At 40.9% G+C, this 72089-nt stretch overlaps 3 protein-coding genes across 12 annotated transcripts in view; 2 read left to right on the top strand and 1 right to left on the bottom strand.

The window, feature by feature from the left end:
* Positions 1–578, top strand: part of LOC105018158 (CD209 antigen-like protein E) — an 8064-nt gene extending 7486 nt beyond the window's left edge. For both annotated transcript variants that reach the window (XM_013138747.4, XM_013138746.4), the window contains 2 exons: positions 25–125; positions 306–578. In XM_013138747.4, coding sequence (XP_012994201.2) covers positions 25–125; positions 306–474 — 270 coding nt within the window. In that variant the 3' untranslated portion in view covers positions 475–578. The remainder of the gene's footprint in view (positions 1–24; positions 126–305) is intronic.
* Positions 579–12461: 11883 nt separating this feature from the next.
* LOC105018159 (asialoglycoprotein receptor 2-like) lies at positions 12462–70459 on the bottom strand. 5 transcript variants are annotated; one of them, XM_034288507.1, is made up of 7 exons: positions 69931–70459; positions 16556–16661; positions 15100–15198; positions 13637–13732; positions 13397–13521; positions 12882–12982; positions 12462–12706 (listed from the first exon to the last, which is right to left on the bottom strand). In XM_034288507.1, exons 1-7 carry the CDS (start codon positions 69988–69990, stop codon positions 12535–12537), a joined length of 759 nt encoding a protein of 252 aa, XP_034144398.1. In that variant the 5' UTR covers positions 69991–70459; the 3' UTR covers positions 12462–12534. The 5 variants fall into 5 exon arrangements, with proteins under 5 accessions (XP_034144398.1, XP_034144399.1, XP_034144400.1 ...); XM_034288508.1 differs by lacking the exon at positions 69931–70459 and adding an exon at positions 17199–17384 and having other exon boundaries at positions 16556–16732; XM_034288509.1 differs by lacking the exon at positions 69931–70459 and adding an exon at positions 17199–17384 and having other exon boundaries at positions 16556–16714.
* Positions 59598–67940, top strand: LOC105018174 (C-type lectin domain family 17, member A-like). 5 transcript variants are annotated; one of them, XM_034288505.1, is made up of 8 exons: positions 59598–60389; positions 60854–61030; positions 63302–63397; positions 64448–64543; positions 64661–64785; positions 65070–65170; positions 65346–65449; positions 67830–67940. In XM_034288505.1, the coding sequence occupies exons 2-8, from the start codon at positions 60874–60876 to the stop codon at positions 67901–67903; spliced, it is 753 nt and encodes a 250-aa protein (XP_034144396.1). In that variant the 5' UTR covers positions 59598–60389; positions 60854–60873; the 3' UTR covers positions 67904–67940. The 5 variants fall into 5 exon arrangements, with proteins under 5 accessions (XP_034144396.1, XP_012994244.2, XP_010881699.2 ...); XM_013138790.3 differs by lacking the exon at positions 59598–60389 and having other exon boundaries at positions 60531–62173; XM_010883397.4 differs by lacking the exon at positions 59598–60389 and having other exon boundaries at positions 60543–61030.
* Positions 70460–72089: the final 1630 nt, after the last annotated feature.

The following is a 72089-nucleotide window of genomic DNA, read 5'->3' as shown; positions in this document are numbered from 1 at the left end:
AAATAATGTCCTCTTTTAAAACAGAAATTAATCAGTGGACTTAAAATGAGATTCTGGATTGGACTGACTGACAAGGATGAAGAGGGGACCTGGAAATGGGTGGATGGTACAAAACTGACCACAGGGTGAGAGATTATACCCTCCTGTTAGGATATGTAAATGTAATTAGAATAACAAGAATCATACATTTCTTCAAATCATGTTCATTTCTGCAGAAACCAAATCAAATGAAGAGTATTCATTACGATGAATGATTTAAACACCACAATGTTTGACTGCCTCATTCTGTGTGATTAACCCTCTAGGTACTGGCTTTCTGGACAGCCTGATAACTTTCAGAGTCAGGAGGACTGTGCTGAGATATACATTTGGGACAATAAACGTTTAGAGTTATGGAATGACTTAAATTGTGAGACAAAACGCAACTGGATTTGTGAGAAAATGCTGAATAATCCTTTAACTCACTCTTACTGATGCTCACTTTTCAACTGTTTTGTCACTCTCCCTCTGTCTGTCCATCAGTCACCTGTGTTTAAGTTACAAACATATTAGCTAATAAATAAAAGTCCTGAGATGCAGTAGTAGCTTCCTATCTTCATTACTGTTATAATAGACACCACCAGACACAGCCCACTGTTGGGTTAATGTTGTGTGGGGGAGAGAGAGAGAGGTTTTTTTTCAGGTCCAGTGTAGAGGATTGGGACAGATTGTCTGAAGAGGGATTCTGGTCTGCCAGAGGGATTCTTAATGGGAGAGGAGAGAGGAGCTGGGCCAATTGGTAGTTTGTGGGGTTGGTGTTCCACATTCTAGCTATATTTTTAACTTGTGCATTGATTTACCTTGTGTGGTACAAACCAGTCTCATGCACAGATCCAATAATAATAATAACAATACATTGAACTTGCATAGTGCTTTTCTGTGTACCAAAGACGCTTTACATTAGGCACAAAGCAAACAACATCCAAGGAGAGCGATTGGAAAATTCACAGACAAACTTATTTGCAACAAAAAGTTCAGAAACACAGAACTGAAACTGCTCTTGTTAAGGTTACAAATGACTTGCTGTTGAATGCTGAATGTTCAATCTTGTTGTTATTGGATCTTAGTGCAGCTTTTGACTCTATATACCACAACATTTTAATTGACAGGCTCAGAAATTGGGTTGGGATCTAAGGGATTGCACAGGATTGGTTCAAATTGTATCTGTCCCTGTGGTGTTCCACAGGGTTCTATCCTGGTGCCAATTCTGTTTACTCTGTGTATGCTTCCATTCGGTAGTATAATTTGGCAGCATTACATTTATTTTCATTGTTATGCAGATGATACACAGTGGTATTTGTTGCCTAAGCCAAATTATTTGAGCAAGTTGTGTGTTCTGTATAATTGCCTGGAAGACGTTACAAACTGGTTGTCCAATAATTCTCTTCTGTAAAACACTGAAAAGAAAAGTTTTCATTATTGGACCCCCATCTATTTCGGATGAAGTTTACAATTTGAATATAACACTAAAAACTGATACAGTCATGCTTTTAAAAACATAGACACATTGCCAAAGAAAAATATTATTTTATCTTTGGAGGACACTGAGAAAATGCTTTTCATTCATCTTGCTACTTGAATGCTTTTTTTACATCCCTCAACATCCCTCCACCTTGTACAGAATTCAGCGGCCAGACTTCTTACAAGGACTAAATCCAGGTCTCATATAACCCCAGTGTTGGCAGTTCTTCATTGGTTACCAGTGAATTTCAGAGTAGATGTGAAAATTCTATTTAAGGCTTTTATGGCACTACATGGTCTGGCACCTGATTACATTAGTGACATGCTAAACCCATACTGCACTGTTAGGCCTCTCAGATCAGCTGTAAGAGGACTTCCAGAGTTTAGATTGAAAACTAAAGGGAACCGGGCCATTTCTATATGGGCCCCTAGATTATGGAACAGCCTACCACAGAATGTCAGAGATGCTACGTCAGTGTATTCTGTTAAATCTCACCAAGTACCTCATTTTTATAAGATGGATTTTACGAATATTTCTTCATTGTGATTTTATATTTTGTTTACTATTTTTACTTCCTTTATTATTTTTTTAAATAATATATACACCAATCAGCCATAACATTATGACCATAGGTGAAGTGAATAACACTGATAATCTCGTAATCATGGCACCTGTCAGTGGGTGGGATATATTAGGCAGGAATTGCCTAATATATGTCCTCAAAGTTGATGCGTTAGAAGCAGGAAAAATGGGCAAGCGTAAGGATCTGAGCAATTTTTACAAGGGCCAAATTGTAATGGCTAGACGACTGGGTCAGAGCATCTCTAAAACTGCAGGCCTTTTGGGGTGTTCCCGGTCTGCAGTGGTCAGTACCTATCAAGGAAGTGGTCCAAGGAAGGAAAAGTGAACCGGGGACAGGGTCATTGGTAACCAAGGCTCATTGATGCATGTGGGGAGCGAAGGCTGGCCCGTTTGGTCTGATCGAGCTACTGTATCTCAAATTGCTGAAAAGGTTAATGCCGATAGAAAGATATCAAAACAACACTACTATTGTTTGCTCCTTAGTTTAAGGCTGGCTGTTTTTGTAAAAGCACTTTGTGACAACTGCTGATGTAAAAAAGGACTTTATAAACACATTTTATTGATTAAAAATCACACAGTGCATCGCAGTTTGTTGTGTATGAGCCCATGCTGTCCACTGCTGAAAGTGCCTACAATGGGCATGTGAGCATCAGAACTGGACCACAGAGCAATGGAAGAAGGTGGCCTGGTCTGATGAATAATTTCCTTTTACATCACGTGGATGGCTGGGTGCGTGTGCGTCGCTTACCTGGAGAACACATGGATACCAGGATGCACTATGGGAAGATGGAAAGAGGCAGTGTGATGCTTTGGGCAATGTTCGGCTGGGAAACCTTGCATCCTGCCATTCATGTGGAAGTTACTTTTGACAAGTTCCACCTAAGCGGGTAAAATCGAGGCAAGGCTAGTTGAGTCGAGCCGGCACCATGCATTTGAAAAGCACCATTAGCGCTTAGTGAATCAGAAACAGACCGTTTATTGCTTCTATGGTTTGAGGAACACAACAACGAGTTCAAGGTGTCAAGATGGCCTCCAAATTCCCCAGATCTTAATTCAAAAATGTACAGGACTTAAAGGAACTGCTGGTGACTTCTTTTTCCCAGATACGACAGCATACCTTCAACGTAAGTACCCCAGATCTGGGGTACTAGACCCTTTAGAACCTTTCAAATATTTCTGCGGTAGTTGCTTATCTTCCCTCTCTGGCAGAGTAGAACATCTCTGTTATTGGTCTTACTATCTTTTATGGGCATACAGACCTTTATAACCCCTCCGCCGCCTGCGTTCAAGGCTCATGCTGGCTTCCAACTTGTAAACAGAAGAGCTGTCTGACAAACAGAGGCTAGTTGAATTCGCAATGAAGCCAGACACTCAATCAATCATAAGGACATATATTTTGGATGCCTGGGACTTACCTTTATCGATCCAGCCATCTGAGGCGCCATCTTTATTGGAAAGTTGAACACTTTGGTCTGGTTTGGTCTGTGCTTGAGATAATGCTTCCAGTTCTGTATCAAATTAATTGTTAGGTTCTTAGAACCTTAACCAGCCTGTTGGCAAATTACATCCACGGGATGTAATTTACAGATTTTAAGTAAAGGGACACTTGGAAATGACTCTTGACACCACTTACTAGAATAGCTGCCCAGATCTAGTACTTGTTTGGGTAAACATAGGATGTTTGTAAACCTGGTATTATCAATAATTGAGTTTTAGCCTGTCCATGAAAGAAGAGAAAAGGTTTTTTGTTGTGTGTTTTAGCTTGTGCCTGAAAACCTTCTTTCTTCCAATATACATTCTGCTGAATTCCTCATAATCTCCCATGTGTATTTTATACATAATACCTTCACTGTGCATGTCCTGACAACATATGTGCACATAAATTGCAGTTATAATGGGCAAGTTGTCACGTCCTGGCTGTGCCCCTAGCCATCTCTGAGCTGGGCTCGGGGCATAGCCAGGACAGGACAGGAGGTGGCATCTAGCCAACTCTGATCCTTTTTGGTCTCCCCAATTGGAGGCAGGTGTTGGTCATTGCCTCCAATTGGGGACCCTATATAAGTTCATTGTGTTGGCCATGCTGTGTGGTTCATTTTAGCTTTGTCCATGTTTTTAGACAACCCACGTCACTGGTTGCTGCTTTTTGTTGTGTTTGAGTTTTTCCTTTATTAAACATGGATTATATTAACGACATCGACTCTGCCCCTGTGTCCTTCCACAACCTCGTACGTGACACAAGTGCAGTATAGGCAGAATTCTCAATTTGTTCATTCCATTCAAGAGGCTGGTGGAGTCCATGCCTCGACGGGTCAGGGCTGTTTTGCGGCAAAAGGGGGACCTACACAATATTAGGCAAGCGGTCATAATGTTATGGCTGATCGTTGTATGTACCAAGTACAATTGCTAGAAGTTATGGACAGATACCAATACGCACTAACTAAGGTTTATGAGGATAATCAAGGTTCAGTAGCGTTAGCGAAGAAGGTAACAATGTGAGATCATGTTGGGGTGTTATTAACATGTATGTTTAATGTGTCCTCAATTATAGTAACTGTTGACCAATGAGAGGCAACAAGTTTGGCATGTGACATGGGCATGTGTATATTGATGTACACGTGTCAATAAAGTTATCTTCTTTCCTCCCACCAATGGGAGTTCCATCGGAGCATGATGTCTCATTGTGCTTTCTTTTCCTCTGTATTGGTCTGGCACTGGGTGAACAGTGAGGGAAAAAAGTATTTGATCCCCTGCTGATTTTGTACATTTGCCCACTGACAACATCGCGTGGCGGTCGGGGACAGTGCCTCTGGGATGGCAGACCGGGGTGGTGGTCCCTCTTTTTAAGAAGGGGGACCGGAGGGTGTGTTCCAACTATAGGGGGATCACACTTCTCAGCCTCCCCGGGAAAGTCTATGCCAGGGTTCTGGAGAGGAGAATACGGCCGATAGTAGAACCTCGGATTCAGGAGGAACAGTGTGGTTTTCGTCCGGGCCGTGGAACACTGGACCAGCTCTATACCCTCTACGGGGTGTTGGAGGGTTCATGGGAGTATGCCCAACCAATCCACATGTGTTTTGTGGATTTGGAGAAGGCATTTGACTGTGTCCCTCGCGGCATTTTGTGGAGGGTGCTTCGGGAATATGGGGTCCTGGGTCCTTTGCTAAGGGCTGTCAGGTCCCTGTACAACCGAAGCAGGAGCTTGGTCCGCATTGCCGGCAGTAAGTCAGACTTGTTCCCAGTGCATGTTGGACTCCGGCAGGGCTGCCCTTTGTCGCCGGTTCTGTTCGTAATTTTTATGGACAGAATTACTAGGCGCAGCCAGGGGCCGGAGGGTGTCAGGTTTGGGGACCACACAATTTCATCTCTGCTCTTTGCGGATGATGTTGTCGTGTTGGCCCCTTCAAGCCAGGACCTTCAGCATGCACTGGGACGGTTTTCAGCCGAGTGTGAAGCGGTGGGGATGAAAATCAGCACCTCCAAATCCGAGGCCATGGTCCTCAGTCGGAAAAGGGTGGCTTGCTCACTTCAGGTTGGTGGAGAGTGCCTGCCTCAAGTGGAGGAGTTTAAGTATCTAGGGGTCTTGTTCACGAGTGAGGGAAGGATGGAACGGGAGATTGACAGACGGATCGGTGCAGCTTCTGCAGTAATGCAGTCGATGTATCGGTCTGTCGTGGTGAAGAAAGAGCTGAGCTGCAAGGCGAAGCTCTCGATTTACCGGTCAATCTATGTTCCTACTCTCACCTATGGTCATGAGCTTTGGGTCATGACCAAAAGGACAAGATCCCGGATACAGGCGGCCGAAATGAGCTTTCTCTGCAGGGTGGCTGGGCGATCCCTTAGAGATAGGGTGAGAAGCTCGGTCACCCGGGAGGAGCTCAGAGTAGAGCTGCTGCTCCTCCACATCGAGAAGGGTCAGCTGAGGTGGCTTGGGCATCTGTTTCGGATGCCTCCGGTCCCGTCCCACTGGGAGGAGACCCCGCGGAAGACCTAGGACACGCTGGAGGGACTATGTCTCCCGGCTGGCCGGGGAACGCCTCGGTGTCCCCCCGGAAGAGCTAGAGGAAGTGTCTGGGGAGAGGGAAGTCTGGGCATTCCTGCTTAGACTGCTGCCCCCGCGACCCGGCCCCGGATAAGCGGAAGAAGATGGATGGATTGCCCACTGACAAAGAAATGATCAGTCAATAATTTTAGGTTTATTTGAACAGCGAGAGACAGAATAACAACAAAAAAAATCCTGAAAAACTTCAAAAATGTTATAAATTGATTTGCATTTTAATGAGTGAAAGAAGCATTTGATCCACTCTCAATCAGAAAGATTTCTGGCTCTCAGTTGTCTTTAATACAGGTAACCAGCTTAGATTAGGAGCACACACTTAAAGGGAGTACTCCTAATCTCATCTTGTCACCTATATAAAAGACACCTGTCCACAGAAGCAATCAATCAATCCGATTCCAAACTCTCCACCATGGCCAAGACCAAAGAGCTGTCCAAGGTTGTCAGGGACAAGATTGTAGACCTACAAATGGCTGGGATGGGCTACAAAACCATCGCCAAGCAGCTTGGTGAGAAGGTGACAACAGTTGGTGCGATTATTCGCAAATGGAAGAAACACAAAAGAACTGTCAATCTCCCTCGGTCTGGGGCTCCATGCAAGATCACATCTTGTGGAGTTGCAATGAACATGAGGAAGGTGAGGAATCAGCCCAGAACTACACGAGAGGATCTTGTCGATGATCTCAAGGCAGCTGGGACCATAGTCATCAAGAAAACATTTGGTAACACTACGGCGTGAAGGACTGAATTCCTGCAGCACCCGCAAGGTCCCCCTGCTCAAGAAAGCACATGTACAAGCCTGTCTGAAGTTTGCCAATGAACATCTGAATGATTCAGAGGAGTACTGGGTGAAAGTGTTGTGGTCAGATGAGACCAAAATCGAGCTATTTGGCATGAACTCAACTCGCCATGTTTGGAGGAGGAGGAATGCTACCTATGACCCCAAGAACACCATTCCCACCAAATATTGGGTAAGAACCTCCTTCCCTCGGTCACCCGGGAGGAGCTCAGAGTAGAGCCGCTGCTCCTCCACATCGAGAGGGGTCAGCTGAGGTGGCTTGGGCATCTGTTTCGGATGCCTCCGGAACGCCTTCCTGGGAGGGTGTTCCGGTCCCGTCCCACCGGGAGGAGACCCCGGGGAAGACCTAGGACACGCTGGAGGGACTATGTCTCCCGGCTGGCCTGGGAACGCCTCGGTGTCCCCCCGGAAGAGCTGGAGGAAGTGTCTGGGGAGAGGGAAGTCTGGGCATCCCTGCTTAGACTGCTGCCCCCGCGACCCGGCCCCGGATAAGCGGAAGAAGATGGCCATGGCCAACCTCCTTCCTTCAGCCAGGGCATTGAAAATGGGTTCTGGATGGGTATTCCAGCATGACAATGACCCAAAACACACGGCCAAGGCAACAAAGGAGTGTTCTCCAGACCTTAATCCATAGAAAATCTGTGGAGGGAGCTGAAGGTTCGAGTTGGCAAACTCCAGCCTCGAAACCTTAATGACTTGGAGAAGATTTGCAAAGATGAATGGGACAAAATCCTTCCTGAGATGTGTGCAAACCTGGTGGCCAACTACAAGAAACGTCTGACCTCTGTGATGGTCAACAAGGGTTTTCCCACCAAGTACTAAGTCATGTTTTGCAGAGGGGTTGAATACTTATTTCACACATTAAAATGCAAATCAATTTATAACATTTTTGACATGCATTTTTCTTTTATACAGAACTAACAAAACCCTATTCAACAATGTTTCAACTGCTTTGCAATAGAAAAATTGTTGTATGTGGCCCATTTCCTGACATTACTATAAAATAGGCTCCCTATGATCCTGATGAAATGAGCTTACTTCTGTGTGTTCCTTCTGTGTACTACATAGCATATACCCTGGAGTACATTAATATGTATTCAGTGTGATACATTGATACTAAATACATACCACACATGATGCCTTAGGAAAGCACAGAACATCATAAAAGACCACAGCCACCCACGCTATGGTCTGTTCACACTGCTGCCTTCTGGTAGACATTACTGGAGCATCAGGACACACTTCCAGACTCACACACAGGTTTTACCCTCAGACCTTAAGGCTCCCCAACCAGCAACATGGTTGATCACATGAACACTTCATATACTCTGGTCACTTTCTATGTACATTCAATATGCATGTTAACTCTCACTACGTAGTTGTGAAGTGCAATGTCACAGTCATTTTGTTGTGCAGGATGATGTTGTGTTGTTCAGTGCATTTGAAAAAGAAACCTTGAAACTTTAAAGTAAATAGGCTATAATCAATGTAGTCAATCAAATTTATTTATGATGCCCTTTTTACATTAGCAGTTGTCAAAAAGTGACAATTGCCAAATTTTTTATTTTATTTTAAGAGATTGTTTGTATTTACCAATAACAATTAATTTGTTGAATAGTCAAGGATACCGTTTGTATTTTGCACTGCCAATGTTTGCCAGTTGACTGGAAAGGTCCCAACACAGTGGACAACCCTGTTGTGGTGTTAATCTTGAAGCTCACTATTCCATTGCACATCTACATTGACAACCAGGCAATTCACTGGGTCCACATCACACTGACTGCATTAGCTGATACAGTAACTTGACATCACTGATACAAGAAGGAGACTGAAGACAAGAACCACAGGACACTTGACTGGACACTAGCTTCCTTCCTTACGATCAACGATTATTCTAAATGAACTAACATGGGGATGAATGTTTGTTTCTCACAAGACAGGTGGGAAACTCTGTACGATGACAATCCCAATATTCGATTTCTTTGTGATAATGTGTGACAGTGAGGTGGCGGACAGGTTCATGAACTCACCCCGGACTCCCTCATTTGTCTTGTCTCCAATTGTCGTTCACACCAGGTCCCAGTCTAGTCATCAGTAAGTGTTTGAATGTTTCTCCTCTGCTCCCCTCACTTGTCTGTCATTGTTGCATGTCTACGTTTGTTTGGTGAGTGTCAACGTTTTTGTTAACTGTATTGAATGTTATAGGTATAAGACGCGGTGTCACACACATTTATTTCAATCAATTAATAGTTCTAGTTTTCCGTTCGTTGTTTGGTTTTGTCTAATTTAACAATAAACCTACGAATGTGAATCATGCCTGCGCCTGGTTCCTATCCTGCACTCCACAACCGCGTGACATTATGCTTAATGGTTGAGATTATAATGGCTATCCTGGTATGTTTGAATAGTGAACCTTTTCCTATTAAAGGTAGACTTTTTCACAGGTACAACAAGATATGTATGACAGGATATGTATGAGTCTTTTGTGTGATATTCTAGCATGGATCATGATACGGACAAGGATTTTTTTTTTAATTATTGTTCAAAGGACTTTAGTGGAATGTTTAATCACAATGTCATGTTTTGGTCAGATTTTCTGCTGAACACAGATTGTGTGCTTCACCTTTCGGGAAGGGAACTATCCGGTTACCAGAATATTGTAGCCCTAGTGTGTATTGGACATAAATGGCTTGTTCAGTCTGACTGTATTTTGTGGTAACTTTGGAACAATGTTGTTATTATTATTATTTAAAAGAAATATATATAATTAACCTTTTAAAATGTTGAAGCTATATTAGAAAATATATATATCTCGATCACAGTTCACACAGAGACAGAAGCATATTGTTAGATTTAAAGAGCTTATTCCCCTGATAGCTTAAGAACTGGCATTACCCAAAACAGTTACAAGCAACACAGAGAAAAAGATCCTCCAGTAAATGTTTAAAATGGGCAAGAGGGACAAGATATAAACTACAGTGGCGAGTTCTGTAGCTAGCAATAAACCTGAGTGCACAATGATAAGTAACATCCAGCTTTTATGTGCTGATGCCATAGCATGCATGTAGATGCATGTATATCCCAATAATCTTTAACCAACATATAAGTAGCTTTCACAATTTGTTTTCTATTTGTGGAGCACAAACATGTTCTGTTTTTATAGAGGAAGCCTAGTTTGATCTTTAGCCTTTTAGTTCATCAACATGTATTTGAATAGACAGTTTATTTATATGCAGACTTGATTAATTTGAGAGCCATCTAAGCATGTGAGTGCAAGTGCCATTTCAACCAGTTTTTGGGACCTACTAAAAATCAGTTTTTGGGACTTACTAAAGGCCACTCTAAAATGTGCAGTTTCACTTTATTGGGGGGGTCCGGCGGGGTCCGAAAACCAGTCAGTATCTGGTGTGACCAACCACCTTATAAAACAGGAGCGGCCAGTGAGCTGAAGGAGGAACGCCCAACGGATGTGTGAGGCGCGGAAGTGCTGGGGCAATGTGTTATTTTTCGTTTGCCCTCATGTGAGCCGTCCCCATTTGGGGAACTGTTTTGAGTTTTAAATGATTGTCGGGAACACATAAACCCGAGAAGATCGAAATTTGATTCTGGACTCGTTCCTTTCTACCGTCCCGCTTAGTTTCGAAGGGCGTACTTAGGTCCTTCCACATGAATGCGTATACGGTCTCTACTGTGCTGATAATGCCATGTTCGGAGGAGAAACCAATACTCCATGCCAACTGTAACGCATGCAGGTACCCTTTATGAGCGTTTGTGTTTTTCCCCTCCTGTCATTTCCCCAGGTGTCTCTTATGATCCTGATTGTGCTCGTTGGTGTTTCCCACCTGGCAGTCATGAGTGCATCGCCTGACTGCTGAGGTGGACCAATTCGTAGACACCCCTTCTAATTGCACCACCTGTTCTGTTTTCCATTACCCAATTGCATCACACATCCCTGGTTTAAAAACCAGTCAGTTGGTTCTCTCAGAGAGTCTCTTTTGCGTTACCCCACATGGACATAGACACTCTTGAGATACACACCCTTTTTGATAGACAGACACTTTGTTAATTCATACATCACTCAGTTTATCACATACATCTCGCTTTGTCCTGTTTCATGCGAGTATGTATTGCTGTGGTCTTTCATTTGGTGTTGTCTAGTCAATTCTTTGCTGTTTGCTGTTTAGTCCTTTTTCAACCAGTGTGTTTTGTTTGTCCCTGTGTCCCTGGGACAAGGGGCATACACACACACAACCTGTAGGAAAAAGTTGTCTAAAAACACTAGTTAGAACTGAGTGGACCACCCGCTGTATTTTTTGCATTGGTTAGTAGTCAGCTAAGCAGTTCTTGAAGCAGCCAAGTCCAGTTTAGGGGTGTTTGGACTATATTATTTAATTTCTAACCCCTTTACTGTGTGTTTATATTAAAGGTTTTTATGTTTGACGGTAGCTTTGGTTGTCTGTGTCGTTTGTTCTCACTGTTCATTTACACTACACTAATTTGCATGAGTTTTATGTTCCGAGTCTTTGTACCATCCAACCTAGACTGCTTGAGCTACAGGGTTTGTTACACTAACACAACATGTGGAGAAAACTAAAAGTTTCAGGTACAGAGGGAGGTTTTATACACCCCTCTGAAACATCAGTGAACCAATAATACTCTGGGGTAATAATTAATCATACCTATCTAGTGTGTCTGTGTTTGTCGTACACACAGACTACACAGAGCAACCAAGTGCTGTTTCCACTTAGCAATGTTAAAAATGCAGCCGATGTTACTTGCAACCATTACCATTTCTGTAGTATGATTTGTTAATTGGTTTGTTAAATGTGAAATAAACCTCTAGAAAGGGGTAGAATTGTGCCAGTAGTGTTTTAGCTATGATGATTAGAGCAGGCAAAAGCTCTGTGCTAAGATAGCTGACTGGCTTGATTTAGCTCAGTGTTTCTCAACCCTGCTCCTGGACAGCCCCCCCTGCCCTGCATGTTTCAGATCTCTCCCTGCCCTAACATACCTGATGTAGCTCATGAAGGACTGGATAATGAGCTGATCATTTGAATCAGGTGTGACAGAGCAGGGAGAGATCTAAAACATACAGGGCAGGGGGGTGCCCAGAAACCGGGTGGAGAAACACTGATTTAGCTAATTCCTATTTGGCTTGATGATTTAGGTTCTGAGCGGATAATGAAATGCACTGTCTTGCTAGCTCAATTGAACTTGCTAGCTCAAACTGAATAATATCTGGCCTGTTATACTGTGTGCCTAATGTAAACCTCTGTTTTTACCATGCAAAGTAAATCAATGCACAAGTTGATAATATTGAAAGGTTGTCGAAAAGAAACCCTGCAAACCACCACACGGCCCAGCTCCTCTCTCCTCTCCCCTTAAGTATTTCTCCTGCAGACCCTCAGACAAACTGGTAATACACTGGAAAAACATTTTCCTCTGCCCCCACACAACATAAAACCGACAGCGGTCTGTGTCTGGTGGTGTCTATTATATCAGTACTGAAGACAGGACGCTACTACTGCATCTCAAGATGTAAATAGGATGTGTCTTTATTAGTAAATATGTTTGGAACAAAACACTCAGGACAGATGATCAGACAGGATGAAAGTAACTAAGCAGAAAGAGCATTTTCTCACAAATCCAGTTAAGTTTTCTCTCACATTGTTGGTCTTTCCATGTCTGTAAAGGATTGTTTCCCTGAATGTATATCTCAGCACAGTCCTCCTGACCCTGAAAATCATCAGGCTGGCTAGGATTCCAGAACCTAGATGGTTAACAACACACAGAACCAGACAGTCAGATATTGTGTTGATAAAATCATCATTCTAAATGAATCCTCTTTTCATTTTATGTAGAAATGAACATGATTTGTAGAAATATGCAATTCTTGTTATTCTAATTAAGTTTCCTTATCCTCACAGGATGGTATAATTTCTCACCCTGTGGTCAGTACTGTACCATCCACCCATTTCCAGGTTCCCTCCTTATCTTTGTCAGTCAGACCAATCCAAGCTCCCATTTGAAGGCCAACAACAAATCTCTGTTTTTGAGAAAAATAGATTTGTAGTTCCTTTAAATAAATGAGACATTTGGCTCTACCAGGTCACGATCAACTCTGTCTTTTTCTCTCAATATATAAATATATCGTCTTTGATGCAAATTCTTAAGCAGTATTTTGGGCATTATATCCTTAGTTGATTAAAGGAGAGATGAAAGGAGATGGGGTACTCAAATAACAATTGGCCAAATACAAACCCATGCTAAAATGTTACAGGTGAATTGGACTGTTACACCTCTCTATACCACCAAGTGACAATGTTCATGTTCCCTAATAATGACAATCATAATTGGAAGCCAGGGTAATAGATGATGGACTAGACCATTGAGAATAGCTTTGTGGGGGTGCGAATGGTTTAAAAGCTATTTTCTCTTTTTTTAACATTCTCTTTCCTACCTGTTCCTCTTCACTGTTTATTATCACCAGGTCTGCTTCTCTCATCTGACAGTCCTGTCTGCTCTCATCCCAGGTTTTCTGCTCAGCAGACAGGAAGTAAAAACTGGATCCAAAGTATCTCCATCCTTCAACATTTCCAAGGTGAACACATGGAAATGTAATCATTATTTTTATATTCACAATTTAATTGATAAATTGACTGATTAATTAAATTGTAATTAATTACAGGTAAAGTCTCACCGAACACAGAGAGCTTTTCCTGAAGATGATCTCTCTCTTTAGTCAGGTTTTTATTGAGGATCTGTAATTCTTCTTTCTCTTTGATGGTTCTGTTAACTGCAAATATAAATACAAACACACAATGTCTACACAAAACGCCAAGCCTGTAACAACACTTCTTACAACTACATCATGATCAATGAGCAGGAATGGGCAGTATTGATGATACATGCCTTAGAAATATGTATTTACAATAAAAATTTAGATTTTGTCATTTGTATTTGATAGGTTTGACGAAAATGGCGTCATATTTTGTATCACAATTCTTTTGTGTTTTGTATTTTGTAATTTACAAATATTTACAAGTATAAAATACTTTGTTTACATGATGTCTACTTGATGATATCCAATAAACGCTACCTCTGATTGGTGCTTACTCAATGATTTCCAAGAATAGTTGAGAGGAGAACAGAAAATGTATCCAAACCCAAAGATGAAGGTCAAGGTGAGAAAAGTGAAGGTTGCCAGCTTTCCATAAATGTTTTGCATAAATTGCTACATTTTAACAGCTCGTGTTAATTTCGTGTTCGTTTGAGTAGGCTAGGCTAAATTGTTAACCAATTTACGTGATGTTTTAGCTAACATTTTGACCCGAGGTGCAGCCCTCACAGTTAATGTTAGCTTGTTACTTTCAGCCTATGTCAAGTTTTCGTCGGTTGTGCAGAAGATACGAGGTAAGGAACAAGATTGTACCCTAACTGAAGACGCTGTTTAGTAGGATCATGATTTTGCATGTATGACTGCCTGACACATAATTTATTATTATATCTATGATTAACAATCAAATGCTTAATTACTTAGAAATGTGTTCCTATGAATACAGGTGCCAACAGTTAACTTCTTAAGAATTACTTGTTTGTCATTGAGTGAGTTTTGTGAATGCAAAGTGTCTTCATTACCGAACCAAGTAACTAAATTAGGATACAATTATGCGTAATTAGCAAACTGTTTGTTAAAAATTTAACTGCTGGTTACTTTATAAACGAACCTTCATCTGGGTGATGACAGGGATGTGTGGATATTTGATCTGTTAACTGGGATCTGTTTTCTCAGCCTAACGACTTTTTAGGCTGAGAAAAGCTGGTGCTATCAAACATTGTCTACTTAATCAACTGAGTCAGTGTCCTGGTGAAGGGACAGATCAAATAGACTGATAGATGGAATCAACTGAGTCAGTGTCCTGGTGAAGGGACAGATCAATAGGCAGATAGATGGAAGGTTTGCGAAGTGATTTCATGATCCCTTGTAAAATTTGTTTTAGTATTCTTAAAAGACAAAAATACAGTAGTTTAATTTGATACATGGTGTGGCTGCTATATTTTGTAGATTATTTTGATACACTTAAAATTAAGGTATCTTACTTTAAAATAAATGTTGATGTATCTCTGCCCATCTCTGTCAGTGACCATATAACAGGAACTCACAGTAAACAGACAGGACTATGATCCTAGTCAGTAGGAGAACACACACCAGCCCCAGACACACTGCAGCAAATATAGATCTCTTCCTTGATCTTTCAGACTCTGTGGACACATAAACATTAATACAAGTCTCTGTTTATGTGTGTATTTGTGATCTTGTGGATTCGTAAGTGAAGACAAGAATTCCTCAAAAGTCTTTCCAAGTGTAGTAAACCGTGATATACACAATGAAGTGAGTACTTCTAATGCAGGAAGGCATGTGGGAGACTCTGAGATAAGATTAGATTCTAATGTACTGTCATTGAACAGTATGAGTACCATACAATGAAATGCAGTTACAGTGAGGGAAAAAAGTATTTGATCTCCAATTGATTTTGTACGTTTGCCCACTGACAAAGAAATTATCAGTCTATCATTTTAATGGTAGGTTTATTTGAACAGTGAGAGACAGAATAAAAACAAAAGAAATCCAGAAAGACACGTAAAAAAAAAATTATAAATTGATTTGCATTTTAATGAGTGAAATAAGTATTCGACCCCTCTGCAAAACATGACTTAGTACTTGGTGGCAAAACCCTTGTTGGCAATCACAGAGGTCAGACTGATATATTACTTTGTCAGTGGACAAACGTACAAAATCAGCAGAGGATTAAAAAAATAATCCCTCACTGTAGGATCTAACCAGGAGTGCAAATAGAAGAGGGCAGGAAATGTACAAGTTTTAAGTGAAGTGTATGTTACAAGTGGAATGTATAGATGTGCAATGAAGGCAAATGAAGTGCAAATGGCAATTCTAAATGAGCAATGAAGGCAAATATGAGAGGACAGAAAATGTACAAACGTACAAAGTATTAAGTATATGTATGTGCAAGTGGGAATGAATAGGTGTGAAATGAGACAAAAGCTACTACAAATGACAATTATGACTCCAATCAAGTAAATTGAAGGTGCAAGGTGTCATGTGCAACTAAAATGCAGGGATAGCAGCAATGAGGTTTCTGAGGTAGACAAGTAGTACAAGGAAATAGCGCAACAAGATCCCTGAGAGGCAGTACTAAGAGGTGCTGCCAGGATTTGATGTGGGTGAGAAGTTTTGCAGCTGAATTTGTCAGTGGTTAATGTCAATGGTTAAGAAAATGTGTGTTTGTTTTTTAATTCTTGAATGAGCTTCAGCTTTGTATTTATGTATTTATATGTTGTCAATTGTGTTTATGTATTTAGATGTTTTTTTTTTCTTTTAACTGTAGCATGTAGCCTATGTTGGAATGTGGAAAACACTTGCTAGGTGGAGCCAATGCAAGAAATGCAGAAGAAATGAGGAGACGGCAGGGGAATCTCATTGGTAACGGAGAATTGAGGAAAGTACTAGACATGAATATAGGGGACATAACAGAGTGTGTGTTGTGTGTGTGTATATATGGTGTGTGTGTGTGGAGTGTTTGTGTATATGTGGTGTTACCTGAGCGCTGGTCTCCTGGTACATAATGTGGATCAGAGTCTTCTGTCTCATGTGTTCTGGTTCTGGTGTCTCCATCTCTCTGGGTGTCTGGACTGACGTAGATCTCCTCCACCCTCACATCCATCTCTCCTCTGTCAATCTCAGTCTTCTTGTTCATATCTGGCTTGGCATCAGACATTATGAAGGATGCTCAGTGCTTTATTTCTTTGAAAGGCTACTTCATGTGAATTAGAGGTTCCAGTGATTTTATTGGATGTGCATGAAGACCATCTCTGAGTTTAACTCTCTGTCTCTTTGTCTGTGCATCAAAGGCAGAAGTCTCAAAAGAGGATGTTGACATGTGTAAGAATCACTTGGATAGTGCAAGCAGCATTGTCTTCTCCTTTTCATATCTCAGGAAATACCCCATTGCGATATCACTATGTGAAACAGGTTTTCACACTTTTACCAGGCCCTTAACTTCTGATCTCTTAAGAGATAAGAATTTAAATTACATATATTTAGCATCTATACATTTCCATTATTAAAAACAATTATCCTACTTTGTTATTTTTGATACAGGCCATCTGTGGAGCACACAGTAAAATAAAGGGCTTTATCCCACAATACAAAGAAAAAAGTTTAACTCCCGAACAATACTTACGTTAGGCGTAAAGCAGGAATCAGGTGAAATAATAACAAAGCATCTTCCCTGCCTGTTTCTACAAACAACCTCTGTAGCCTCTGTTATTCATAGACACACTTACAGATGTAAGGACGGACACTCCATTCTATCATACATGTTTACATTCACTTTGGTGAAAATCACTGAAGTGCCCTCATTGCAATACATTTTCCTAAGCACCGCCCACTGGAAAATATCTCTGAAGACTGTAATGACACAGTCCACCACCTGAGGGAGCCAAACTGATTCCTATGTGACAGAGAAGCATCTGCTGCACATGGACTCATCTATTATAATATATTACTTCTGCAATATAACACAGTATTGTCACCTTAAGGGTTGAATTAAGATGTGACTAACCAACTAAAGAAAGGTTTGTTAGCAAACCGCCATGGAATAAAAAACTAAAATACTATATGCAAGTCTCAGATTCTAGAGTTGATGGCTCCACCTGGTGTCTGGTTCTGTGTGTTTGTTTTCATTTCTGTGAATAAACGTAACTACAAAAAGCTATAAGAAGTCCGTAGGATCTACATTCTCTGACCAGATTCCTCCTAGGCTGAAAGAAATACTCTGTGTTTTAATATGTTATACTTCATATGGAGGTGGAGGAACGAGGAGAGGGAAGATGGATGTGGAGGAACGAGAAGGAAGATGGAGGTGAAATAACAAGGAGAGGGAAGATGGAGGTGAAGGAACATGAAAAAGGGAAGAAGGAGAAATGGGGAGTAAATATATTGCGGTGAGAGGGAATAACTCCTGTCTAAGCCACTTTACACTGCCTACCAGGATGTTTTAAAACAGATTTTAAGATTTTTCTGATTACTTTTAAGGCACTTGATGGCCACTCTCCCTGTTAAACCTCTGACCTCTTTACACGTTATGTGCCGGCACTGTGATGGTACAAGTGTACCGAGTGTGTAAAAGGAAAAAAGGAAAAGGACGATTGGTATTCAATAACGCTTTTGTATTTTAAACATGAAACAAACCTCCCACATGGCTTCCAACAAGACAAAAAAAAAATCTGTGAGGTGCTGAACAACAGAATATAAACACAACTACACAGTGATTGGAAACAGGTGCGTCCTCTGGATACACCGCTGTCATCACTCTCCTGGTAGTTGGTACACCAGCAAGGTGGAGCGCAGAAGAGGAAGGGGAGCTGCTGTGCCACAGGGAGCAGACATTACAGGCACATACTTTGAGATCCTCTGGGTCTTTTGTCTGTTCTGGAGTCCTGGCAGAAAACTAAAGGGGACAGCATTTGTAGTCAGGGCCCCCGAGGCTCTGGAACAGCCTGCCAGAGGAAACCAGGCTGATTCTGTGATCACTTTTAAATCACTACCACTTACTTTTATTGTAAAGCCTTTTCATAATTTTACTAATTTCCCTTTGTTAATTGATTTTGAATCATTTTGCTCTATAAATAAAGATTAACATCATTTATTATTGTTACTTTAGGTGTTTCATACACTGTCTGCTTGAGTGCCAGAGAGAGTGAAATCACTGTTCACCATTTTCTCACAAATCCAATTATGTTTTGTTTCACATTTTAAGTCATTCCATGTCTCTGAATGTGTTTTTGTCCTATAGTTTATCTCAGCACAATGAAAGTTATCAGGCTGTGGTGGATCCCAGTACCTAGAGGGTTAATGACACATAACCAGGCAGTCAGACACTTCAGAGGTGAAAAAATAAAAGCTTCCACTTTTCATGGTATTTCCATATTTCAATTGTATTTGGTAAGTGTTGAAACATCTTTAGAGCATTTGGAATGATATAATTAACAGAAAACACATTTTTATGAACATAATTTAAAGAAATACATAATTTTTGTTATTAAAGATTCCTTATAACATGAAATATGTATCATTTCTCACCTTGTGGTCAGTAATGTACCATCCACCCATTTCCAGGTTCCCTCTTTATCTTGGTCAGTCAGACCAATCCAGGATCGCTTTTGAAGACCAAAGAGAAATATCTGGTTTTGATAAATACATTTGTATTAATTTACCATAATTTACATAGTTATTAACCATATATATATATATATATATATATATATATATATATATATATATATACCATTACAATACATATGTAATTTTACTTGCAATTACAGTATATATTTTTTGTGTTTAAAATTATATTTTAATTTAATATTAATATATTCCTCCAGCCTTTTTAACCAATTCCATAAGTTGGTTTACAGGAAATGATGTGCCTAGTGCAAAATCTAAATTTGGGCTTTAGATAGATCCCTTTCACCTGTCTTAAGACTTACTTGAGTAATTACGTGTTATTTTTATATTTATATATTCAATGTTATTAATATAATAGGTCCTGTTATAAAAACCTCACTCAGAAGTCTCCCCTTATAACGCTCTCCCTATACTCACCTTTACTTTTGGTTGACCGACTTACAAATGCTTTGTAAACAATTTTTTAGGATCTCTAAAAAATTCTAATGTAGATTAAATTATAGGCACAGTGAAAATCTGTACTCAAGTAGAAGTACTGTTACTCGTCCTAAAATGTACTGAAGTAAAAGTTGAAGTACCACCTGAAAAAACTACTCAAGTAAGAGTAAAAGAGTACTTGGTCAGAAAGGTACTTGAGTACTAGTTACATATTTTGTTCATGTCATTATAACGCCATAGTAACAAGGAACAATTATTTAAGAAAGTACAAACGCAGACTGCATTTTAATACTTGAATGGCCATTTGTTTTCCAGAGCCCATAGAAATGCAGAATAGAAAAACTAAATAAATTGCAAAATTAAATAATACTGTATTTCTATTATTAATCTCTGTTGCAAATAAGATTATTACTTGTTACTGATATATTTTTTTTTTTATAATAATCATCTTGTGTAGTAATGCTCAATACATCTTGTCAATCAAATATATGTTGTTAGTAAGTCAGGTCTTGGGTGGAATTACTGACTGCATTGCAACTAAGCCAACTGGTTTGCAGCAATTGCTTTCAACTAAAATCTAGCTAGCTAGATTGGCATTACTAAATAATAAAGTTCGAATCACTTTTAATCATTTGCGTTACTTGTCACGCGTTACTGCTCACCCCTGGACGTCACTAAAGAAGTTTGCAGCATTTCTAGAAAGAATGTATACAAATTATGTTGGGAAATGTCCCCTTGTCCTGATGAGATTCACACAATTGTCAAAAAGATGAGGCAGCAAAATCCTAAAGCAAACACAGAGCTACAGTGAGGAGAAGAAGTATTTGATACATTGCCGATTTTGTGAGAGACGGAATCTAAAACAATCCACAAAATCCCATTGTATGATTTTTAAATAATTAATTAGCATTTTATTTCATGACATAAGTATTTGTTCACCTACCAACCAGTATGAATTCCGGCTCTCACAGACCTCTTAGTTTTTCTTTAAGAAGCCCTCCTGTTCTCCACTCATTACCTGTGTTAACTGCACCTGTTTGAACTCGTTACCTGTATAAAAAACTCTTGTCCACACGCTCAATCAAACAGCCTCCAACCTCTCCACAATGGCCAAGACCAGAGAGCTGTCTAAGGACATCAGGGATAAAATGGTAGACCTGCATAAGGCTGGAATAGGCTACAGGACAATAAGCAAGCAGCTTGGGGAGAAGGCAACAACTGTTGACGCAATTATTAGAAAATGGAAGAGGTTCAAGATGACGGTCAGTATCCCTCGTTCTGGGGCTCCATGCAAGATCTCACGTCGTGGGGCATCAATGATCATGAAGAAGGTGAGGGATCAGCCCAGAACTACACGCCAGGACCTGGTCAATGACCTGAAGAGAGCTGGAACCACAGTCTCAAAGAAAACCATTAGTAACACACTACACCGTCATGGATTAGAATCCTGCAGCGCACGCAAGGTCCCCCTGAAGTTTGCCAATGACCATCTGGATGATCCAGAGGAGGAATGGGAGAAGGTCATGTGGTCTGATAAGACAAAAATAGAGCTTATTTGTCTAAACTCCACTCGCCGTGTTTGGAGGAAGAAGAAGGATGAGTACAACCCCAAGAACACCATTGTTATGGAAATTTTGAACTAAGGTGCATTTGTCGTGGTGAAGATTTAGCGGTCAATCTACGTTCCTACTCTCACCTATGGTCATGAGCTTTGGGTCATGACCGAAAGGACAAGATCCCAGATACAGGCGGCCAAAATGAGCTTTCTCCGCAGGGTGGCTGGGCGATCCCTTAGAGATAGGGTGAGAAGCTCGGTCACCCGGGAGGAGCTCAAAGTAGAGCCGCTGCTCCTCCACATCGAGAGGGGTCAGCTGAGGTGGCTTGGGCATCTGTTTCGGATGCCTCCCTTCCTGGGAAGGTGTTCCGGTCCCGTCCCACCGGGAGGAGACCCCGGGGAAGACCTAGGACATGCTGGAGGGACTATGTCTCCCGGCTGGCCTGGGAACGCCTCGGTGTCCCCTCTGAAGAGCTGGAGGTAGAAGTCTGGGCATCTCTGCTTAGACTGCTGCCCCCGCGACCCGGCCCCGGATAAGCGGAAGATGATGATGATGATGTTGATTCTAAGTTCTAGGGATATGGCTGGCTCTGCCTGGGGTCTGACTCTCTCTATGTTTCTGTCTGTCTGTTTTTCTGCCAGTCAAACTGCTATAGATGTTAACCATACAGGAAGTTGAGAAAATACTTAACAGTCATCATTGTGGCAGCAGTGTTTTATATATATTTTAATGTTATATTCTTGCCTAATGTGTATAAGGACTCTTCTTTACTATTACAATGGTGTGTCTGGTGTTCTGGGAAACTGGTACATAGAACAGTTGTGCCAATTTGATCAATTGTAAAATGGCTGGTTGAGCAGGCTGGGTGAAATACAGACCAAAAAGAATGGACAGTCAAACCATTAAATAAATAAGGCATGCTTGAAATAAAGTGGTGAGCAATGTCCAGACAGCACTTCATCTTCACAGTTAAAGTCTTTACTGGCACTTGTCTATGTACTTTGGTTCCATTGCAACATACAAACCATGCAGAGTAAACATTTGACAAATTATGCAAATTAGTCAAAATAAACATGACTTCCATATAACCTATAGTCTGACTCCACTGACCCTCCAGACTCCAGCCACCTAGAACACAAACAGATGGAGGTTTAAAAACCCTTCTAAAATCACTTTGATTCAACCAGTAAAACCCCTGGTCAACAGTTAGGACAATTAGGCAGAACTGTAACACACGTGCGTCTTCAAGTTTGTTAAAAACGCACAAAGGACACACATGGTTAACCTCTATAATGTAACAATATTTAATAGTAAACTAAATTAGAGTGATACAAAAACTGAATTAATAAAAACCTTCTATACGTGACGTGTTTCAGTAGTTCAGAGACACACCAACCAATAAAAAACACAAGGGAGATTTATTGTCTTTTTTTCTCACAATACAAAAAGGGCCACTTTCAATTTTCCCACCTTGCCACTTTCCCACCTTGCCAGTAAATCATTAAAATCCATTAAAACCATTAAAAACACCACACAATAGACAACACCCAACAATACAAAACACAACAGCAAACAATTCACACCAAACATATCATCAAGTAATTGATAACACATCACCAAGCAATATACAACATTAAGCAATACATAACACAACACCAATTAATACACAACAAAAAACCAACCAATACTCGACACCAACCAATAAACAACAACAACTAAGACACGACACCAATCAATACACAACAAAAATCCAACCATTACTCAACACCAACCAATAAACGACACCAACCACTTGATAGGAAATGGGCATGAGAAACTTAACACAACACAGATGTGCTGACTACGATAGATTGGGACTGATGCCTGTTACTGATGGGCTCCATACATTCTGTCCATACCTCCTGCTAGGAGTTGCCCATCCATCCATCCATCCATCCATCTTCTTCCGCTTATCCGGGGCCGGGTCGCGGGGGCAGCAGTCTAAGCAGGGATGCCCAGACTTCCCTCTCCCCAGACACTTCCTCTAGCTCTTCCGGGGGGACACCGAGGCGTTCCCAGGCCAGCCGGGAGACATAGTCCCTCCAGCGTGTCCTAGGTCTTCCCCGGGGTCTCCTCCCGGTGGGACGGGACCGGAACACCTTCCCAGGAAGGCGTTCCGGAGGCATCTGAAAAAGATGCCCAAGCCACCTCAGCTGACCCCTCTCGATGTGGAGGAGCAGTGGCTCTACTCTGAGCTCCTCCCGGGTGACCGAGCTTCTCACCCTATCTCTAAGGGATCGCCCAGCCACCCTGCGGAGAAAACTCATTTCGGCCGCCTGTATCCGGGATCTTGTCCTTTCGGTCATGACCCAAAGCTCATGACCATAGGTGAGAGTAGGAACGTAGATTGACTGGTAAATCGAGAGCTTCGCCTTGCGGCTCAGCTCTTTCTTCACCACGACAGACCGATACATCGACTGCATTACTGCAGAAGCTGCACCGATCCGTCTGTCAATCTCCCGTTCCATCCTTCCCTCACTCGTGAACAAGACCCCTAGATACTTAAACTCCTCCACTTGAGGCAGGCACTCTCCACCAACCTGAAGTGGGCAAGCCACCCTTTTCCGACTGAGGACCATGGCCTCGGATTTGGAGGTACTGATTTTCATCCCCACCGCTTCACACTCGGCTGCAAACCGTCCCAGTGCATGCTGAAGGTCCTGGTTAGAAGGGGCCAACACGACAACATCATCTGCAAAGAGCAGAGACGAAATCGTGTGGTCCCCAAACCTGACACCCTCCGGCCCCTGGCTGCGCCTAGAAATTCTGTCCATAAAAATTACAAACAGAACCGGTGACAAAGGGCAGCCCTGCCGGAGTCCAACATGCACTGGGAACAAGTCTGACTTACTGCCGGCAATGCGGACCAAGCTCCTGCTTCGGTTGTATAGGGACCTGACAGCCCTTAGCAAAGGACCCAGGACCCCATATTCCCCAAGCACCCTCCACAAGATGCCGCGAGGTACACAGTCGAATGCCTTCTCCAAATCCACAAAACACATGTGGATTGGTTGGGCAAACTCCCATGAACCCTCCAACACCCCGTAGAGGTTATAGAGCTGGTCCAGTGTTCCACGGCCCGGACGAAAACCACACTGTTCCTCCTGAATCCAAGGTTCTACTATCGGCCGTATTCTCCTCTCCAGAACCCTGGCATAGACTTTCCCGGGCAGGCTGAGAAGTGTGATCCCCCTATAGTTGGAACACACCCTCCGGTCCCCCTTCTTAAAAAGAGGGACCACCACCCCGGTCTGCCATCCCAGAGGCACTGTCCCCGACCGCCACGCGATGTTGCACAGGCGTGTCAACCAAGACAGCCCCACAACATCCAGAGACTTGAGTTACTCAGGGCGGATCTCATCCACCCCCGGTGCCTTGCCACCGAGGAGTTTCTTGACCACCTCTGTGACTTCAGCCCGGGTGATGGACGAGTCCACCTCTGAGCCCTCATCCTCTGCTTCCTCAATGGAAGACATGTCAGCGGGATTGAGGAGATCCTCAAAGTACTCCTTCCACCGCCCAACGACATCCTCAGTTGAGGTCAACAGCTGCCCACCTCTACTGTAAACAGCGTTGGTAGGGCACTGTTTCCCTCTCCTGAGGCGCCGGATGGTTTGCCAGAATCTCTTCGAGGCCAGCCGATAGTCCTTCTCCATGGCCTCACCGAACTCCTCCCAGGCCCGAGTTTTTGCCTCCACAACCACCCGGGCTGCAGCCCGCTTGGCCTGTCGGTACCCGTCCGCTGCCTCAGGAGTCCCACAAGCCAACCAGGCCTGATAGGACTCCTTCTTCAGCTTGACGGCATCCCTTACTTCCGGTGTCCACCACCGGGTTCGGGGATTGCCGCCTCGACAGGCACCGGAGACCTTACGGCCACAGCTCCGAGCGGCCGCTTCGACAATGGCGGTGGAGAACATGGTCCACTCGGACTCAATATCTCCAACCTCCCTCGGGATCCAGTCGAAGCTCTGCCGGAGGTGGGAGTTAAAGATCTCTCTGACAGGAGACTCGGCCAGACGTTCCCAGCAGACCCTTACAGTACGCTTGGGCCTGCCGAGTCTGTCCAGCTTCCTCCCCCGCCATCGGATCCAACTCACCACCAGGTGGTGATCAGTTGACAGCTCCGCCCCTTTCTTCACCCGAGTGTCCAAGACATACGGCCGCAGGTCAGATGAGACGACAACAAAGTCAATCATCGACCTGCGGCCTAGGGTGTCCTGGTGCCACGTGCACTGATGGACACCCTTATGCTTGAACATGGTGTTCGTTATGGACAAACTGTGACTAGCACAGAAGTCCAATAACTGAACACCACTCGGGTTCAGATCAGGGGGGCCGTTCCTCCCAATCACGCCCCTCCAGGTGTCACTGTCGTTGCCCACGTGGGCGTTGAAGTCCCCCAGTAGAACAATAGAGTCCCCAGTCGGAGCACTTTCCAGCACCCCTCCCAGAGACTCCAAGAAGGTCGGGTACTCTGCACTGCCGTTCGGCCCGTAGGCACAAACAACAGTGAGAGACCTATCCCCGACCCGTAGGCGCAGGGAAACGACCCTCTCGTTCACCGGGGTAAACTCCAACACATGGCGGCAGAGCTGGGGAGCTATGAGCAAACCCACACCAGCCCGCCGCCTCTCACCATGGGCAACTCCAGAGTGGTGAAGAGTCCATCCTCTCTCAAGGAGTGTGGTTCCAGAGCCCAAGCCGTGCGTAGAGGTGATCCCGACTACCTCTAATCGGAACCTCTCAACCTCACGCACTAACTCAGGCTCCTTCCCCGCCAGCGAGGTGACATTCCACGGCCCCACGCCACCCGTTCGGGCTGAGCCCGGCCGGGCCCCATGGGGGAAGGCCCGGCCACCAGGCGCTCGCATTCGAGCCCCAACCCCGGGCCTGGCTCCGGGGTGGGGCCCCGGCTGCGCCATACCGGGCGACGTCACGGTACTCAAAATTTTGTTCTTCATTAAGGGGTTTTGAACCGCTCTTAGTCTGACCCGTCGCCTAAGACCTGTTTGCCTTGGGAGACCCTACCAGGGGCATATAGCCCCAGACAACATAGCTCCTAGGGTCACTCGGGTACTAAAACCCCTCCACCACGTTAAGGTGGCAGTTCTTGGAGTTGCCCATGTGACTGACATAGGCTCTATGGATAGGTCCATTGACCATAGGTTGCAACATACCATACAAAGGTCTTTTATAGGATAAACCTTTGTAATTGGAGGGTATTGGAATGTGTAATGGTTGGTTATGACCACTGGCCACCTCCGAAGTATCCCGGCATAAAAGACTGTGTTAACTTCATAATTATTGGAGAGATAGAAATGAGAAATGGAAGGTCAACATCATAGACTCATGCTGAATAATGATGGCTCTCCCCTGACTTCCGGTTGCACTAATTTTGTTCATGGATCAAACTTGGACAGAATCTAAAACAATAAACAACACCGACCAAGACACGACACCAACCACTACCAACCACTAAGAGATCAATAATTAAGAAGATGAAAGCGCTGGTGGTGCTGGGTAAGACGACGCAAGAAGCCCCAGACCTCCATTACCATCCGGGGGGAAGTGATTGAGATGGTGGACTCATACAGGTTCCTTGGAGTGCATCTCAACAACAAACAGGACTGGTCCAGCAACACAGAGGCCCTCTATAAGAAAAGACAAGGTAGGCTGTTCTTTCTGAGGAGACTCCAGTCATTCAACATGTGCAACAGGCTACTGCACATGTTCCATCAGTCTGTGGAAGCCAGTGCACTCTTCTTTGGCATTGTGTGTTGGGGTGGTGACATCAGAACGGAACGACGTGAGCAGGCTCAACAAGTTGGTGAGGAAGGCCAGCTCTGTTGTTGGGCTTTAACTGGACAATCTGGAGATGGTGGAAGAGAGGAGGAGGAGGACGAAGCTCGATGCCATCCTAGAGAACCCCTCTCATCCCCTCCAACACCTTCCGCCACAGACTGATCTCTACATCCTGCACCACGGAGCGCCATAGGCGTTTCTTTGTTCCAGCAGCCATCAGATTGTACAGCGACAGAACCCGTGACCCTAACACCACCACCTCCCCACCATCACCCAGTGACCCTAACACCACCACCTCCCCACCATCACCCAGTGACCCTAACACCACCACCAATAATCCCCTAAACACTTTGAAATAGTGGTGTGATATTTCATAATAATACATTGTATTTCCTAATCTTGTTATTTTTTTATCACAACCAAAGACACCATCCAATACATAACACCATCCAATACACAACACCATCCAATACACAACACCATCCAATACACAACACCAACCAATACACAACACCAACCAATACACAACACCATCCAATACACAACACTATCCAATACACAACACCATCCAATACACAACACCAACCAATACACAACACCATCCAATACACAACACCAACCAATACACAACACCATCCAATACACAACATCATCCAATACACAACACCATCCAATACACAACACCATCCAATACACAACACCATCCAATACACAACACCAACCAATACACAACACCAACCAATACACAACACCATCCAATACACAACACCATCCAATACACAACCGAACACCAAAGGTCCAGTTTCAAATTTGAGGAACATAACGAACGCCTTCAATTCAAGCTGTGGTTTTAACCAAACTCTTCATATTCACAGATGTTCATTTACATGGTGACAGTACTGGAACTTTGGCTACCAGCAAACATATAGAAAAACTACTTAATCTTCATGAACTTCACTGTCATCTGGCAGGCCTAATTAGGAAGAAATAGGGCTTCAACACGTTATTAGTAAATTAAAATGTTGATACACATTAGTCCTACTCAAATGGATTTGACCTCGGGTTCACAGACCACGCTGACCTTTATACACGTCTTCCACTGCTTTCCTCATGAATGAAAGTTAAAACGTAACTTTTAATTAAGGTGGGCTAAAGTTGGACCATTACTTTGTCTTTGTTTGGTCTGTCTGTATGGTGAATTGTAGCCTGTCTTTGTGTCTGCACAACATACGTAACGAAAGAGGAAGTTGACCAACAGCTGGGTTTCTCAGAATATTTATATTTCAGAATGTGTTCACACACAAGGTTACAAGCATTCACTTGTCTTGAGAGAGTGAGAAAACGAGAGAGAAAGAAAAAGAACATCCAGCACATTAGTAAGCTCTAATCTCCCTTTTTGGCCCAGACGAGGTGCAGGTGTGAAAGGGGGGTGCATTTATTTTCCCACTGCCTCTCACAGGGTCCTTCTCACCTCTGTTCTCTGTTTGGTGGCCCTCACCCACAGCTGCTGGTTTCCTCACACTATGTAATTTTAACCTCTGATATTCATAGACATGCCTGTAGATGTAAAGGACGGACCATCCATTATTTATGCTGATGTGCCATAGAGGAAGGTCACACTGACAATGGCTTCGTATTCACTACGTAGTTTTTTTGTATTGTTATAACTGTATGTATCATTTTTGTTTTTGCACACGCTGCTCAGTCGCACATACAGTATAATCGTCAAGCACTTTTGGAAGTTTGTTCATTACTGAATACAGACTTTTTCTCAACTTATGGGGGATGTTGCGGCAGCTCCTTTGTCCTGCCACCAATTTGTTTATAAAACGCCAACCGAAGAGAAAGAAGAGAGGCAAACGTGCCCGTATCCTATGGAGATTTCATACGAGACACTCCAATCTGCCATTACCGAGCATTTTACTTGCAAATGTTCAATCATTGGACAATAAAAAGGACCAACTAGACGCCCGGATTAACTTCCAGTGGGACATTGCGAACTGCTGTGTGCTGGGGTTTGTTGAGACCTAGCTAGACCCAGGTGGCATTCCAGGCTGTGTCCTCAGGCAGTTCACCGACCAGCTAGCGGAGGTTTTCACCTCTATATTGAACCTCTCCCTGTCTCTGTCTACAGTCCCCCACCTGCTTCAAGCAGACCATCGTCCCTGTACCGAAGAAACCTTCCATCATCTGCTTGAATGACTACTGCCCTGCAGCCCTGACCATCATCATCAGCTTTGAGCCACATCTGCTCCACCCTTCCTGACACCTTTGACCCCCTTCAATTTGCATACCGCCCCAAAAGATCTACAGACGATGCCATCGCCTTGACTACACACACTGCCCTCTCCCACCTAGAAACGGTTGCTCCCCTACTGTGCAATATGTATAGGCTAATTCCAAGAAAAGTGAAGCTATATATATAAATATGATTTTACCACCACAGTTTCTGACTGTCTGGGTCTGTGTGTTGTTAACCCTTTAGGTACTGCTATTAACCACAGCCTGACATTAATGAAGATGGTGGGAAGGAGTTGTTCTGTGTTGACATACTATGGTGTACTGGGGCAGCAGAGTGGCAGCTTGAATCGTCAGGTATTGTCTTGATCTGCAACCCAACCAGGAGGACTTTGGTCAGGGACAACGAGTCTTTCTAGCCTGGTACTCCGAAGGTGTGGGCCAGGACATCATGTCCTCCTAAGTTTAAACAGGGCACAAGACAGGGAAAATACGTCATTGTGACTGATCAGGCCTACCACCGTAGTGTCGTCTGCGAACTTGACGATGATGTTGGAACTGTGTACAGGAATGCAGTCTCGGGTCAAGAGGGAGTACAGGTGAAAACCACCATTGTGACACTGCTTATACGGTATTGCAGTTGTTGGACTTAATGAAGCCAGCTAACGAAAATAAATCCTGGACATGTTGAACTTGCTTCGTAGTATAGGCCTCTGGAGTCGAGTAAAGGTTTCGTTTTCCCAGTTGATTCTCATTCAGACGTTGCAGAATCATATTGGGATGTACTCTGATGCACTCTGCAATACCCACAGCAGAATAGCCACATTTGTCAAACCACTGAAGATTGTCAGGAGACATTTTCAAACATGTCCGGTCAACCACTCAGTGTCTGCTGGGGAGTACATTACTTCAGATGTTGCTTCCGCCACAAGTTGGTCTAGTGTTTCATTCAGGCAAATGCCACTTGTTTGTGCATTTATTAAAATGCTTTCAAGCCATTCCAAATGAAACAGGAGAAAATCATCCCCTGACCAAAAGGTCTTGGCAAAAGCAAAGTTCCACACTAATGTCTTGTGTCTGAACTGTAGTCCTTTTTAGAACGGTGATGGAAGCTAGCTAGTCCTTTTTTGATCATGACTAAATGCACCAGAATAAGAATTTTGGCTGGGTGGTCTCAGGAAGGTAGAGTTGAGGAACAGTCAATTTACTTTGGTGGGGAGGTTGATATGATTGACACGTTGTGCGTCGTGTTCTCATGTAATGATAAAAAGTGTAATGACTAATCCTGTACTGTTAAAAGTGAAGTGATAAAAATTGTAATGATAAAAAGTTTAAGGATGAGTGTAATAATATATATTTTTTTAATTGAGAGCATTTTAATAAATATTTGTTTTTATTTGGGTGCATTTTAATAAATTCATTATTTAATTAATTGACAAATTCAGCATTTATTAATTTAGTTATTTTCATCCCTCATCATAGAGTCAATATGTTCACCCGGCACAGCCAGAAGAGGACTGGTCACCCCTCTGAGCCTGAGTCCTCTCTAGGTTTCTTCCTAAATGTCAGCCTTCTTAGGGAGTTTTTCCTAGCCACTGAAATTCAACACTACTGTTGTTTGGTCCTTGGGGTTTAAGTCCTGGGTGTTTTGTAAAAGCACTTTGTGACAACTGCTGATATAAAAAGGGCTTTATAAATACATTTGATTGATTTGATTGATCATAATTGACTCCTGCGTGAACCAAAGTTAGTACTACGCTAGTAGTGTCTCTAAAATGGCGGCGCCCATGAACTAGGTTCGCACCAAGACAAAAAGCTATTTTAACTTGTCAAGTATAACTTCCTAAGAAAAATTACTAATGCATTTCTGATATATTATGTAAAATAAAATTTGGATCACTTTTAGTACAGATGGTAACCATCTGGTCTTGGTGGAAAAACAAAATTTTTTAACTTCATCTGTTATGCATGTGGGCACACATAATACTCCCTAAATTGTTTTTAAACAACACACAAAACTGTACCAGCCCCGGGTCTACCAGCAGCTGGTCAAGTCTATGGAGGAGACGCTACTTCCCATGATAAGTGAGTACAACCTCATGTACAACCTACAACCTCATGACAAATTCAACAAAGACAGGTACTGTCTTTGTATGTACACTATATGACCAAAAGTATGTGGACACCCGACCATCACACCTACATCAGCTTGTTGGACATCACATTCCAAAACCATGGGCATTAATATGGACTTTGCCCCCCTTTTGCAGCTATAACAGCCGCCACTCTTCTGGGAAGGGTTTCCACAAAATATTGGAGTGTCTCTATGGAATTTTGTGTCCATTCAGCCATAAGAGCATTTGTAAGGTCAGGCACATGAACTGGAATGCATTCACCATTCCAATTCATCCCATAAGTGTTCATTGGGGTTTAGGCCTGGGCTCTGTTCAGGCCACTCAAGTACCTTCACACCAACCTTGTCAAACCATGTCTTTATAGACCCTGCTATGTGCACAAGGGCACAGTCATGCTGGAACAGGAATGGGCCTTCCACAAACTGTTGCCACAACGTTGGAGGAATCAAATTGTCTGAAATGTCCTGTTGCATTAAGATGACCTGAACTAAGGGGCCTAGCCCAAACCCTGAAACACAGCCCCAGACCATTATCCCTCTTCCATCAAACTTTACAGTAGGGACTATGCATTCCGGTAAAATCAGAAAGAGCTTTATTGCTGAATAAGATTTACAACAAACAAGGCATTTGTTGTGGCCCATTAGTGCAAACAATTTATAGAAAATAGGGAAAAAAGGAATTAAAACAGTAGACTGTGCGCAATACAACAATAAATAACTAAAAATATATAAAGTGCAAGACTTGCCCAGTTGAGGGTTGTGTGTATGTGGGGAGGGGTTATAGATTTGTCCAGTTGAGGGTTGTGTGAATGTGGGGAGGGGTTATGGACTTGTCCAGTTGAGGGTTGTGTGAATGTGGGGAGGGGTTATAGATTTGTCCCGTTGAGGGTTGTGTCTATGTGGGGAGGGGTTATAGACTTGTCCAGTTGAGGGTTGTGTGTATGTGGGGAGGGGTTATAGACTTGTCCAGTTGAGGGTTGTGTCTATGTGGGGAGGGGTTATAGACTTGTCCAGTTGAGGGTTGTGTGTATGTGGGGAGGGGTTATAGACTTGTCCAGTTGAGGGTTGTGTGTATGTGGGGAGGGGTTATAGACTTGTCCAGTTGAGGGTTGTGTTTATGTGGGGAGGGGTTATAGACTTGTCCAGTTGAGGGTTGTGTGTGTATGTGGGGAGGGGTTATAGACTTGTCCAGTTGAGGGTTGTGTGTGTATGTGGGGAGGGGTAATAGATTTTGTCCAGTTGAGGGTTGTGTGTGTATGTGGGGAGGGGTTATAGACTTGTCCAGTTGAGGGTTGTGTTTATGTGGGGAGGGGTTATAGTTAGTTTGGTTCCGGGTGTATTTTCATGAGCCCTAATTCTGTAGAAAAGAAACTGTTTTGTGGTGTGAGGTTTTGGTCCATGCAACAGATGATACGTGATTTTGACGCACTACACACTTCAGCACCTGACGGCCCCAAGCTCTGTGAGTTTGTGCAGTCTACCACTTTGTGGTTGCAATTTTGTTGCTGTTAGACGTTTCCACTTCACAATTGTAGCATCCTATGACAGAGCCACGTTTAAAGTCACTGAGCTCTTCAGTACAATTCATTGTACTGCCAATGTTTCTCTATAGAAATGTCATGGCTATGTGCTGGATTTTATACAACTGTGAACAGTGGGTGTGACTGAAACACCTCAACTCAATAATTAGTACGGGCGTCCACACATTTGGTTATATATTGTAGATCTACTATAACTTTATTTTATGTTTCTTTGCATCTACATTATCAGTGCATGGATATGAGTGGTGGAAATGTATGTTCATAGATAGAAACTCTTTGAGATAAAACCAATACTCAAGAGTAATTTATTCAATACTTGCAAGCAGAGAGACAGTGAAATCTCAGAAAGTACAGCTCAGAAGGACATTTTCTTATACAGCTAATAGGGTGTGATAAAAACATTTCACAACAGTTACACTTCACCAAGACAATGTTTATCTGGTTCTAGCAGGTTCTTCTAACATCTTTGTCCACCCAGTGGTTACAGGTTGTACAGCTGTCAGCCACAAGTTACATTATTACTCTTTACCAGAACAACATGTATCGCTTCTCACAGGAACAAATTCTGTATTTTTCCATCAGCAAAGCAATAACCTTTTAAACATCATTGTTGCTATGGAGGCAAATCAGAAGTACAACACTCTATTCCATAACAGTACGTGAGGTCAAATATTTGACTGGTACTGTATGTAGTGATGTTAATTATCAGGTTCTAGTGATATTGTTGGTTTTGTCTGATTCTGTCTCTTTCTCTGTGACTAAATGCTCAAAACATTTGATGCGTTTTAGTTTTATTGTTAAATAAATGGGAAGTGTATTTATTACTTCATAACAACATGAGAGACAGACAGAGAGGGACATATAATTTTCAAACCACTTTCTCACAAATCCAGTTAAGTGTTGCCCCACAACTCAAGTCATTCCATGTCTCAACTGGGTTATCTTCCCCATAGTATATCTCAGCGCAGTCCTCCTGATTCTGAAAGTTATCAGGCTGTCCAGAATGCCAGTACCTAGAGGGTTAATCACACAGAACCAGTCAGTCAGACACTGTGGTGGTAAAATCATTAATCTAAGTCCTCTTTTTTTTTACATGTATGTAACATCAAGATACTTTAAAGTTTCCATATCCTAACAGGATGGTATAATCTCTCACCCTTTGGTCAGCACTGTACCATTCACCCATTTCCAGGTCCCCTGTTCATCTTTGTCAGTCAGACCAATCCAGGATCTCAATTTAAGTCCAAAGAGAAATATCTGTTGTTGAGAAACATATCTGAATTAATTTCACTTAATTTAAACAGGCAGGCTTTTAACAATTGTTATAGAAATATACTGAGATGATGTATTAATGAATTCCAAAAATGTATGGGGAATAAAGTTTAAGTGGAAAAGTAATATTTCAAGAGGTGCTACCAGGGTTTTCAATGTGGTAGAGGGGATTCAGCTTTTGTTTATTAGTTTATTGTAAACATCTCTAAAGGTCATCAGCAGGCAATTGGACCCCCTGTTGGGCTGATAAATCCTTCTGTGTATCTGTTCTTTGGTTTTGTAAGTTATGTGGCTAGCTGTCTTGAAAAGGTCATTTACAATGTTCCTGTTGAGCCCTGAGAAAAGGGTAAAACCTAGGAATGGATAAAACAAGGGGGAACATCTATTGTTGACATAAGACAGCTGTGCAGCATCTTGCCACACCACATTACTGTATAAGTTAGTCAATTAGTCAAGCGAGGATGCCTTGGCTAGGCTAAAGCTAACCCCCCAATGGCTTTCACTACCAAGCATTTTCCTCACCAACAACTAAGAATCATCTCACAAAAACAGATTATTAATTGCAGTATCATGTTTTTCACAGAAAAGTGGCTACTCAACAAAATACCTAAGTACGCTATTGGGCTAAAGGGACGCAACATCTTCAGGCCTGACCGAACAGCAGAGGACTCTGGTAAGACCAGAGTGTGCTTTTCATTTATGTGTGATTTGGATGGTGCTTTTATTATTTGCCGGGGATTAACTGACTAACTGCACCACAGTGTTCACTGGTACCCAGCTCCCAACCATCGTTGACCTCCAGCACAAGCAAGGTCACATCCATCCCACAAACTGTTTGCCCTCCTTCCATCAGGCAGGCGGTACAGGTCTCTTCAGTCCCACACCAGCAGGCTCAGGAACAGTTTCTACTGTAACCCTGCTGAACTCTGTACCCGATACTAACCACACACACCCACCCACCAACCGCTTAGTACTGCCTCTCAGGGACCTTGTTGCACTACTGTCTTTGTACTACTGGACTCAGACACTGCTTTACAAAGTCTGATAAGGACATATTTCATTTGCTACATGTCCATGTCTACCTCATTGCTGCTGTTCCTGCATTTCCAAGTTTCAAGGTTTAGTTGTTTAAGGGGGCGGGGGCGATTTGAAGCCATAGCAGTGGGCGTGGTTTTCTTGGGGATTTGAATATTTTCTAAATATTTTGCTTTACACTTGGCGACACATTTAGATATAACATTTAGATTTAACATTTAAAATTTAGATATATATTTAAGATTTAGATTTAGACACAATATTTAGATATATATTTAAGATTTAGATATAATATTCAGATTTAACATTTAACATTTAGATATAACATTTAACATTTAGATATAAATTTAAGGTTTAGATTTAGATTTAACATTTAGATTTTGATATAACATTTAGATATATATTTAACATTTAGATTTAGATATAACATTTAGATTTAACATTTAACATTTAGATATACTATATATATATAGTATATATATAGTTTATGTGTCAAATGTGAGGAAAATGCGCTAAATGTGAGGAAAGTGAGCTAAATGTTGAAAATGTATCAATAAACAAATATACCAATCATAAGTAAGGCACTGTCCCAAAAAACCAATGGGGGATTTGACACCTGTAAGAGTGGAATCATTTAAGATGATATTTTAAGACCACTGTGTCTGACTGCCCTCGTTTCTGACCTTTTAGGTCAGCAACTCCCAACCTACTGTCACGGCTTCGGGGTTTGAGGAGCAAGGAGGAACAGGAGAAGGCGTGGTGGAAGGATATTTAATTGTATCCCAGCGAAAATATATAGCATAAGCTTAACAAAGCGTCGTACAGCTCTTGTATCAGCAAGAGACAATCACACACAAAGACAGGGGGAGCAGAGGGAACATATATACCGGGGGAAACAGCGATGATGAGGAACAGGTGCACTAAACAGGACACAGGTGAAATGTGACGACTTATTACGCCCTTGATAGACTCACTGTTAGTTTTGGTTGGCCAAATAATAAATGCTTTAAAAATTATATTTTCTGATCTCTAAAAAATATAAAATGCAGACACAAATCTGAATGTCAGCAACTAGAAAATGACATAAGGATTTCAATGCCCATGTCTGCTGTTGTTCATTTTCAGGAGCGATGATCACATGATTTATTGACATCACTAGTGGAGGAGGATGCAGCTTTTCCATTTGACCAAAAAACATTCTGCATTTTAGGATGCCCTTTGGTATGCACCCAAAATAATCAAGCCATCAAAATATATTAAAGAGTCAAAATCCCCATAAAACCTAGCGGTATAAAGTGCTATTTGACTATTACTTGTTACATCAACTCTTACACCACCTTATACCCTCAGTGTTTTGATAACTATGTAAATATCGCTAGGACAAGAGGATTTTTATCCATACCTCTGCCTTCATTTAGCCAACACATAGTTTGTAGAGAGAATTAAAGCAAATACGTTGAGAAACCTCTGCTTAGAAACAGTGGGGCAAAAAAGTATTTAGTCAGCCACCAATTGTGCAAGTTCTCCCACTTAAAAAGATGAGAGAGGCCTGTAATTTTCATCATAGGTACACTTCAGCTATGACAAAATGTAGATTTTTTTTCCCAGAAAATCACATTGTAGGATTTTTAATGAATTTATTTGTAAATTCCTCTGTAAAATAATTATTTGGTTACCTACAAAAAGCAATATTTCTGGCTCTCACAGACCTGTAACTTTTCTTTAAGAGGCTCCTCTGTCCTCCACTCGTTACCTGTATTAATGGCACCTGTTTGAACTTGTTATCAGTATAAAAGACACCTGATCACAACTTCAAACAGTCACACTCCAAACTCCACTATGGCCAAGACTAAAGAGCTGTCAAAGGACACCAGAAACAAAATTGTAGACCTGCACCAGGCTGGGAAGACTGAATCTGCAATAGGTAAGCAGCTTGGTGTGAAGAAATCAACTGTGGGAGCAATTATAAGAAAATGGAAGGCATACAAGACAACTGATAATCTCCCTCGATCCGGGGCTCCACGCAAAATCTCACCCCGTGGGGTCAAAATGATCACAAGAACGATGAGCAAAAATCCCAGAACCACACAGGGGGGACCTAGTGAATGACCTGCAGAGAGCTGGGACCAAAGTAACAAAGGCTACCATCAGTAGCACACTACGCCACCAGGGACTCAAATCCTGCAGTGTCAGACGTGTCCCCCTGCTTATGCCAGTACATGTCCAGGCCCGTCTGAGGTTTTCTAGAGATATAACTATAAATATAACTTTTTGGTAAAAACTCAACTCGTCGTGTTTGGAGGAGAAAGAATGCTGAGTTGCATCCAAAGAACACCATACCTACTGTGAAGCATGAGGGTGGAAACATCATGCATTGGGGCTGTTTTTCTGCAAAGGGACCAGGACGACTGATCTGTGTAAAGGAAAGAATGAATGGGGCCATGTATCGTGAGATTTTGAGTGAAAACCTCCTTCCATCAGCAAGGGCATTGAAGATGAAACGTGGCTGGGTCTTTCAGCATGACAATGATCCCAAACACACCACCCGGGCAATGAAGGAGTGGCTTCGTAAGAAGCATTTTAAGGTCCTGGAGTGGCCTAGCCATTCACCAGATCTCAACCCCATAGAAAATCTTTGGAGGGAGTTGAAAGTCTGTGTTACCCAGCGACAGCCCCAAAACATCACTGCTCTAGAAGAGATCTGCATGGAGGAATGGGCCAAAATACCAGCAACAGTGTGTGAAGACCTTGTGAAGACTTACAGAAAACGTTTGAGATTAAGTTTTGTTATTGACCAAATACTTATTTTCCACCATAATTTACCAATAAATTCATTAAAGATCCTACAATGTGATTTCCTGGAATTTTTTCCCTCATTTTGTCTCTCATAGTTGAAGTGTACCTATGATGCAAATTACAGGCCTCTCTCATCTTTTTAAGTGGGAGAACTTGCACAATTGGTGGCTGACTAAATACTTTTTTTCCCCACTGTAGATGCACACTATTTATCTGTAAATTAGTACTAAATATTATTTTTTACTTTTTAAATCACACCAGGTAAGTATTCAAAGAACACTTTCTAATTACTGCTCTCTCTCTTTCTCTCTCACCTGTTCTTCTTCACTGTTTATTATCACCAGGTCTGCATTTCTCCTCTGACAGTCCTGTCTGCTCTCATCCCAGGTTTTTTTCTCAGTGGAGAGGAAGTAAAAACTGGACCCAAAGTATCTCCATACATCTTGACAACGGTTCTCTGTTGAAGAGTAAAGATACAAACATTGAAAAAAGTAGCCAGTTTTATACTTGTTATACTTCTATTTATAAATGTCTTTCTCTGATTTCTCTATAAACCAGAGCTCAACAATGTCCTTGACGTTTCTATCTGAGACTCACAAGACCCATGTACATAATAAACCACCCGGTTGGCCATGGTCCAATCCTGAAGTATGTTTAAGGTTTGGTTTGCGTTCCCCTGCCATCCGCCACACCCAGATTTGTCCATCAGACTGCTAGTGTTCACACAAGGGGAGTTGTTTGGAACAGCAGCTGACAAAGCAGCATAAGCAGCTTCTAATTCATGTAAGTCATTTTGAACACTCTTTAATATTCTCTTCCTTTTACTCCAGTAACTCGACATCACTAGATGGTCCTGTCTCTATAAAACCAAACGTGTTAATAATGTCAGCAAACAGACATGATGGCTGTGTGTAGAAGTAGTAAATTAATGGGGTTAGGGTTAACACCCTGTAATATTTAAAACATTTCTAAACCAACCAATTAAAAATAGTAGTTTTAAAGTTGAGGGTTGAAATGGGTTAAGAGATCTCAACATCATAGTGCATTTTATCCCCAAAAACAGCAGCTCGACTTGGATTTGTTTTCCAGCCCTTTCCAATATGGATAGTAGCAATGATGTCACTGACAGAGTAGCCTACGCATAGTGGTTATAGTAGCAAACGTTAGCTAAATGTTTAGACTGCAAAATAAGCTAACAGCGTATGGGTCCTTTATTGAACTACATTTAGCGAACTAGAAAGCACCGACAAAAACACAATCAGGTAAAACCATACAGCTAATAAGCGGTACTTACAAAGGCAAAACAGTAGATATAAGATTCAGTATTGAAATTATTGACAAGATGTAAGATTCAGCTGCCTTGAGATCATTGATCCTCACATGTAGCACTTATTTCACTCATTAAAATGCAAATCAATTTATAAATGTTATGACATGCGTTTTTCTGGATTTTTTAATTGTTTTTCTGTCTCTCACTGTTGAACTAAACCTGACATTAAAATTATAGACTGATAATTTCTTTGTCAGTGGGAAAATGTACAAAATCAGCAGGGGATCAAATACTTCTTTCCCTCACTGAATACATATTAATGAGATGTATGTAGTGCAACCAGTTTATTTGCTAGACTTGCTCACATAAAGCTGTCTGCTGACTGTGTGCCAGAAGGATAACAAATAAAACCTGTATTTAAATGTATTTATTTGTGGTTAATTTAAGTGTAATGCTCTTTTTATTTTGAAAAATATATAGGCTAAAATGAAATAATCGTGTTTTCTGTAGGCTATTTTAATGATAAGACCTTCAATATAAACACATTATTGTATTCTATACATTCTCCTCCATAGCATCACCATCCAGCCACAGCATCAGTTCACCTACTGGGTCATCATCAAACTATAAAGTAAACTACAGGTGCTGGTCATAAAATTAGAATATCATCAAAAAGTTGATTTAATTCAGTAATGCCATTCAAAAAGTGAAACTTTTCCACACAGACTGATATATTTCAAATGTTTATTTCTTTAAATTTTGATGATTATAACTGACAACTAATGAAAACCCCAAATTCAGTATCTCAGAAAATTTGAATATTGTGAAAAGGTTCAATATTGAAGACACCTGGTGCCACACTCTAATCAGCTAATTAACTCAAAACACCTGCAAAGGCCTTTAAATGGTCTCTCAGTCTAGTTCTGTAGGCAACACAATCATGAGGAAGACTGCTGTCCAAAAGACGACCATTTACACCTTGCACAAGGAGGGCAAGACACAAAAGGTCATAGCTAAAGAGGCTGGCTGTTCACAGAGCTTTGTGTCCAAGCACATGAATAGAGAGGTGAAGGGAAGGAAAAGATGTGGTAGAAAAAAGTATACAAGCAGTAGGGATAACCGCACCCTGGAGAGGATTGTGAAACAAAACCCATTTCAAAAATGTGGGGGAGATTCACAAAGAGTGGACTGCAGCTGGACTCAGTGCTTCAAGAACCACCACGCACAGACATATGCAAGATATGGGTTTCAGCTGTCACATTCCTTGTGTCAAGCCACGCTTGAACAAGACACAGTGTCAGAAGCGTCTCGACTGGGCTAAAGACAAAAAGGACTGGACTGCTGCTGAGTTATGTTCTCTGATGAAAGTAAATTTAGCATTTCCTTTGGAAATCAAGGTCACAGAGTCTGGAGGAAGAGAGGAGAGGCACACAATCCACTTTGCTTGAAGTCCAGTGTAAAGTTTCCACAGTTAGTGATGGTTTGGGGTGCCATGTCATCTGATGGTGTTGGTCCACTGAGTTTTCTGAGGTCCAAGGTCAACGCAGTCGTCTACCAGGAAGTTTTGAGCACTTCATGTTACCTGCTGCTGACCAACTTTATAGAGAGGCAGATTTCATTTTCCAACAGGACTTGGCACCTATCAGATGCCACTATCAGAGCAACCTGGGCTCTCATAACACCTGAGCAGTGCCACAGACTGATGGACTCCATGCCACGCCGCATTGCTGCAGTAATTCAATGCAGAATATTTGTAACTAAGTATTGAGTGCTGTACATGCTCATACTTTTCATGTTCATACTTTTCAGTTGGCCAACATTTCTAAAAATATTTTTTTGTATTGGTCTTAAGTAATATTCAAATTTTCGGAGATACTGAATTTGGGATTTTCATTAGTTGTCGGTTATAATCATCACAATTAAAAGAAATAAACATTTGAAATATATCAGTATGTGTGTAATGAATGAATATAATAAACAAGTTTAACTTTTTGAATGGAATTACTGAAATAAATCAACTTTTTTATGATTTTAAAATTTTATGACCAGCACCTGTATATAGGCTAGTGGGGAGAAAAAGTATTAGATACACCTGCCGATTTTGCAGGTTTTCCTACTTACAAAGCATGTAGAGGTCTGTATCATTTTTATCATAGACACACTTCAACTGTGAGAGACGGAATCTAAAACAAACATCTAGAAAATCACATTGATATGATTTTTAAATAATTAATTAGCATTTTATTGCATGACATAAGTACACATAATAAAAAGACCAACTCTGATATGTATATTCATTGTTTTTTGGGATACAAATGTAATTGGTGCCATTTAACGTTATGATGGGACCCTTTTACTGTAATCAGCTGAGTGTGACTTCAAAATGTATCAACTTATCCCTTCTGATGACATCTTATCATATCCATGCCTGCCTTTAATAAAAAAAGATACATTCAAAATGGAGATTACCTCAAAGTCTCTACAGAGGTGCTTGTATAGTGAGACAGATAGAGGGATGCAAGTGTATCCAAGTCAGGACTGTGATTGAACATAAGTAAGTACAATCTAGAACAAGATACTTATGTAGTATGAGTTGGTTTTGGATTGTGTTGGACTGTTGATGCATGTATATTCAGATCAAAAAATGAGCGTTAGTAATTATTATTATTACAAATATTGTATAGCTTAATGGCAGCTTGTAGTGCTTCCAAGTATTGGGTGTAAAGTCAACGTGATAAACTACCGTGATTAAATATAAGCTTTCTTCTGCCACATATTTTTTTTAAGACATAGTTAGCTAGCAATCTCTACTTTCAAGTTTAATTCAACATACATTACATTACAGGGCGCAAGTGTGGAAGTTGGGACAGCAGATCGCATGATTTCCACATACGCCAGAATTGAGTGAGATACGTAAGATTGGTACATGAGGCCCCAGGAGAGGCAGACAGGCAGAGGAAAGAGATAAATGCTGAAATAACCTGTCTTGAACCAACAGCAATGAGTTGCCAATATTACCTATATTACTTATTTATTAGAGATAAATACCTCACCTAACACAGAGAGTTTTGTCTGTAGCTTGCCTCTCTCTTCAGCAAGGTTGTTGTAGCTGGTCTGTAGCTTGCCTCTCTCTTCAGCAAGGTTGTTGTAGCTGGTCTGTAGCTGGTCTCTTACTCTAGTCAGGTTGTTGTAGCTGGTATGTAGCTTGTCTATCTCTTTAGCAAGGTGGCTGTATCTTTTCTGTAGCTTGCCTATCTCTTCAGCAAGGTTGTTGTAGCTGGTCTGTAGCTGGTCTCTATCTCTAGTCAGTTTGTTGTAGCTGGTCTGCAGCTGGTCTCTATCTCTAGTCAGGTTGTTGTAGCTGGTCTGTAGCTGGTCTCTCTCTGTAGTTGCATTGGTCTTGTAAAGGGAAAAACTCTGTGACAACTTGTTCCTTTCTACCTGAGAATCTTTGATGGTTTTATAATCTGCAAAGTATAAACACACTGTTACCAGTCAAAACACCAGGGACATTGACCGTTGACATCAGGTCTTAATACTTGGTGATAATCAACAACCATATTACAGGAACTCACAGTGGACAGACAGGACTATGATCCCAGTCAGTAGGAGAACAAACAGCAGCCCCAGACTAAATGTAACAACTATGGATCTCTTCCTTGGGGTTTCAGGTTCTGTGGACACATAAAACCAAAATTCCTCAAAAGTTGCCATGAGTATACCCAAAGGAAAACACATAGTGGTCACAAATTATAATTTCCAGATTTTGTACAGATTTCCTTAGGATTTAGAGGTGAGATTTTAAATTACGGTTGAATTGGGTTAGGGATTATATTTTAGGGCTACAGTTAGAGCTACATGTTAGGGATTATATTTTAGGGCTACAGTTAGAGCTACATGTTAGGGATTATATTTTAGGGCTACAGTTAGAGCTACATGTTAGGGATTATATTTTAGGGCTACAGTTAGAGCTACATGTTAGGGATTATATTTTAGGGCTACAGTTAGAGCTACATGTTAGGGATTATATTTTAGGGCTACAGTTAGAGCTACATGTTAGGGATTATTTTCAAATGAAAATCGGTTGTTGCTTCCCAAAAAAGGTCATCATTATTTTCATGCTGTTTGTGTGTGTGTGTCTGTGTGTGTGTTACCTGAATGCGGGTCTCTTGGTACATCATGTGTTGTGGTTCTGGTGTCTCCATCTCTCTGGTTGTCTTCATTGTTGTATATATTCTCCATCCTATCCATACTTCTTCTGTCAATCTTAACATTCCTGTTCATAGGTAGGTTGGAATAGACAGGCTCAGACATTTTCAACGATGCCTAATGATTTCTTTTTTATGTAGGTCTACTATAAGTCTATTATATGTTGATTCTAGGTTCTTGGGTTCCAAGGTCCTAGGGTTGGCTCTGCCTGGTGTCTGACTGTCTCTGTCTATGTTTCCGTCTGTCTGTTTTTCTGCCAGGCAAACTGCTATAGATGTTAACCATACAGGAAGTTGAGAAAATACTTAACAGTCATCATTGTGGCAGCAGTGTTTTATATATATTTTAATGTTATATTCTTGCCTACTGCAAATGGGGCATAAGAAACTAGACTTCCTTATAACCTATAGTTAGACTCCACTGACCCTCCAGACTCAAGCCACCTAGAACACAAACAGAAGAAGTTTCTGAAATCAATTTGATTCAACCATTAAACCCCCTGGTTAACAATTAAGAAGGTTAGTCAGAACTTTAACACATGTGTATCTTCAAGTTTGTTAAACACGCATGGAGGACACACACGTTTAACCTCTATAATGTAACAATATTTCACAGAAAACTAAGTTAGAGTGATAGAATTCCTAAAAACGTTCTATATGTGATGTTTCAGTAGTTTAGAGACACACAGAGGGAGACTTTTTGTCTGCCTTTTTTTCTCACAGCACAAAAAGGGCCCCCTTCTATCCTCACCCAACCCCCCACAAACTCACCTCACACAGCAGATACAACACAACACAACACCAAGCAATACACAACACCAAGCAATACACAACACCAAGCAATACACAACACCAAGCAATACATAACAAAACACCAAGAAATACACAACACCAAGCAATACACAACACCAAGCAATACACAACACCAAGCAATACATAACAAAACACCAAGAAATACACAACACCAAGCAATACACAACAAAACACCAAGCAATACACAACACAACACCAAGCAATACACAACACCCAGCAATACACAACAACAACCAAACACTTCACCAAGTAACAGACAACACATCACCAAACAATACACAACACCAAACAATAGACAATATCAAGCACAACACAAACCAACTAATACACAACATTACACCAAGCAATACACAACACCAAGAAATGCACTACACAAACCAACCAATACACAACATTACACCAAGTAATACACAACACCAACCAATACACAACACAGCACCAAGCATTACACAATGCCAACCTATACACAACACCCAATAAAAACAACACAACACCAACCAATACAAAACACCAAGCAATACACAACATTACACCCAACAATACACAACACCACACAATACACAACACCTAAAAATACACAACACATAGCAATATACAACGCAATACCAAGCAATACACTACACCAAGCAATACACAACACAACACCAACCAATACACGATACCAAACAAAACACATTACAACACCAACAATATACAACAACAACCAAACATATCACCAATTAATTGACAACACATCACCAACCAATGCACAACACCAAACAATACACAACACTAAGCAATACAAAACACAACATCAACCAATACACAACATCCAAAAATACACAACACCACATAATACACACCACAACACCAAGCAATACACAACTACCATCAATACACAACACCAAACTAGGCAATACACAACACCAAGCAATACCCTAGACCAAACAATACAATGCCAACTAATACACAACACCAAAGAATGCCCAACAATAAGCAATACAAAACACAACACCTACCCATACACAACACCCAACAATACACAACACCACATAATACACAATACTACACCCAGCAATACAAAACACAAAACTAGGCAATAGACAACACCAAGCAATATACTACACAACACCAACCAATTCACAACACCCAACAATACAATGCCAACTAATACACATCACCAACCAATACACAACACCAGGCAATACACAACACCAAGCAATGCACATCACAAACCAACCAATAAACAACATTACACCAAGGAAAACACAACACCCAACAATACACAACGCAACACCAACCAATACAATAAACATTACCAAACAATACACTACACCAAGCATTACAAAACACAACACTAACAATTACACAACACCAAGCAATACAGGACACAACACAAAGCAATACAGGACACAACACAAAGCAATACACAACACCAATTAATACACAGCACAAAACCAACCAATACACGACACCAACCAATAAACAACACCAACCAAGACACGACACCAACCAATACACAACTAAAAACCAACCATTACACAACACCAACCACTAAACAACACCGACCAAGACACAACACTAACCACTACCGAACACTAACAATTCAATATTAAGAAAATGAAGGAGCTGGTGGTGCTGGGTCTGAAGACGCAAGAAGCCCCCAACCTCCATTACCATCCTGGGGGAGGCGATTGAGATGTTGGACACATACAGGTTCCTGGGAGTGCATCTCAACAACAAACTGGACTGGTCCAGAAACACAGAGGCCCTCTATAAGAAAAGACAAGGTAGGCTGTTCATTCTGAGGAGACTCCAGTCATTCAACATATGCAACAGGCTACTGCACATGTTCCATCAGTCTGTGGAAGCCAGTGCACTCTTCTTTGGCATTGTGTGTTGGGGTGGTGACATCAGAACGGACAACGTGAGCAGGCTCAACAAGCTGGTGAGGAAGCCCAGCTCTGTTGTTGGGCTTTAATCTGGAGATGATGGCGGAGAGGAGGATGAGGGCGAAGCTCGATGCCATCCTAGAGAACCCCTCTCATCCCCTCCAACACCTTCCACCACAGACTGATCTCTCCATCCTGCACCACTGAGCGCCGTAGGCGTTACTTTGTTCCAGCAGCCATCAGATTGTACAACGACAGCACCCGTGATCCTAACACCACCACCTCCCCACCACCAGCCAGTGACCCTAACATCACCACCTCCCCCACCATGAGCCAATGATCTCCAAAACACTTTGAAATAGTGGTATGATATTTCATAATAATTGTATTGTATTTCCTAATCTTTTTATTTTTATCACAACCATAGACATCATCCAATACACAACACCAACCAATACACAACACCAACCAATACACAACACCATCCAATACACAACACCAACCAATACACAACACCATCCAATACACAACACCATCCAATACACAACACCATCCAATACACAACACCGACCAATACATAACACCAACCAATACACAACACCATCCAATACACAACACCAACCAATACACAACACCAACCTATACACAACACCATCCAATACACAACACCAACCAATAAACAACAGAACACCAAAGGTCCGGTTTCAAGTTTGAGGAACGTCTTCACAGATGTTCATTTGCATGGTGACAGTACTGGAACTTTTGCTACCAGCAAACATATAGAAAAACTACTTAATCTTCATGAACTTCACTGTCATCTGGCAGGCCAAGTTAGGAAGAAATAGGGCTTCAACAAGTTATTAGTAAATGAAAATATTGAAACACATTAGTCCTACTCAAATGGATTTGACCTCGGGTTCACAGACCACGCTGACCGTTAAACACGTCTTCCACTGCTTTCCTCATGAATGAAAGTTATAAAGTAACTTTTAATTTAGGTGGGCTAAAGTTGGAGCATTACTTTGTCTTTGTTTCGTCTGTCTGTATGGTGAATTGTAGCCTGTCTTTCTGTCTGCACAACGTACGTATCGAAAGAGGTTGACCAACAGCTGGGTTTCTCAGAATATTTCTATTTCACAGTGTGGTCACACAAAAGGTTACAAGCATTCGCTTGTCTTGAGAGAGTGAGAAAGAGAGAGAAGAAAGAAAGAGAAAGAAAAAGCACTTCAGCACGTTAGTACGTTTCTATCTCCCATTTTTAAGAGCCTCCTATTGCCCCCTGTCGTGTGGCAGGTGTAAAAGTGTGGCTTTGCTTTTCCCGCTGACTCTCCCAGGGTCTTTCTCACCACCGTTTTCTGGTGATCCTCTCCGGGAGTTTGCTGATTAATGTACTGTTCTACTGGGGCCCACAGCTGCTGGTTTCCTCACACAATGTAAATATAACCTCTGATATTCATAGACACAAAATTCTGGGCCCTGTAAATAGATGGCATCTGAGGGCCCCTCCCCTCTTTATTTCTGAGGGCCCCTCTACAAATTAGGGCCCCATTATACTTAGTACCCCTTTTCCCCCAGTCCGATGCCACTGTTCATATGCCTTTTAGATGTACAGGACGATTTTATAATACATTATCATATATGTTAATTACATATTTCAATCTTACAAAATAAAAGTGGCCAATTCTTGTATATTTTGACATACAGCTCAGGGAAAAAATTAAGAGACCACTGCAAAATTATAAGTTTCTCTGGTATTACTATTCATAGGTATGTGAGTAAAATGAACACTTTTGTTTTATTCTATAAACTACTGACAAAATTACTCCCAAATTCCAAATAAAAACATTGTCATTCAGAGTATTTATTTGTAGAAAACAAAGACTGGTCAAAATAACCCCAAAAAGATGCATTGCTTTCAGACCTCAAATAATGCAAAGAAAACAAAATCATATTCATTTTTCAACAACAAAATACTAGTATTTTAACTTAGGAAGAGTTCAGAAATGAATATTTGGTGGAATCACCCAGATTTTTTATCACAGCTTCCTGCGTCTTGGCATGCTGTCCACCAGTCTGTCACATTTATGTTGGGTGACTTTAATCCACTCCTGGGACACAAATTCAAGTAGCTTGGCTTTGTTTGATGGCTTGTGACCATCCATCTTTTGCTTGATCAAATTCCAGAGGTTTTCAAAGGGGTTCAGGTCTGGAGACTGGGCTGGCCATGACATGGTATTGTTCTGGTGGTCCTCCATCCACACCTTGATTGACCTGGCTGTGTGGCATGGAGCATTGCCCTGCAGGAAAAATACATTCTTAGTGTTGGGGAACATTGTCAGAGAAGAAGGAAGCAGGTGTTCTTCCAGGATAACCTTGTACTTGGCTTGATTCATGCGTCCTTCACAAAGACAAAACTGCCCGATTACAGCCTTGCTGATGCATCCCCAGATCATCTCCGATCCTCCACCAAATGTAATAGTGGGTGTGAGACACTGTGGCTTGTAGGCCTCTCCAGGTCTCCGTCTAACCATTAGGCGACCAGGTGTTGGGCAAAGCTTAAAATTTGACTTGTCAAAGATGACAACCTTACTCCATTCCTCTATGGTCCAATCCATATGGTCTTTTGCCAACTTCAGTCTGGCTCTTCTTTCCATCTCATTGATGAAGGGCTTTTTTCTAGCTTTGCCCGACTTTAGCCCTGCCCCTAGTAGCCTGTTTTGAACTGTCCTCACCATGCACTTCACCCCAGCTGTGGTTTGCCTTTCTTTTTGTAGGTCACTTGATGTCATTCTATGGTTGTTGAGTGACATTCGAATGAGTTGACGTCATCTCGGTCAGTGGACAGTCGTTTTCGCCCTCTGCCAGTTTGTAGCTTTGTTGTCCCCAATGTCTGTTGCTTGACCTTGTTCTTATGAACCGCCGTCTTTGAAATGTTCAGGATGGAATTTACCTGATGCTCACTGTATCCCTCTGCCAGTAAAGCCAGAATTGAACCCTTCTTTTCCTCACTCAAAGCTTTTCTTTTCAACTCTTTTGTCATGCTGAATAGTTATTTTTTTATTCAAATTACCTTTGAGGTACTACTTGCACAGTTTTTGCCATCCAGCTGCTCCTATTGTAAGAGGATATTGATGACCACAGCAGTGGTTTTTATACTTTTCCTTGTTAAATTAAATTTGGATCAGTTATTCACCTAATCAGTACCTCATTAAGTAAACTTAGGTGTGCCTGTGTTGGAATTTAACAGACACTGGAATGGAATGGCTGCCATATATGTAGAGATGCTGATTGAAGAAAAAATAGGAGTGGTCTCTAAATTCTTTCCGGGCTGTATTTGTAAAGGTGCACAATTGATATATGAGGCCCCTGGAGGAAGAGGAACCCCAAAGCTCTCTGCTCTCTTGTAGAGGAGACAATGATCTGGTATCTCTGCCTTTCCTCTTCAGAAAGGCAGAGAAAAAGCTTGAAGCGTTGGTGTCAAACCATTTTCAGGTTTTTACTCTTACCTTGTACTTGAATTATTAATTAAGGCCCCTCAATCACAAGACTTCCTGTGATGAACATCATCTTCCCAGAACTGCTGCGGCACAAACTCTCCTGAACACGTCCAGGTGTGGGGCGTCCAGTGGGGCTCATTGTGGATTACAGGAAGTCTAAAGACTAGGGGTGGGACAAATTATCAAAGTTTGAATTTGAATATAATAGTTTTTTCGATTCATTAGGAGGACAAATTCGAAACGAATCGAAGAAATGTGTTACATTGTATTCCATTTGTGCGTTGCCTCAATCAGTAATAAGAAATGAAATTACCCTTTCAGACCAAACAGCAGGGGGCGCGATCCCCATCTTTTGTGCCCAGGCCTTCCTCGTACTGAAACACGCTGTCACTAAGGACGATGGCTGCAAGTGGTAGCGAAACCCCAGGAATTGAGGATGCTCCGTGTTCGCTGCGTTCGCCAGTATGGAAGCATTTTTGCTTTCCGGTAAAGTATGAGAATGATTAGGCGAGTAGCAGACAGGACGAACACTGTTTGTGGGCCATGCAAGACTGTGAAACCCCTACGTTACTGGTAACACCACAAATATGACATGCCATCTCCAACGCCATCACAAAGAGATTGATACACATTTTGCACCTAAGAAACTGACACCTGGGAAACAACATTGCAAAAGTATTTTGCTACCTCTCTCCCAACGAGCAAAATAATCCAAATCAAGGCTACATCACCATCACAGCACATACCATGTGAGGTAATTGGGTGCTTGCTAGCTTCGTTTTACAGACTTGTCCACTATACGAGTCACACACGGGAGTCAATAAAGGGGAAGTACTAAAGCAAGTTGTGGAGGAATGGGACTTAAAAAGGGAAAGGCACAGTTCGGCTGTTGTAACTGACAATGCGCACAATATGGACATTGCAGTCAGTGAAAGGGCCCTTGGACCACATATAAAGTGCGTAATACACACCATTAAGCCGCCACTGGCTGATCTTTTTTTTTTTTACAAATATAATTTTACTCTGTTTATTAATGGCTTCGCTAAAATCAAGTCGACAATATTAGCACTGTCTGCCATCGTGCGCAGTTTCACCCGCGTATATGACGCTAGCCTAGCCTACTACTGTATATGAATGAATGAATTAATGAACTATCTAAAAAATATATATTAAACTTTGTAAAACTGAAACAAGGATTGTGGTGTAGCCTATAACTGTGTGAAATGTATGATGCAAATCGGCTAGCAATTTCGCCAAACAAATATCAAGAAATGTTGCAGCAGTTTGTCTTTCAAATATATTTGAGAAATCCGCGATGGGACTGAGTGCGAAATAGCTTCAGTGACTTCTTATAGTACAGACCGCTGTCAGTCAAAAGGAGATGCAGTTTGACAGATCGTCAGATCCTCCAATCACCACGCGGAAGACTCCGGGCCGGCCCACTCCTCATTCACCCCCAGAGACGCTGAGCGTCTGTGGGCGGGACATAATAACAGCATTTATCCAATCACCGTCTACTTTCGGAGCACTGAAAAAAACTGTTCTAAGCAGCCCCATTGAAGTCAATGGACGCTCGGCTTCAACAGGGAAATGCACTGTGACGCTGCGGGATTGTATGAGAAGAAAATCGAGTCAGCCGACCTGTAGCTGATTCTGAACTAACTAGTTTTAGAGATGAACGTGTTTTAACGCATTTTTTGTCAATAAAATGTTTACACAATAGTACATATTTGACCATAATTCTTTTTGACATTATAGGGGAAGCCGAGCTTCCCTTGCAGTCTTTAAGAAATCCCCACTGTTTAGGATGTTTATTACTCACTTTTTGTCTCTCCCACAACGTTATTCCTCTCTCCTACAGCATCCATCACAATTAGATGCACATAGCCAATTATGCAAATTAGGTGATGGCGTAATTTAGCGACTTCTAGTGACTTTTTAGCGACAAATAGCTACTTTCCTTACCGAAGCAAGCAAGTAAGCAAGTTTATTTATATAGCATAGTTCATACATCGAAGCAATTCAATGTGCTTTACAAAGAAAAATATATGAAAGTGCAATAACATAAAAACAAGTACTCAAATGAAAACATTAAAACAAATGAAAATATCATAATAATAAAAAAATACAATAAGAAAACAAAGGAAGTTATAAGGCTAAACAGTATGGTTACATATTTTTGGGGGGGTACCCTTCAATGTAAAACAGAGGTATTCAAAATAAATAAAATGACTTAGTGTATTTTCTTTGCACTGGAATGAGTCTTTGAATAGGGTAGCCACTCCTCCTCCTTTCCTACCATTTCGACACATATTCATGTAGCCACATTTCTCAGGTGCTGTCTCGTTAAAAATTGCAGCATTACTATCTTCTGTTAGCCACGTTTCAGTGAGAAATATAAAATCTAGGTTGTAGGATATAATGTCATTTACCAAGAAAGATTTGTTGGTGAGAGATCTGATACTAAGTAAAGCCAGCTTAATAGATATAATAGGGGTTCCTGGACTAGTAGGTTGCCGTGTTACAGTTAACAGATTAGACAAGTTTACTTTATGGGTTGCATGCTCACAGTTCATTCTATTTCTAATCAACACAGGAATAGAGATACTGGGTCCTAGCTTGTACTCAAAACAGCAGGGACCCGAAGCACATCACAGAGTATATTTTGTGCTCTGAAGAGTTGGCAACACTGCAAGGTAGCCCGTGTCAGCTGCCTGCTTGGATGGGTGTGAAGTGCGACCACCTTCTTTCACTGGAGCAGCACGGCCACGGCTGTTTTAACATCTAAACAGGTTCTGTTAGAGCTGCCGTCTCACAAACTCTCAATGGATGTACAAACTAGATGGAACAGCTCATACGATGTGCTGGAGTGCGACTTAGAACAACAAGCAGCTATCACGGCGACCAGGATGAGCCCCGAGATACGAAGATGTGCAAGAGATTCGTTGGATACGTTGAATGCTAGTGATATCAGACGCTGAGGATGTGGTCATGGATGTTGTCATGGATGTTGTCATGGATGTTGTCATGGTTGTAAGCAGTTGAAAACAGAGACAACTGTTGTGTGTGATGAGAAGCAGCCCAAAATCTCAGCGATTGTGCCGCTAGTAGGCATGATTAATATTATTAACTGTATTGCCTTGTACATTTCAATGATGGCTTTTATTTTGGAAAGCTACCGAGGAGTTTTTTTTAAGGCAAAGAAGTGGAATGGCCGATTCAATCACCTGATCTCAACCCGATCGAGCATGCATTTCACTTGCTGAAGACAAAGGCAGAAAGACCCACGAACAAACAACTGAAGACAGCTGCAGTAAAGGCCTGGCAAACCATCACAAAGGAGGAAACCCTGCATTTTGTGATGTTATATGTTCCAGACTTCAAGCAGCCATTACCTGTAAAGGATTCTCGAAAAAGTATTAAAAATGAACATTTTATTCATGATTGTGTTAATTTGTCCAATTACATTTGAGAAATAAGGAGACTGTGTAAGAAAATGATTGCAATTCCTAAACATATTAATACAATATTTTTGTTCAACCTCTTGAATTAAAGCTGATAGTCTGGATTTTTTTTTTCTCCATTGTGGTGGCATACAGAACCAAAATTATGAAAATTGTGTCAGTGTCCAAATATTTCCAGACCTAACCCATAGTCACCACAAATGTTCTGTCTGTTTAGCCTTTTTTTCGCTGTCTTGTATTAAATCCAAGCTTTAACTGGAAGGCTGTGTTGTGTGCAGAGGGGAGTGACATGGGAGAAATTGGGAAAGATGAAAACAAGTCAGACCACAGAATTCTGATACGTTTCAGTGGTAATATTGGATTATCAGTTACAATGATTGGGAAGATGGAGGTCAAAGAATAAGGAGAGGGAAGATGGAGTTGAAGGAACGAGGAGAGAGAAGATGGAGGTGGAGAAACAAAGAGAGGGAAGATGGAGGTGGAGGAACGAGGAGAGAAGATGGGGTGGAGAAACAAAGAGAGGGAAGATGGAGGTGGAGGGACGAGGAGAGAAGATAGAGTTGAAGGAACGAGGAGAGAGAAGATGGAGGTGGAGAAACAAAGAGAGGGAAGATGGAGGTGGTGGAATGAGGAGAGAGAAGATGGAGGTGAAGAGTTTTTATTCTGTATGCTTGATCAATTACACAGGTACTGAAAGACTTGTCTCTCTCTATCTCCAACTTATAAGGCCAGTGTTTTGTGTTCAGGGGCAGTGATGAATGGAATGTCGGCTGAGCAGGGCCTTGGCTACTTTTAGCAGTAAGAGAAACAGGCCTCTGCCTGTGCCATAAAACCACCATAAGAAACTGTTCTCTAGGAGGAAGCTCTTGAACAGCAGGGGGTTATTATTACTTACATCCTACTGGTGAACAGAGCTCTATTCCTTATTGGGAAGAGCATAGTTAACTAAAGTCCCCATATAGTAACTGTCCAGATTTTTATATCTCAGTCTTTGACTGGGTTTTCTGGGCAACAAACATTCTATGATTTTCTGTGTCTCCTGGAGCTAGTTGTCTAACTTTACATTTTTAGACTACCTCATAGTGGCTACTATTCCTTGTATGTACATACTGCAAATGCTAATTCCATCATCTGTACTGTTGGAAGAGAATATAAGCTTGAAACTTGAAATAAATAAGCAGAACAATCTATCATGACGTTACTCTGATGGTCTCTGTACTCAGTCTGTGTCAGTGTCATGACGATTGTTCCCGTGGATCCACGTAATTAAACCTGAAATAATAAACTGTTATACGAACAACTGAGAAGTCTTTATTTTAATAAATTGCGAACATTTTCCATCTTTCACAGACTCCAGAACTGTACAGATGTCAGTAATTGCGGTGTTGCGGGAGCAAGGAAACCAGGCGCAGGCAGAGGTAGTCGGTATTGATTTTCGGCTTTTAATAAACAATAAACAAGCACGACCAAACAACAAAAGAAAGGGCTGACGAAAATAGCAAAACGACACTACACAACTCTAAAGAAACGTACGTTCAGACGACGACAACGCACGCCAAACACGACAACAACAATGATCCACACTGTGGAGAGCAGAGGGGAAACATTTAAACACTTACAAATGGTGTGATAGGGACCTGGTGTGCACGATTAAAGATGTGCCAGAAACAAGTCCGGGATGAGTTCGTAAGTGATGGGAACCGAGGATGTATGGAACGGTGGCGCTGCTGCTCACCGTACCATGACAACAGAACTGAGCTGCCAGGCCTTTAATCAGAACTAAGGAACATGATAATATAACTCCTGTCTTAGCCACTTTACACTGGCTACCAGGATGTTTTAAAATAGATTTTAAGATTTTCTGATTACTTTACGGCACTGTGATGGTACGAGTGTAACGAGTGCGTAAAAGCGAGGCAGACGAAAAAGAAAAAAAAAGGATTGCGATTCAACAACGCATTTGTATTTTTAAATCACTACTACTTATTTTTATTGTAAAGCCTTTACCTAATTTTACTTTGTGCTCTATAAATAAAGATTATTATTATTTATTATTGTTACTTTAAGTGTTTCATGCACTGTCTGCTTGGTGATGTCTTGTTGATTATATAACAACTGAAGACAGGAAGCTACTCCTGAATGTGCGGTAGAAAATAAGAAGTGTTTTTATTAATGAATACGTTTGTAACACAAAAAACACAAAAGTTTGATTAAATGATAGGAAGAGAGGGTGAAAGAACAAAAGTCAAAAAGGAGTGTCAGAGAGTGAAATCACTGTTCACCATTTTCTCACAAATCCAATTATGTTTTGTTTTACAATTTAAGTCATTCCATGTCTCTGAATGTTTTTCTTCCCCATAGTTTATCTCAGCACAATCCTCAAGATCCTGAAAGTTATCAGGCTGTGGTGGATGCCAGTACCTAGAGGGTTAATGACACATAACCAGGCAGTCAGACAAATAAAAGTTTCCACTTAATTGTATTTGGTAAGTGTTGAAACATCTTTAGAGCATTTGGAATGACATAATTAACAGGAAACACATTTTTATAAACATAATTTAAAGAAATACATAATTTTTGTTATTAAAGATTCCTTATAACATAAAATATGTGTCATTTCTCACCTTGTGGTCAGTAATGTACCATCCACCCATTTCCAGGTTCCCTCTTTATCTTTGTCAGTCAGACCAATCCAGGATCGCTTTTGAAGACCAAAGAGAAATATCTGGTTTTGAAAAATACATTTGTATTAATTTACCTTAATTTACATAGTTATTAACCATATATATATATATATATATATATATATATATATATATATATATATTCACTCAGAAGACTCCCCTTATAACGCTCTCCCTATACTCACTTTTACTTTTGGTTGACCGACTTACAAATGCTTTGTAAACAATTTTTTTGGATTTCAAAAAATTCTAATGTAGATTAAATGGAACTTCCCTCTTCAACGTCCTACAATTGACAACTTTCCATGTCGGTGTCTGTCAAATAATTAGCTAGGAAAGAACTGTACACTTTTAATCTTTTGTGTTACTTGTAACGCATTACTACCCACCCCTGGACGTAAAGGGTGCAGCATTTCTAGAGAGAATGTATACAAATTATGTTCTCACCTGTTCCTCTTCACTGTTTATGATCACCAGGTCTGCATTTCTCCTCTGACAGTCCTGTCTGCTCTCATACCAGGTTTTCTGCTCAGTAGAGAGGAAGTACAAACTGGACCCAAAGTAGCTCCATCGCTCTTGCCAACATTTCTCTGTTAAAGAGTAAAGATACAAACATTGAGAAAAGTAGCCAGTATCTTGTTGAAGTCAACACTTCCCCGAGTTGGTTTGTTGGAAAGGAGAATAAGACACCAGGAGTCAGGTCAATTACCGTACCGCAGGTCAATTACCATATCCTTAGACAATGTCTAAGGATCAACAGTCAAAACATAATTTTATACTTCAACTACGCCCAAAAGATAGAGGCGTTAAGTTAACAACGCAAGTGTGTCCTTGGCCCAGTTCTATTCCTTATAAGGATGACTGCTAGTACCCCCTTGCCCCCCTTGTGGTTTCTGTCTTGTCTGTCAGACTATGTGTGTGTGTCTCTAACCTGTGTCTTGTTTTTCAAAAGACAGACAAACTAAATCTTTCTCTCCCCGGCAACCGCTTGAACAGGGTTTCCTGTTCTCCTACTTGCACCTTCAGTTTCAACACAGTTACAAACACTTAATATTTTGTTTCATTTCTTACAACAGTTCACTAACTTATACAATTAATATATCTACAATCTTTATACTTCTAATTATAAAAGTCTGATTTCAAAATGTTCAACTTTGTCCTTGACATTTATATTTGACACAAGACTCATGTACATAATAACGATCAGAGGTTGGCCAAAAGATCAAATCTGAAATATGTTTATGATTTGAGAAAAATCTGATCTAAACTGTTAGATATACATCAAAATGAAATGTATCTGAAATACACAAAATGTCTGTCAGTATCACATGATGTGGACATGGTATTAACTAATCTAGTGGCTCAGAGGCCTTGGTCAACCCAGAGGCGGAGCTTTAATTGGTGCAATTAGTGCGCGGCACCCATGGCAGCCAATCACAGGGTCCCCCAAGAAGATTATGTTATAGTTGAATTATAGCAAGCAGAATAAAGTAATATTATGATTAATTTGCTACATTCTGTTTAGTTGACATTGAAGTGATAAACATCTATATTTTTTATGATTCCATAATGCATTGTATGATCGACCAATCTGTGACCATTGGAGTGTAGCCAGCGTTGCCAGATGGGACAGTTTATGCTTAATTGGGCTATTTTTAAAGACAGTGTGCGGTTTTAATGTGGAAGATTGGACCTATATTGTCAGTGAATCTGGCAACCCTGGGTATGACGTCAGATTTTGACGGCTTGTTTGCTAAGAATCTGAACAGTGGAAAAATAAGTAACAAAACATAAAAATGAAAGGTAGGTTATATCTGCCACTCAGAGGAAAGAAAAGCAATACATTATAAAAAATGTATATAATAATATGTTGACCTTGAGAAAAGTCTTAAGTAAAGTTGTTGAGCAGCAGAACCACAAGTAATTGGATAGATCTGACGTTACAATAACAGGAGCCATAGATAATAGAAGGAGCAGCATCGCAGCTTATAGTGAAAGGGAATTACAGTTATGATGAGGTACAAAAGCAGCTAGCAGTGAAGTTTTGAAACTGCAGGTACATTTTGTTGTTGCCTAATAACATGATTCAGTTCATCATGGTACGTGGAACGTATGTACATTTCTGGGAGTAGTATTAAATATTTACTGAAGGGAGAACAAGTATTTGATACACAACTCCTTAGTTGCCCTGGCTGTGTGTTTCGGGTCGTTGTCATGCTGGAAGACCCAGCCACGACCCATCTTCAATGCTCTTACTGAGGGAAGGAGGTTGTTGGCCAAGATCTCGCGATACATGGCCCCATCCATCCTCCCCTCAATACGGTGCAGTCGTCCTGTCCCCTTTGCAGAAATGCATTCCAAAATAATGATGTTTCCACCTCCATGCTTCACGGATGGGATGGTATTCTTGGGGTTGTACTCATCCTTCTTCTTCCTCCAAACACAGCGAGTGGAGTTTAGACCAAAAAGCTCTATTTTTGTCTCATCAGACCACATGACCTTCTCCCATTCCTCCTCTGGATCATCCAAATGGTCATTCGCAAACTTCAGACGGATGGATTTTAATCCATGACGGCATAGTGTGTTACTAATGGTTTTCTTTGAGACTGTGGTCCCAGCTCTCTTCAGGTCATTGACCAGGTCCTGCCTGGTAGTTCTGGCCTGATCCCTCACCTTCCTCATGATCATTGATGCCCCATGAGGTGAGATCTTGCATGGAGCCCCAGACCGAGGGAGATTGACCGCCATCTTGAACTTCTTCCATGTTCTAATAATTGCGCCAACAGTTGTTGCCTTCTCACCAAGCTGCTTGCCTATTGTCCTGTAGCCCATCCCAGCCTTGTGCAGGTCTACAATTTTATCCCTGATGTCCTTACACAGCACTCTGGTCTTGGTCATTGTGGAGAGGTTGGAGTTTGTTTGATTGAGTGTGTGGACAGGTGTCTTTTATACAAGTTCAAACAGGTGCAGTTAATACAGGTAATGAGTGGAGAACAGGAGGGCTTCTTAAAGAAAAACTAACAGGTCTGTGAGAGCCGGAATTCTTACTGGTTGGTAGGTGATCAAATACTTACGTCATGCAATAAAATGCTAGTTAATAATTTAAAAATCATACAATGTGATTTCTGGATTTTTGTTTTAGATTCTGTCTCTCACAGTTGAAGTGTACCTATGATAAAAATGATACAGAATTCTACATGCTTTGTAAGTAGGAAAACCTGCAAAATCGGCAGTGTATCAAATACTTGTTCTCCCCACTGTAATTCCACAAAAATGATTTTGACCTAAGCTGACCATGGGAGAGAACGCTATGCTCCTCCACCGTACTCACTCACTGCTCATATTCCATTCTCTTTTATGCTCACCACCAGTGGAATACAGCTGTATGTGAACTTTTCATAGATTTTGAGTAACGAAGACTGTGCGTCGTGTGTGCCTGGGAGGTGCTGCTACTGTCTTTGTTAGGCATGTTTGTAACTGGGTCCAGGTCCTCAAGTATGTGAAAGGACAGAAGTTTCTTCCAGAATTTATTGTTTGGCCTGGCCAAGTTGCACTGAAAATGACATTTAGTTTTTTAGAATGTCAGACCTGATTTTCAACGTTCGGTGTTGAAGCATCATCTGCACAGTTGTTCTAGTCCAAGTAGGATTTACGAGACTGATAAAACAAGACTTCATTTTTCAAAAGGCCTCTGAAATGTTTTTTGTCTTTCGAATATTACGCGGAGACGGTTTACAACAAGTTTGGGGGTGGGTCTGACCACTACAGTATTTGGTTGGTGCACACCACCCAAAGGTCATGAAAACCTCAGTAATCTCAGGAACTGAACTGTCTGGATGATGCTGCGGCACTTTCAGATGAACATGAAGTATAACATATTAAAACATTAAGTATTTATTTCTGGCTACCAAGGAGGAATATGGTCCTACTGACTACTTTTAGTAGTTATGTTTATTCACAGAGATGGAGACAAACACACAGAACCAGACACCAGGTGGAGCCATCAACTCTAGAAATTGAGACTCACATATAGTATTTTAGTTTTTTATTCCATGGCGGTGTGCTAACAAACCTTTCTTTAGTTGGTTAGTCACATCTTAATTCAACCCTTAAGGTGACAATACTGTGTTACATTGCAGAAGTAATATATTATAATAAATGAGTCCATGTGCAGCAGATGCTTCTCTGTCACATAGGAATCAGTTTGGCTCCCTCAGGTGGACGACTGTGTCATTACAGTCTTCAGAGATAAACATTTTCCAGTGGGCGGTGCTTAGGAAAATGTTTTCCAATGAGGGCACTTGTAGGATTCCACCAATCAGCTTGTTTTACTCCAGTGATTTTCACCAAAGTGAATGTAAACATGTATGATAGAATGGAGGGTCCGTCCTTACATCTGTAAGTGTGTCTATGAATAACAGAGGCTACATGTACAAACTGCATCTCCCCCCCTCCAAAACAGTTGTTTATAGAAACAGGCTGGGAAGACGCTTTGTTATTATTTCACCTGATTCCTGCTTTACGCCTAACGTAAATATTGTTCGGGAGTTAAACTTTTTTCTTTGTATTGTGGGATAAAGACCTTTATTTTACTGTGTGCTCCACAGATGGCCTGTATCAAATATAAACAAAGTATAATTGTTTTTAATAATGGAAATGTATAGATTTTAAATATATGTCATTTAAATTCTTATCTCTTAAGAGATCAGAAGTTAAGGGACTGGTAAATGTGTGAAAACCTGTTTCACATAGTGATATCGCAATGGGGTATTTCCTGAGATATGAAAAGGAGAAGACAATGCTGCTTGCACTATCCAAGTGATTCTTACGCATGTCAACATCCTCTTTTGAGACTTCTGCCTTTGATGCACAGACAAAGAGACAGAGAGTTAAACTCTGATTTGGTCTTCATGCACATCCAATAAAATCACTGGAACCTGTAATTCACATGAAGTAGCCTTTCAAAGAAATAAAGCACTGAGCATCCTTCATAATGTCTGATGCCAAGCCAGATATGAACAAGAAGGCTGAGATTGACAGAGGAGAGATGGACATGAGGGTGGAGGAGATCTACGTCAGTCCAGACACCCAGAGAGATGGAGACACCAGAACCAGAACACATGAGACAGAAGACACTGATCCACATTATGTACCAGGAGACCAGCGCTCAGGTAACACACACCACATATACACAAACACTCCACACACACACACCACATATACACACACAACACACACTCCATCATGTTCCCTATATTCATGTCTAGTATGTTCCTCAATCCTCCTTTACCAATGAGATTCTCCTGCCGTCTCCTCATTTCTTGAGCTCTGTTCGAAGACTTTGGAATGCACTTCCACAATTCATCCCTGACTCCAAATCTGTTACCATCTTCATCCACCACCTCAAGTCTCATCTGTTCAAACAAGCCTATCCCTAGCCTCTGCCCTATGTTGTTTGACCCACCCCCCCTTTTTTGTTTTTGTTTTGTTAGCTACCGTTTGTCTCATTGCTCTGTCTGTAGTTGTTTGTTATGTATGTATTGTAGAGCATTTTTGGGTCTTCGAAAAGCGCTATATAAATTTAATTTATTATTATTATTATGAAGACATGCAGCCCAGATTTACAGACTTGAATTGATCTGTGCTGTGGGACTAGAGACTAGCTTAGGACTTCCAAAATAATGTCTTGGTCCTATGTCTGCATCTGTTTCTCAAAAACATTTACCCACCTTGGACTTTTCCATATTTTATTGAGGAAAAGTCCCAGTGAAATCCCATAGCATGATGCTGCCACCACCATGCTTAATGGTTAAGATGGTGTTCTTACAGTAGGATGATGTGTGGTTTTAGGTTTGCATAAAATGTAGCACTTAGGCAAAAAGATACATGTTGGTTTCATCATATCATCATTCTTCTTCCACCTGGTCTGAGGTGGAGCGTGTGTCCAGCTTCAAATTCCTGGGTTTCTTCATATCTGAGGAACTCTCCTGGACCCTCAATACCTCCACCCTGGTCAAAAGTTGCAACAGCACCTGTACATTTTGAGAAGGCTGAAGAAGGCCTGCTTGACTTCTACTGCTGCACAATCTACAGCATTTTGACTAACTGTGCTACAGTGGGGTTTGATGGATGCTCTGTGGCCGACCGGAAGGCCCTACAACGTGTGGTGAAAACCGCCCAGAACATCACTGGTACCCAGCTCCCAGCCACCGTGGACCTTCAGCGCAAGCGGTGTCTGCATAGGGCGGGTGGCATCATCAGGAACCCGTCACATCCAAGCCACAAAATGGTTTGCCCTTCGGCAGCCGTTACAGGTCTCTTAGTTCCCACATCAGCAGGCTCAGGAACAGTTTCTTCCCATCTACTGTAACCCTGCTGAACTCTGACCCAACACTAACCACACCCACCCGCCCACCTCTTAGTACTGCCTCTTAGGGACCTTGTTGCACTATTTCCTTGTACTGCTCGTCTACCTCAGGAACCTCATTGCTGCTATCCCTGCATTTCAGTTGCACAGACTACCTTACACCTCCAACCTGCTTGATTGGAGTCAGAATTGTCATTTGTAGTTGCTTTTGTCTCATTTCACAGCTATTCATTCCCACTTAATACTTTGTACGTTTGTACATTTTCTGTCCTCTCATATTTGCCTCATTGCTCAACTATTCGTTCCCACTTGTACATACATATACTTAATACTTGTACATTTGTAAATTTTCTGTCCTCTTGTATTTGCCTTCATTGCTCATTTAGAACTGCCATTTGCACTGCATTTGCCTTCATTGCTCATCTATACATTCCACTTGTAACATACACTTCAATTAAAACTTGTACATTTCCTCCCCTCTTCTATTTGCACTTCTGATTAGATGCTACAGTGAGGGATTTTGTTTTTTTTTATCCTCTGCTGATTTTGTACGTTTGCCCACTGACAAAGTAATATATCAGTCTGACCTCTGTGAATACCAACAAGGGTTTTGCCACCAAGTACTAAGTCATGTTTTGCAGAGGGGTCGAATACTTACTTCACTCATTAAAATGCAAATCAATTTATAACATTTTTGACATGTGTCTGGATTTCTTTTGTTTTTATTCTGTCTCTCACTGTTCAAATAAACCTACCATTAAATTATAGACTGATAATTTCTTTGTCAGTGGGTTAACGTACAAAATCAGTAGGAGATCAAATACTTTTTTCCCTCACTGTAACTGCATTTCATTGTATTGTACTCATACTGTTCAATGACGGTACATTTGAATCTAATCTTATCTCAGAGTCTCCCACATGCCTTCCTGCACTGGAAGTACTCACTTCATTGTGTATATCACGGTTTACTATACTTGGAAAGACTTTTGAGGAATTCTTGTCTTCACTTACGAATCCACAAGATCACAAATACACACATAAACAGAGACTTGTATTAATGTTTATGTGTCCACAGAGTCTGAAAGATCAAGGAAGAGATCTATATTTGCAGTGTCTCTGGGGCTGGTGTGTGTTCTCCTACTGACTAGGATCATAGTCCTGTCTGTTTACTGTGAGTTCCTGTTATATGGTCACTGACAGAGATGGTCAGAGATACATCAAAATGTATTTTAAAATAACATACCTTAATTTTAAGTGTATCAAAATAAACTACAAAATACAGCAGCCACACGATGTATCAGCACTTTAATGTTTATCAAACAGTTTGCTAATTACTCATAATTGTATCCTAATTTAGTTACTTGGTTCGGTAATGAAGACTCTTTGCATTCACAAAACTCACTCAATGACAAACAAGTAATTTTTAAGAAGTTAACTGTTGGCACCTGTATTCATAGGAACACATTTCTAAGTAATTAAGCATTTGATTGTTAATCATAGATATAATAATAAATTATGTGTCAGGCAGTCATACATGCAATGGTATGCAAAATCATGATCCTACTAAACAGCTTCTTCAGTTAGGGTACAATCTTGTTCCTTACCTCGTATCTTCTGCACAACCGACAAAAACTTAACATAGACTGAAAGTAACAAGCTAACATTAACTGTGAGGGCTGCACCTCAGGTCAAAATGTTAGCAAGAAAATAACATAAATTGGTAAACGATTTAGCCTAGCCTACTCAAACGAACACGAAATTAACATGAACTGTTAAAATGTAGCAATTTATGCTAAAAATAGATGGAAAGCTGGCAACCTACACTTTTCTCACCTTGACATTCATCTTTGGGTTTGGATACATTTTCTGTTCAGATCTCAACTATTCTGGGAAATCATTGAGTAAGCACCCATCAGAGGTAGCGTTTATTTGATGTCATCAAGTAGACATCATGTAGACAAAGTATTTTATTCTTGTAAATATTTGCAAATTACAAAATACAAAACACTAAAGAATTGTGATACAAAATATGACGCCATTCATGTCAACCCTATCAAATTCAAATGACAAAATCCTAATTTGTATTTGAAATACATATTTTTAAAGCATGTATCATAAATACTGCCAATTCCTGCTCATTGACCATGATGTAGTTGTAAGAAGTGCTGTTACAGGCTTGGCGTATCGTGTAGATATTGTGTGTTTGTATTTATATTTGCAGTTAACAGAACCATCAAAGAGAAAGAAGAATTACAGATCCGCAATAAAAACCTGACTAAAGAGAGAGATCATCTTCAGGAAAAGCTCTCTGTGTTCGGTGAGACTTTACCTGTAAATAATTACAATTTAATTAATCAGTCAAAATGTATCAATTAAAGTGTGAGTATAAAAATAATGACTAAATTTCCATGTGTTCACCTTGGAAATGTTGAAGGATGGAGATACTTTGGATCCAGTTTTTATTTCCTCTCTGCTGAGCAGAAAACCTGGTATGAGAGCAGACAGGACTGTCAGATGAGAGAAGCAGACCTGGTGATCATAAACAGTGAAGAGGAACGGGTGAGAGGGATATACAGAGAAAGCAGTGTGTGTTAGCAGTCCACTTTATTAACCTGCTTTATGCAATGGTTAATAATATTATAAAACGTTGTTTTTTATTTTAGCTCTTCTGTGCTGTTCTACTGATTGTCAACAATACGATCATATTGAATGTGCTTTGCCAATGTGTTCATTATTGCATCATGCCAATGAGATAATTTTAATGAAGTTGCGAGACAACTGGAGAGAGAGCTGGGGAGTAAGACGGCTTGGTGGACCTAAAAGAACGTCCTCTATTAAAACAGAGATTTCTCAGTGGACTTCAAATGAGATTCTGGATTGGACTGACTGACAAAGATGAAGAGGAAACCTGGAAATGGGTGGATGGTACAGAACTGACCACAGGGTGAGAGATTATATCCTCCTGTTAGGATAAGGAAACTTAATTAGTAATAACAAGAATTACATATTTCTACAAATCATGTTCATTTCTACAAATAATTTATGAAAATAGGATACATTTAGGATTTTTACTGCCACAATATCTCATTGTCTGGTTCTGTGTTTTGTTAACCCTCTAGGTTCTGGGAACCTAGACAGCCTGATAACTATCAGGGTCAGGAGGACTGTGCTGAGATGAACTTTGGGGGAAACAAACCTTTAGAGGCATGGAATGACTTAAATTGTGAGCTAATTCGTAACTGGATTTGTGAGACAATGCTGAACAACCCCTAACTCATTCTCTCTGATGCTCACTCTCTCTGATGCTCACTCTCTCTGATGCTCACTCTCTCTGATGCTCACTCTCTCTGATGCTCACTCTCTCTGATGCTCACTCTCTCTGATGCTCACTCTCTCTGATGCTCACTCTCTCTGATGCTCACTCTCTCTGACTTGTTGACTGTCTTTCTGCTTAGTAATTTTCATCCTGTCTGTCCATCTGTCCTGTGTGTTTTTTCCAAACATATTAACTAATGAAGACACATCCTGTTTACATCTTGAGATGCAGTAGCAGCTTCCTGTCTTCAGTCCTGATATAATAGACACCACCAGACGCAGACCGCTGTCGGTGTTATGTTGTGTGGAGGGAGAGGAGGATGTTTTTCCAGTGTGTCTAATTACATTAATAATGTTAGCTACACTGGATCCAGTGTAGAGGATAGGAAACAGTTTGTCTGAGGGTCTGCCATTGTATAATGGCAGAGAGGGATATACAGAGAGAACATTGTGTGTTAGCAGTGCACTTCATTAACCTGCTTTATACAATGGTAAATAATATTATGAAATGTTTTTTTATTTTGGCTCTTCTGTGCTGTTCTACTGATTGTCAACAATATGATCATATTGAATGAAGGAATGTTACTTCCTAAATATGCTTTGCCAATGTGTCCATTATTGCATCATGCCAATTAAGTAATTTTAATGAAGTTGTGAGAGAAATAGAAAGAGGTCTGGGGAGAAAGACAGGAGGGTGGAACTAAAATAATGTCCTCTTTTAAAACAGAGATTTCTTTATGGACTTAAAATGAACGTCTGGATTGGACTGACTGACCAAGTGACTAAGTGCAGTACATTTTAAAGTATCAAAACAGGAAGAATCCCCAAAGTATCCATATGTGTAGCGGCACACTTTCCTTCTCCTTTTCTAATGTGTAACTTATTGCTAAATGTGTACAAAAGTGTGAAACATAATTCCTGGTAGACAGGAAGCCACAGGAAATAAGAAAGAACAATATAACAGTGATTGTGTTTAAGCAGGTTGGTTTTAAAAAGGGAGAGAAAGAGAGAGACTTGGGTTCTTACAGTATTATCTGTGACTTTGGTGACCAGTGTCCTAATTTAATTTAAAATCCAAAATAAAAGCATGTCCTTTTTAGCCACTTGGCCTTATACACTTTTTGTAGTGTTGCACTCTATACAGCATATTAATTATAGAACATTTTAAATCCTTATGTTCTGGTACCTATTGGGCAATTTAAAGCATTGATATCCTGTAATGTTGATGTCCATTATCCACTGGAACTGGAACAACAAGTGTTGTTGTAAATGCATATGTAAGTATGTACATCTGAGTTGTTCTTTTTTTTATTGAAGACAGGGTTTATCTCAAAAAAATTGTAAAAGGTACGGTTAACGCCACAATTTAAGTCATTCCATATCTTTACAGGGTTGTCTTTTCTACTGTATATCTCAACACAGTCCCATTATTATTCCCATTTCCTACTGCATTTCTTTGCTAATAACAATTGGTTCCTGTGATTAATTAGAATGAAGTTGAAGTTTCCACATGCAGAATCAGTCAAGAGTTTGGACATAACTATTTATTCAAAAGTACTTCTTTAGTTTTTGCTATTTTCCACACTGTAGAATAATAGTAAATAATAACAGACATTAAAACTAGGAAAAAACACTTCATGTTGAATCATGTTGCAACCCAAAAAGTGTTAAACAATTCAAGATATATTCATATTTTATATTCTTAAAAATGTAGTCCCCCTTTGCCTTGATGACAGCTTTCCAAAACTGGCATTCTCTAAACCATCTTCATGTGATAATGAGAGACATTTGGCTCTACCAGGTCACAATCAACTCTGTCTTTTTCTCTCTCAATATATATATATATATATATATATATATATATACATATATATATATATATATATATATATATATATATATATATCGTCTTTAATGCACATTTTTAAGCAGTATTTTGGGCATTTTATCTTTAGTTGAATAAAGGAAAGATTAAAAGAGTTGGGGTACTCAAATAACAATGGGCCAAATACAAACCCATGCTAAAATGTTACAGGTGAGTTAGACTGTTACACCTCTCTATACCACCAAGTGACAATGTTCATGTTCCCTAATGATGACAATAATAATTGGAAGCCAGGGTAATAGATGATGGACTAGACCATTGAGAATAGCTTTGTGGGGGTGCGAATGGTTTGAAAGCTCTTTTCTCTCTTTTTAACATTCTCTATCCTACATGTTCCTCTTCACTATTTATGATCACCAGGTCTGCTTCTCTCCACAGAGAGTCCTGTCTGCTCTCCTCCCAGGTCGTCGTCTTAGTAGAGAGGAAGTACAAACTGGACCCAAAGTATCTCCATCCCTCTCCAACATACTGCTCTGATAAAGAATAAACACATGAACAAATGGAAATTTAGCAATTATTTTTATACTACAAATTCTGACTGAAATATGATTAACAATCAAATACTTAATTACTTAGAAATTAGTTCCTATGAATACAGGTGCCATCAGTTAACTTCCCATGAATTACTTGTTTGTCATTGAGTGAGTTTTGTGAATGCAAAGTGTCTTCATTAACGAACCAAGTAACTAAATTAGGATACAATTATGAGTAATTAGCAAACTGTTTGTTAAAAATGTAACTGCTGGTTACTTTAAAAACGTACCTTCATCTGGGTGATGACAGGGATATATGAATATTTGATCTGTTAACTGGGATCTGTTTTCTCAGCCTAACGACTTTTTAGGCTGAGAAAAGCTGTTGCTATCAAACATTGTCTACTTAATCAACTGAGTCAGTGTCCTGGTGAAGGGATGGATCAAATAGTCTGATAGATGGAAGGTTTGCGAAGTGATTTCATGATCCCTGGTAAAATTAGTTTTAGTATTCTTAAAATACAGAAATACATTTGTTAAATTTGATACATCGTGTGGCTGCTGTATTTTTTAGTTTATTTTGATACACTTAAAATTAAGGTATGTTATTTTAAAATACATTTTGATGTATCTCTGCCCATCTCTGTCAGTGACCATATAACAGGAACTCACAGTAAACAGACAGGACTATGATCCTAGTCAGTAGGAGAACACACACCAGCCCCAGACACACTGCAGCAGATATAGATCTCTTCCTTGATCTTTCAGACTCTGTGGACACATAAACATAAATACAAGTCTCTGTTTGTGTGTGTATTTGTGATCTTGTGGATTCGTAAGTGAAGACAAGAATTCCTCAAAAGACTTTCCAAGTATAGTAAACCGTGATATACACAGTGAAGTGAGTACTTCTAATGCAGGAAGGCATGTGAGATAAAATTAGAAATCAAATGTACTGTCACTCAACAGGATGAGTACCTCACAACGAAATTCAGTTAGCATCTAACAAGAAGAGCAAATAGAAGAGGGCAGGAAATGTACAAGTTTGAATTGAAGTCTATGTTACAAGTGGAATGTATAGATGTGCAATGAAGGCAAATACAAGAGGACAGAACAATGTACAAGTATTAAGTATATGTATGTGCAAGTGGGAACTAATGCAAGTACAACTAGCAATTCTGACTGCAATCAAGCAGGTTGGAGGTGTAAGGTAGTCTGGGCAACTAAAATGCAGGGATAGCAGCAATGAGGTTCCTGAGGTAGACGTGTGCATGTAACATCCGAGAAAAATTAAACGCAAGCACAATGGCAATTCTACAGTAAACGTGCAGTGCAGGCAAATTGAAGGTGCAAGATGTCATGTACAACTGAAATGCAGGGATAGCAGCAATGAGGTTTCTGAGGTAGACAAGTAGTACAAGGAAATAGTGCAACAAGGTCCCTGAGAGGCAGTACTAAGAGGTGGGTGGGTGGGTGTGGTTAGTATTGGGGTCACAGAGTTCAGCAGGGTTACAGTGGATGGGAATAAACTGTTCCTGAGCCTGCTGGTGTGGGAACCAAGAGACCTGTACCGCCTGCCAGAGGGCAAACAGTTTGTGGCCTGGGTGTTAAGGGTCCCTGATGATGCCACGCGCCCTGTGCCGACACCACATGCACTGAAGGTCCACGATGGCTGGGAGCTGGGTACCAGTGATGTGCTGGCCGGTTTTCACCACCCGTTGTTGGGCCTTCTGGTCGGCCACAGAGCAAACGCCAAAACACACTGTACCGCAGTTAGTCAGAATGCTCTAGATTGTACAGCAGTAGTGGGAGCCATTGCAAGCTAGTAAATATGAGAATATAACCAGAAATACAGAGCTCAAGAAATGAGGAGACGGCAGGGGAATCTCATTGGTAAAGGAGGATTGAGGAACATACTAGACATGAATATAGGGAACATGATGGAGTGTGTGTTGTGTGTGTATATGTGGTGTGTGTGTGTGTGTGGAGTGTTTGTGTATATGTGGTGTGTGTTACCTGAGCGCTGGTCTCCTGGTACATAATGTGGATCAGTGTCTTCTGTCTCATGTGTTCTGGTTCTGGTGTCTCCATCTCTCAGGGTGTCCGAACTGGATCTCCACCACACTTCCCTCCGTCTCTCCTCTGTCAATCTTAACCTTCTTGTTCATATTTGGCTTGGTATGCATTTTTCAAAAAGCCCCCTGAAATGTTTTTTTTTTTTAGCATATTATGCGGAGATGGTTTACAACAAGTTTTGGGGTGGGTCGGACCACCACAGTATTTGGTTGGTGCACGCCACCCGAAGGCCCAGGAAATCCCAGTAATGGACCTAAACTGTCTGGATGATGCTGCGGCACTTCTTTCTTTAGTTGATTAGTCAAATCTTAATTCAATCTTAATTCAACCCTTAAGGTGACAATACTGTGTTATATTGCAGATGTCATATATCACTGATTCTCGAGAGTCGGGACAAAACACGTTTAAAAAAACTTTTTTATAAAATACACACTATATCAATTAGAGTTATATGTTTCTGCAGAGAAAGGTCTTAGCTATTTAACCATGTAAAGGAACAGGTTCTAAATAAAAATAAAGATTTAACAAATAAACATGTTTCCCTTCAGAACTGGATTTGTGTCAACTCCGTCAGACACACTAAAAAGTATACAATTTTAATTCTCCCAATCCAACAAGAATCTAAAGTTCTGAAGTATGTTGTAATAGTGTTTAGTTACTCTTATATGTAAAAAAAAATATATATTATATAAACTTAAGTTGTGATTTCACATTATTCTGAAAACCCAGATATCTAAATATTTGATATATTTATTTTAATTTCAATATTGTAAAAACATATTCCTTAAATAAATAAGACATAAGATGATGTAGATCTGATGGTCCTTTATTTCAAAAACAACAAACTGAAGGAAGAATATTGTTTTTCCCACAGAATTTACAAAAACATACATCTGACACAGTTGACGAAGATCTGACGCTGTTGACGAAGATCTGACAGTGTTGACGAAGATCTGACGCTGTTGACAAATATCTGACGCTGTTGACGAAGATCTGACGCTGTTGACAAAGATCTGACGCTGTTGACAAAGATCTGACGCTGTTGACGAAGATCTGGCGGTGTTGACGAAAAACTGACGGTGTTGACAAAAAATGTGTGTGCATTGCTGATTTTTGAACAAATGTGCTCTTTAAACACTACTACTAAAATTGCTCATTGTTATTAGAGTATTGAACTTACTGTAAAGCAAACTATAATGAACATATAGCACATACACCGTTTCCAACTATCAAAAAAACAATAAGGGAAACCAGGGGCCCTCCTCCCCCTCTGTTTTCATCTACTTCCCCTACACCACTTCCTGCTCTCCTTTTTCTCATCCACCTCTTCTCCTCTTCCTTTCCTCCTTTGTAAGTAGTCATTCACTTTAAAGTGGCATGTGTGTGTGTGTGTGTGTTTGAGTGTGTTGGATGTGTGATTGCCCTGCAATGTTTTTTGGATGGTTAATATTGTGACCTCTTGCTGAGGACAAGTGCAACAACATGGACCTTCTAACCACATACCATACATTTAAACAAGTTTTCCCCAAAAAGATAAAAAAGTATATTCTAAAAATCACATATGTCAATCATGATGAATTTCTTCATTTTTTATATAAATTAGACCTCTCTATGTGGGACATGTTTTGTCCCGACTCTCAAGAATCAGTGATATTATAATAGACGAGTCTATGTGCAGCAGATGCTTCTGTCACATAGGAATCAGTTTGGCTCCCCCAGGTGGTGGACTGTGTCATAACAGTCTTCAGAGATAAACATTTTCCAGTGGGCGGTGCTTAGGAAAATGTATTACAATGAGGGCACTTGTAGGATTCCACCAATCAGCTTGTTTTACTCTAATGATTGTCATCAAAGTGAATGTAAACATGTATGACAGAATGGAGGGTCCGTCCTTACATCTGTAAGTGTGTCTATGAATAACAGAGGCTACATGTACATACTGCATCTCCCCCACTCCAACACAGTTGTTTGTAGAAACAGGCAGAGAAAACGCTTTGTTATTATTTCACTTGATTCCTGCTTTACGCCTAAAATAAGTTTTTTTTTCGAGAGTTAAACTTTTTTCTTTGCATTGTTGGAAAAATTCCTTTATTTTACTGTGTGCTCCACAGATG

This window comes from Esox lucius, chromosome 19, assembly GCF_011004845.1.
Source record: "Esox lucius isolate fEsoLuc1 chromosome 19, fEsoLuc1.pri, whole genome shotgun sequence".
NCBI classification, from domain to species: domain Eukaryota; kingdom Metazoa; phylum Chordata; class Actinopteri; order Esociformes; family Esocidae; genus Esox; species Esox lucius.
This window is presented reverse-complemented; position numbering and strand designations above follow the sequence as displayed.

Bases quoted from the DNA above. Each gene is read 5' to 3' on its own strand.
- LOC105018174 (XM_010883397.4), top strand. From the start codon at position 60,853: ATGTCTGATGCCAAGCCAGATATGAACAAGAAGGCTGAGATTGACAGA. The intron at 64,786-65,069 runs GTGAGAGGGATA...CTATTAAAACAG, and splicing joins TAAACAGTGAAGAGGAACGG to AGATTTCTCAGTGGACTTCA. The intron at 65,450-67,829 runs GTGAGCTAATTC...CTCTCCTCCCAG, and splicing joins GGCATGGAATGACTTAAATT to GTCGTCGTCTTAGTAGAGAG.
- LOC105018159 (XM_013138748.4), bottom strand. From the start codon at position 16,733: ATGTCTGATGCCAAGCCAGATATGAACAAGAAGACTGAGATTGACAGA. The intron at 13,522-13,636 runs GTGAGACTTTAC...GAAATGTTGAAG, and splicing joins GGAAAAGCTCTCTGTGTTCG to GATGGAGATACTTTGGATCC. The intron at 12,983-13,396 runs GTAGGAAAGAGA...TCTCAAAAACAG, and splicing joins TAAACAGTGAAGAGGAACAG to AGATTTGTTGTTGGCCTTCA.